This window comes from Scomber japonicus, chromosome 20 (assembly GCF_027409825.1).
Source record: "Scomber japonicus isolate fScoJap1 chromosome 20, fScoJap1.pri, whole genome shotgun sequence".
NCBI classification, from domain to species: domain Eukaryota; kingdom Metazoa; phylum Chordata; class Actinopteri; order Scombriformes; family Scombridae; genus Scomber; species Scomber japonicus.
This window is the reverse complement of record NC_070597.1, coordinates 16029418-16090074: the sequence shown is the minus strand read 5'-3', so window position 1 is coordinate 16090074 and position 60657 is coordinate 16029418. Positions and strand designations below refer to the sequence as shown.

At 38.5% G+C, this 60657-nt stretch overlaps 7 protein-coding genes across 7 annotated transcripts; 4 read left to right on the top strand and 3 right to left on the bottom strand.

The window, feature by feature from the left end:
• Nucleotides 1-1393: 1393 nt before the first annotated feature.
• On the top strand, nt 1394-9513 carry LOC128381127 (receptor-type tyrosine-protein phosphatase gamma-like). The gene is made up of 14 exons (XM_053341078.1): nt 1394-1604; nt 1845-1996; nt 2098-2187; nt 2404-2476; nt 2837-3000; nt 4537-4642; nt 4730-4768; nt 4885-5061; nt 5214-5368; nt 5467-5556; nt 6507-6551; nt 6700-6781; nt 6877-7040; nt 9358-9513. Exons 1-14 carry the CDS (start codon nt 1394-1396, stop codon nt 9511-9513), a joined length of 1704 nt encoding a protein of 567 aa, XP_053197053.1.
• A 5900-nt stretch (nt 9514-15413) lies between these two features.
• LOC128381126 (carbonic anhydrase 4-like) lies at nt 15414-17427 on the top strand. Its single transcript, XM_053341077.1, has 8 exons — nt 15414-15486; nt 15597-15623; nt 15722-15892; nt 16075-16223; nt 16314-16409; nt 16789-16867; nt 16993-17156; nt 17245-17427. Exons 1-8 carry the CDS (start codon nt 15414-15416, stop codon nt 17425-17427), a joined length of 942 nt encoding a protein of 313 aa, XP_053197052.1.
• A 2826-nt stretch (nt 17428-20253) lies between these two features.
• On the bottom strand, nt 20254-28550 carry mmp25b (matrix metallopeptidase 25b). Its single transcript, XM_053341542.1, has 10 exons — nt 28464-28550; nt 26970-27102; nt 26709-26850; nt 25540-25817; nt 25181-25357; nt 23668-23752; nt 23325-23407; nt 22964-23116; nt 22124-22414; nt 20254-20533 (listed from the first exon to the last, which is right to left on the bottom strand). Exons 1-10 carry the CDS (start codon nt 28545-28547, stop codon nt 20286-20288), a joined length of 1674 nt encoding a protein of 557 aa, XP_053197517.1. The 5' UTR covers nt 28548-28550; the 3' UTR covers nt 20254-20285.
• Nucleotides 28551-33414: 4864 nt separating this feature from the next.
• Nucleotides 33415-38210, bottom strand: pax10 (paired box 10). The gene is made up of 7 exons (XM_053341300.1): nt 38105-38210; nt 37771-37965; nt 35919-36001; nt 35631-35787; nt 35185-35258; nt 33601-33733; nt 33415-33515 (listed from the first exon to the last, which is right to left on the bottom strand). Exons 1-7 carry the CDS (start codon nt 38208-38210, stop codon nt 33415-33417), a joined length of 849 nt encoding a protein of 282 aa, XP_053197275.1.
• Nucleotides 38211-44581: 6371 nt separating this feature from the next.
• Nucleotides 44582-48298, top strand: zgc:92313 (uncharacterized protein LOC436869 homolog). The gene is made up of 6 exons (XM_053341299.1): nt 44582-44885; nt 45062-45174; nt 45342-45418; nt 45837-46108; nt 47267-47418; nt 47749-48298. The coding sequence occupies exons 1-6, from the start codon at nt 44840-44842 to the stop codon at nt 48001-48003; spliced, it is 915 nt and encodes a 304-aa protein (XP_053197274.1). The 5' UTR covers nt 44582-44839; the 3' UTR covers nt 48004-48298.
• Nucleotides 48299-48759: 461 nt separating this feature from the next.
• On the bottom strand, nt 48760-56758 carry mapk7 (mitogen-activated protein kinase 7). The gene is made up of 7 exons (XM_053341298.1): nt 56672-56758; nt 54892-55157; nt 54578-54743; nt 52162-53705; nt 50983-52079; nt 50614-50744; nt 48760-48914 (listed from the first exon to the last, which is right to left on the bottom strand). The coding sequence occupies exons 2-7, from the start codon at nt 55151-55153 to the stop codon at nt 48767-48769; spliced, it is 3348 nt and encodes a 1115-aa protein (XP_053197273.1). The 5' UTR covers nt 55154-55157; nt 56672-56758; the 3' UTR covers nt 48760-48766.
• Nucleotides 56759-57432: 674 nt separating this feature from the next.
• Nucleotides 57433-60312, top strand: vkorc1 (vitamin K epoxide reductase complex, subunit 1). The gene is made up of 3 exons (XM_053341301.1): nt 57433-57713; nt 58069-58178; nt 59116-60312. Exons 1-3 carry the CDS (start codon nt 57532-57534, stop codon nt 59325-59327), a joined length of 504 nt encoding a protein of 167 aa, XP_053197276.1. The 5' UTR covers nt 57433-57531; the 3' UTR covers nt 59328-60312.
• Nucleotides 60313-60657: the final 345 nt, after the last annotated feature.

The window sequence follows — 60657 nt, the reverse complement described above, 5'->3', positions numbered from 1 at the left end:
TGGAGTAAATCTTTAAATTGGTCATGTTTTGAGTTTTGCAAAAACATTAGCTGAAACCCGCACTTTCGAAGTATATTATAGGAGCATATTTGCATTGCGATTTAATGTCACAGCTGTTTTTAGTTTATTTAATTGTCAGTAAATAAGTTAATGAATTTTAAAGAAAGGTCTTAAGCTTGTTGAACTCATTCACCCTTATGAGTCAGCACTGTAATCTGGGATCCTGTGTGACATTCATTTAGCTGGATAACTTTGCTGAAAAATAATCCTAAAGATCATTAGCTCGTTCCTGACACCTGTGTTTTGATTGCAATGTTCTGACAAAGAACACTGTTGTCATGTCATGTGTCTTCCCCATACAGGTTTAATGTTGTATATACAGTGGGCCCCCATCCCACAGCACGTCCTCCTACTCTATATGACTGACCTGACACATACTGGGACACTTCACTTAACCACTGATGGACTTATCTGGACTGTTTTTAATGTGACACATAATACTTTTTTTTTTTTTTTACCTTAGAGACTTTAGGCCTGGAAAATAAGGTAAGATGTTAAAATTTTAACCAATGCATGCTTTTCTACTCTCTCCACAATTGAAATTTACCCAAATTTATGCACAGAAGCCACTTAGGAAGAAGCCACTTAGGACAAATGCTCCTTAGTTAACAAAAAGTGGCACAGGGCCTCACCAGATGTATGTGTCAATTAGACATCTCAGCATCTGCTGTTTCTTAATACTTTTTTACTTGGGTGATGAAAGCTTTTGTGAGGTGGATTTTAGGCTAACTGCGTATCCACTCCAATTCAAGAACGTGTCATTGATTGGTTTCCATTCTCTTCTGAAGATGTCCCTCTTATCTGTCCTTCTTTGCCTGAGTTTGGGAGCTTTGGCAAACTATGGTAAGTAAAATGAAAATAATTGTATCATCTGTTGATGAGCTTTATCCATTTCTGCCACTTGGGGTATCATTTATATAATAAAGTGAATGGATTAGTGAGGGCAGGATACATCTTTTTTCTCCCACAAGTTGTTTCCATTTATGTGGAGAAATTGTTGAAATGTCAAGTTTCTGCACATCCTAAAATAGATCCTCAATTGAATTATAGAAAATTTAAAGAAGAGTGGAAACAATATTAAGTCTTAGTTTGTCCACCATATTGCACGTAAGTCTCTTGACCCTTGTATCTATCATGTTTTGTCCTGACACTACCAGAGGAATATTGTATTATAATGCAAAATTATGCTTTTATACTAATTGGGTCCTTTACAATCTGTATTTCTGTTTCAGCTGCTGGAAGTGAGTGGTGCTACCATGGATGTGGTAAGAAAGCACAGATGTCTAATTTATTGAATTATTTGGATTAAAATGTTATTAGTCTACATTGGTTAATGGTATTAAGAGCACCTATACTTTTCATAGATCACACCCCGAGTCACTGGAGCTCACTCAATGATTCTTTCTGCGGAAACAAAAAAAGGCAGTCTCCTATTGATATAGTCACCAGCCATGTTTTGACAGACCATAACCTGGTGAACTTTACCTTCCTCAACTTCTCCTCCCCACATGTCTTCAAGACAATCGAGAACAATGGACATACAGGTATACAAATGTGCTTTTTCCCCTTGTCTTTGGTGTTTTTACTTGACTAAAATGTGCAACAGACAGTGCTCTGTTGCTGTGTGAATGTGTTGAAGGTGCAAAAAAGTCACTCATCTCACTGAAATGTCCCTGAATAAATAAAGGATAGAAAAAAGTATACATGCATATTTGTGACATAATGTGTAGGATAACTATAATGTGAGCGTAACTACATACATGTTTCATCTTTTACTTACTTAGTTAAATGCAACCTGGTGAAAAATGAGGTTGAAGTGAGCGGAGGAGGACTCAGCGAAACATACTCTACACTTCAGTTGCACTTTCACTGGGGTGACACAGAACACCACCCAGGTTCAGAGCACCTGATTGATGGGCACAGATATCCAATGGAGGTAAAGTGTTGTTTGGTGTTCACTGTACAACATTCCTTTGCTTTGAATATACTGTGTGCCTAACCTTATCACAGCTTTGTCTTTCATGTAATTTCTTGTAGATGCACATAGTCAGTCTGAAGAAAGGTCTCACTGTGGAGGAGGCCAAGGCTGATCCAGAGGGAATTGCAGTTCTTGGGTTTTTCATAAACGTATGTCCTGTAGTTCAATTTATTCCAAATCTATGAAAAATCATAGATTTACCAACCTTTCAATAAAAGCTCACCTACATTTTTTACTACATTACATCAGAGGTCAGGCATTGGCTCTCTGATAGCTGCATCATAATCACAACGTAGGAATGGTTATTTTACACATTATCAAACTATTATTGCATATATAATCATAATAATGTCCCTCCCCTAAAGGCAACAGATGATGGTGATATGTCAGAACCATGGAGCAATCTCACATCTTATCTGATGAACAAAACAGGTAAGGGTTGTCCTTTATGTCTCTAAGATTTCCTGTACAGCAGATTGTACTGATTGAGCTGGCAGAAACAGACAGCTGGTGCCAGAGCATGCACATAACAGAAACTTAAGAGAGGTCTGCATATTTTTCCTGAGTAGCGTGAGATAACGAATCACACCTTAATTAAAGCACATGTTACAATTCTTGTATGTGATGTAATTCTTAGTCATGAACCAACGAGTATCTGTAGTACTGTAGTTTATAAAGGGTACATGTTTTTCTTGATAGAAAATTCTGATCTTGTACTTCTAATAGTATATTTGTGTTTTCTTTTCAAGGTTAAATTATAACCATACAGCCATATTTGTTTCTTACATCTTTCCACAGACCCTGCTGTTAATATAACCGATAACATATCTATCAATGACCTGATTAAAAATGTAGACCTCACAAAATTTTATCGATACATGGGCTCCCTGACCACCCCCACATGCAATGAAGCTGTCGTTTGGACTGTCTTTCAAGAGCCAATCAACATTCATAAAAATCTGGTGAGTTTGGTAGACTGGAAATCTTTCTTTGGCAGGGTAAGTGGAGGAAAGGAAAGGCCATTTTTAGTCAACTCATGTCCCCTTGCAGAAAAAGAGTGTAAGAGCCAAACTTTACTGTCCTGTATGGAACATCAGTTTTAAAAGCACAGTGTTAACCACATAAATAGTCGGACTGATGAGGTATTGCACATCAAACACAGCTAATCAGTACAGGAAAGAAGTGTGGAGGGTAAAATCAAAACCTGTGACCAGGAAGAGGTGGAAAGTATTGGCAGAATAATAAATCACACCAGAAAACTAATTTTAAATATGAATCATATTTACTCAACTATCAATTAATTTTACGACACGATTAATCTGTCAAGCGGTATGATGTGTGTCAGTTGTTCTTGGCTTGGTGTTATCTTTGATGTGTTTCCAACTTGAGACCATTATATGATGCCAAACCACCTAAGGCTTAATCACTCAGATAATTTAGGTGAAGTGCAGTGACAATTGTGCTGACTTCTGACAAGTGGAATCTAACACTCTTACACAAGCAACTAACGATGCTTGCATGCAAGTGGACAAGTGCCAGACATACTGCTGGTATATGCTGGTGTCTCATGTGGTATCGGTTTTAACAATCCGGCTTGTTTTATTTTTTATTGACTGTAACAACAATTGAAAATGTTTGGCCAGTTGCATGTGACTGAAAAATCAGATCATTTGTATATATTACATGTGTATGTTGCAGAATGACACATGTAATCTGGCTCTTCATCTTATCTATCTGACAGCCATTGTCACTTTGCAGCTAGATAGTAAAGTGCACATGTTGCTGCAGGTGGTGTGTTCTTGCGTACGTGTCGTGTGATGACTTTTTGACCTTATCATCAAGCATGCAACCTCTCCGTAAGACCGGGCTTTAGGTACACTTCCAGATGAGACTTTTTAAATGCAGGTTCAGAGGAATACAATCATAACCCCGCGCTATGAGAATTGTGTAAAGTTTTGCAGTGTTACTTGATGTTCAAGGAGAAGACTTGTTAACTTCATACATCTGTGGAGTTTATCTGCTGACTTGTACATGGTATCTGGTATTTCCAAACGACACCTCAGGAATGATCAACCATCTTAAACAAACCCTCCAGTATATGTAATAGGTGTTTCGGATGGATGAATGGCTTATCCAAAACATGCTTTTGTCTCATTTCTGTGAGAATGCACCCTGATTGACATTAAGGGGGCTGCAGTTAGACTAAAATGACTTAACTCACAGTGAAGGGAAATAGTTGTACATTTAACACATTCAAAGGGAGTGTCTATTCCCTGTGAGCATTCTTGGCTCTCTGACCCTGCTGGAAGAAAGGAGACCTCGAAGTTAAGCATCACTGGTATGTTGGGGCCTCTAGGCCTCTATGCCCAGGGGCCAGTCAACTGGTCTGTCCATGCTGCTACAACATGGTGTTACTTTGTGTTCATCACAGTGACACAAAAACTTTATTTTTGCTCAATACATACCTGGTGGAAACATTTGTTTTGTTATGCTTTTAGACTCAACTGTTTCCCATGAAGACAGGACTTAACAATGTCTTCCGTCCCAGCCAAATACGTAATGGACGTCAAGTGTTTGCCTCTCCTGCAACTCCTCTACCTCACAGTGGGTTGGAAAATCACACACAAACACACACACACACACACACACATGACTGGATGAATTGACTGTGACTGTCTTTTTATTCCTCAGGTCCATGGTGCTATGATGATCATCACGATGATCACTGTGGTACGTATCAGCAAATGTGTGTGTATATATAAATTTGATGATGTGGGAGTTTCACAGTGTTGATACTATTGGAGTAGATTTCAGTCTTGATGTGAAAACATCCTTTCTGCCCTCAGAGTACAGTTCTTTGAAGTGGCACGAACTGCCTCAGTCCCACTGTGGTAAGAAAAGCCAGTCACCTATCGACATTGAGACAAAGGAGGCCATGACAGACAAACATCTTAATAACTTCACCTTTACAAAGTTTGACGACAAACATACCATCAAGTACATCACTAATACTGGCCATTCAGGTTAGAAAGTTTTAGACTATGGTGGCTATATTCAAATATTTTCTCTATAATATTTTTTCCTCCCCTGCCTTTTTCACTGAAATAAAGAAAATATTATACGTTTCTGTAATCATAATTTACGTTTCCAATGTGTGTTCTCATTCAACTTCTAGTCAAGTGTGTACTGGAAGAGGATATGGTGGAGGTGTCCGGGGGTGGTTTAGGACACGTCTACTCCACCCTACAGTTCCACTTCCATTGGGGCAGCGAGTCACATGGCTCTGGGGGCTCTGAGCATACAGTGGATACAAAAAGATACCCAATGGAGGTGGTTAAAATAATTTAACTAGTGTTACTGCAGTTAATTGTTTTCTAAGATTCTGCTCTGTCAGGACACTCTAACTGTTATTAACTGTATTGGTCCAGATGCACATAGTGAACAAAAGGAAGGATTTAACCCTGGAAGACGCCATAAAGACTCAGAATGGCCTGGCAGTGCTGGGATTCTTTATCGAGGTAACATTCAGTGCATTAGACTACAGTTTTGTAGTGAGCCAGCAGCTATGGTCAACTCCAGACTATGAGTATGTAGTGTACAAAAGTTACAAAACAAAGAATACTCAAAACAGACAATAAGCACTTTAAAATACTCAGTGAAGAAAAGTCACAATAATTGTGGATTGTGGTGAAAGAGCTCCAGGAAGACTATGGAAAACACCAGTAGTTACATTTTTGAGAAGACATTTTGCTGTGTCTTAAGTGTCATTGACCACTGCATTTTAAAGTCTCCAGTCAACTCCCAGTTTGACATTAAGTATTAGTATTAGTATTACATAATTTTCTATCAGTATAAAAGTATTAAAATCCTGCAAAATCCAAACTGTACTGAAAACCTAAAGTATCATTGTTAATGAATGAATAGTGGTGAAAAAAGAGCACCTAGTTTAGCTTGAGGGGTGAAGATTTTTCACTCAACATTACTCATTGATACAGACCAGTATTTTATCTAATGGGGGACCAGAATGTCAGGATCTCCACCTGCTCTCGCTTGTTGTGTGCATACCTGAACAGAGTTATGAGGTTAACATACTTATGAGACTAGACACTAAATATCTCTTCTGTACTGTATGTGCCATTCTTTCAGTTGTCCGATTGACAGCATGATTAATGGTTGATTGATGAACCGTTTCCTTATCATGATTCCAGTATGACAATGGCAAAGGAAAGAATATTTCTATTAATAAGTTTTGAACATAAGTCAGACACAAAAGAAAAAAAAGATAGTTTTTTTTATTGTTTTTATATTTTTAATATATATATATATATATATTTAGTGATTTTATAGTACATATTAGCAAAATATAATGAGCTGTCTTTTGACTCGCCACTCTACATTTCCCCTCTTAACCCACATTTTGATGTTTTTCTGCAAAGAAATTGAGAATGGCGTTTTGTGTACTTTCTAGGCACCTCATGCTAGCAAAAATAGCGGTGGTTCAGATCATGACGAGGTAAAAGGCCAAGCCAATTTTTTTCCTTTTTTAACAAGACCTAAAATGTTGATAACTAAGTTTCATTGCCCAGCAGATTGTGCTGCTTTATAGTGAAATTTAATCTTCACAAAAAATAATCCATCTTTCACCATGTTTGCCTCTGTAGACAAATCCTACGTCAACTACCACATCAAACATGGAACCCTGGAAAACTCTCACGAACTACCTGTCAAAAATTAACAATACCAGTGAGTGACATTTGTTTTGTTGCATATAATAAAACACTGTGTGGACATATAAATGTACCACAATATCTTATTTATATTTTGTTTTCCGCATGTAGAATCAAAAGTTGACTTCACAGAGAAGATTTCCATTGATGACTTGCTTGGCAACGTGGATCGTACTGCATACTTTCGCTACAATGGCTCCTTAACAACCCCTTCATGCAATGAAGCAGTGGTTTGGACGGTCTTTAAAGAGTCTGTCAAGGTGGACCAAAATCTGGTACGTGCTACTCATTATCTTGGTGCTGAAATGATGTTGAACAGGTGAAGTGTCAGTCTTTTATTAATCAAAAGTCTGCATATAATAAAGTATAATGATTGGCATATTTATAATTCTTAGATACAATAATTCAAATAAGAGTTTCCAGTGGGAGTTATATTAGTGTTTTTATGCATACATGAAAACAACCTGACTTTGCATTATCCTTTTTGAGCCTTGCACAATAGAGTAGTTTGTTGATTACAATCAGTTAAGGGGTAGGTTATACTGCAATGCAGTGTTATCAGATTTTTTCTTTCCTTGTTTGGTATCTTTGTAATGCACACGAGGCTCCACTTCACTGATATGGGAAGGATTTGAAATGAAACAATCATGAGATTAAATCGCTGACTCAGCTGTAATTTTAGGGCAGTTAGGTTTGCATCAAATGAACAGTGGAAGAACTGTAGGACTTTTTACACAAAGGCCTGGACCCATAGTAATAAGACAAACTTAATCTAGTAAATGTAGTCAATGACACCTGATGACTTAAATCTGACTTAAGGACATGATGCTGTGCTAGGTTGACGCTCCTAAAAGGGCTTTTTGGCTGTGAAATGAGCCATGACAGTTCAACTGTTAGGTCTCATGTAAATTCCTCAGTTGTGTGATATGTATGGTTTAAGTAGTATTGTCCTTCCTCATTGGTCTGGCACATTTTACCCAAAAGGATATTAAAGGTGCAGTATGAAGAATTTAGTAGCATCTAAATCCCGCCATGCTTCTACAGTAGCCCAGAATGGACAGCCTGAACCAAACACTGGCTCAAGAGAGGGCTGTTCACATTTTTTGTGAGTTTAGCATCCACCGTAGGTTCTCCTAAATGGTAGGGAAGAGAGAGGGGAGGGGTATTCAGTTGGTTGCAACCTGTGGCCTCACCGAAGAATGCCACTAAATCATACAGCCGTTTAATTCAGCACTTTAACATCAGTCATTTTTTAAAACAAATCAGGATTCAGTGTGTTGGTGTTTTAATCTTAAAAAATAAAAAAAATAAGCTGCTCTCGGGTGAAATATGTCAGTATGATACTCATTAGTGTAGAGCAGGGAATTAACTGTTTGGATATGCCTCAGTCATCTTTTTAATTAAATAAAAACACTGATGTCCATGGACTAGTTCACGATTGAACTCATCTAAGAATAATTGACAGTAATGGTGATGGCATATAATCCTTTCACATTGTGTAGGTTATGACAACAGCCTTTACAAAACAGTAAAGGTGGCTCAGTAGGTAGAGCAATTAACTCACACAATTATGGTTTTGACAACTTTGACAGGCTAAATGGTTGAGGCTCTGATCTTATTAGTACAAAAAGTAGGGAGTGTATGAAGCAATATATATGTAAAAACGTCTCTACAAACTTCCATTTCAGGTCTGTTAGCTTTTGTCGATGTATGTTGAGAGTGCTGAGTCAAAATAGACAATGTAGCAGTACAGGTTCTACATGTGTTTTGAAATGCTGTCTAAGATGGAGGTTGCTTTTAGTTTTAGTTGTTGTTAGTGGTGGTAAGACTCTTGATGGACAACTACGACGTGCAGGAGAGGATCATGGGACCGACAGAGTAGCCAACCTAGCACTTCTGCTAGAAAACTAATCTAGCTTGATTTTTAATTTATACGTTTTTGACACATTATAATAGGAAATAATTGTTAAAAAATCTGTTTATTGTGTTATTTCTACACTGGCATTGACCTGTCTTCTTTAGAGGAGAAACCTGTTATAACCAGTCATAACCTGCTTTTTGTGATTTTTGTTATTCTTATACTGTTATGATATTGGATGTCTGTTAAACATGGTCAAAGTTCCAAAACTTGAGATCTGAAAGCCTCCTCTGAATAATTAATTTACAGTGTTAACTGTACTTCCTTTTCGTGGTGATGTCAGATTGTTCATGCATGGCCACAAGTGGCTGTCAGTGTAGCTGCTGTTGCTGAGGTTTGTTTCAAGGTTACTCACAACTACCTGAAAATTAAATGCTACACACATATCATAATCAGTGGGTAAATACATATATTGAAAGCAATTGTATACCAGGCAGTGTGCTATCAAACAATAAGATCTCATTGTTGTCTCATGTTTGTTTTTGATTGATACTGTCAAGAAAAAAATAAGTGTGCATTACAGCCTTTGCAAGAGTTGAATGTGTGAATTGAACTGTTTAGTGAATAAAACATACACACAAGTATAAAGATTGATAAGTATAAAAACTAAGTATAACGATTAAAACAAATACCTCAGACTCTAAAATAAAACCTTTTTGTTTAACTTCCACCAGATGATGATGTTCCCAAGTCAGACCAAAAATCACAACGTGTATCGACCTGTGCAGTCTCTCAATGGCAGGAAAGTCTACACCACAGCAGGATCCAGTGTGCATGGACCCATCATACGGTTTCTGCTGCTGGCCTGTTTGTGCCATTTTTTTCTCTAAGTTTAAATCTGTGAGAAGGTTTGCTAATCGGTGAACTGCTTTTTAATAATATCTTGTGGTAGTAATCTGTCCTGTACTTTTCAGATTATATTTTTAATATTTCTTAAGAACTGGAAAGTGATATGTATGTGGTATTATGTCTTTAGTATGAAAATGCATCAGACAATCAGGATAACAGCTGAACAAGGAGGCATTATTTACTTATTGGATCTTCTGCTCTATTCATTGTGCAGCATGTTAGTAGTTTGGACTGGAGAGTGTGCTTAACAAGTTTAATGTTTTTGACTAGCACTATTCTGACTTTTTAAACTTCAACTCTAATAGAATAAGTGGAAAATTTCAAGTCTACCAAACGTAATATGAATTAAATCAGTTTAATATAATCTACTCTGCTAAACCCTTAATTGCAAGCATTAATATTGTTTAGTGTTGTTGATTATTTCTTATATTGGAGACTGATCACAGAAGAATAATGGCTGTATAAAATGTTTTGAACATGGACATGGAAAGGACCAAGTAAAGTTTATTATTCCAAAGTGTTTTTGTGCATTTTATCAGTGGGAATGTATTCTTGTGATCACTTATATTTAAATAAATATTATTGACACTGTTTAAAAGTTAAACATTTCATTACAATTGTAATTTACTGTTACATCTGGCACCCAGTTGCGGAAAGCTTCACCTATCAGGTTTCAGAAGGTGTTTGTAGTGTTGGTCTCACAGGTAATCTGGGCCTGTAGACATCCGGATGACAGATTCCAGTCCTGGACCTTCTGGCTTCATTGTTGATTTTCATTGTGCCTCTCTCCTATCCTTCCTTTCTCTCCTATCAACCCCAACCGGTCGAGGCAGATGGCCGCCTACTTCTGAGTCTGGTTCTGCCTGAGGTTTCTTCCTGTTAAAAGGGAGTTTTTTCTCGCCACTGTTGCTCATGTGGGAATGTTGGGTCTCTTTAAAGTTAAAACCTGAAGAGTTCGGTTTAGAACCTGCTCTATGTGTAAAGTGCCTTGAGATAACTTGGCACTATACAAATAAAGATTGATTGATTGATTGATTGATTGTAGCTGACGAATACTGTGACCTTAATTATTAAAAGTATAAATTTCAATCGAAATGTGACAGTTTTAACTAAACCCACATATGATGATTAGCTTTGGTTTTGAGTGTCTAACTCTTGATAAATAACCAAATTGTAACTTGGGAGGTACCTTTTTTTTGTCATGAGGGACATATCTATGACTAAGACATAAGACTAATATTACTGTAAATCAAGGTGAGGCTTTCTGTCAAGTAGGAACAACCAACCACAGGTATTCCAAAAAACATGCAAACTAAAACAACACCACTACAACGAGTAAACACTACACCACACCTTGTGAAGGTCAAAATACACAACAGTCAATAATCAGGATCAGTCTAAACTCTGTAAAAAGCCATGTAAGCACTACTGTCACCAATGGAATTTAACAGACTTCTCAGACAGCCACACCATGGGCAAACATACTGAAATCCAATCATTAAAGAATATAAACACGTTTTGTGATTAGACACCCCACACATGCTTGCAGATTTCACAGAATTATGACTCAACTCAACAGTTCCACCATTTTCAGCTGGTTGTTTTAGATTTCATAGTCCCGGCATTATGACTCACCCCATACATGCTTGCAGATTTCACAGAATTATGACTCAACTCAACAGTTCCACCACTTTCAGCTGGTTGTTTTAGATTTCATAGTCCCTGCATTATGAAAGTATGCTTCAGTCAGCAACAACCTAGAGTTTATTAATACCCAAAGTGCTCAAACATTGTTTTTATACCAGGAAATTGCTCAAACCTATAGAAAACTTTATTACGTCTTTTTTGATTTATTCTTGAATAGTATATTCTATTTCTATTGTACAGAGTGAGAAGTAAACAATAGTTAGTTAAGTTAAGTTAGTTAAGGTCTAAAGCTTTAGAATAGCATTGAATAATTTTATCATGTATGTTATGCCTGAGTATGCCTCATATATGTGCATAGCAAGATACCACTTCAGCCTGACAGAGGTGAGATGAAGAGATAATTTTCTAAGCTAAAGAAGTTACAGTAACAGTTGTAGATAAGAGGAACAAAAGATACACAAACACGAAAGACAAACTAACTTAGAAATTGTTACATTTTGATGTTTAGTTAACTGGCTCTGGCCTGACCTGAGAAATACATTTCAAAAGCATTACAGTGACAGACAGACCCTATACTTGTATTTATACTTGTTAGTATTGAAGAAAACATTCTACATTCATTCACAAAGCCTTCTGATCATTTCACAAAACACAGTGTACAGTTTTTATTTACCACTAAAGCAAAGCTAGTTTTGGACATAAACAAATCTCCGGATTCTAAGAAATGACCTTTGATAAGGACATTGTTAGACTCCAGTTTCAAATCAAAGAATGTGTGATTTTTAATTACGTGTTTTTATCATTTGCTGAAAATAGTAAAATGATCGTCGATATAATTATTATGGATACTGTATGATAATGAGTTTATTTTTTTTAAAGACAAAAGAGTTTGTTCCCCTTTAAATAATGCTCCACTTGCTCCATTTCTCAGGGGCAATGAAGCAAGTGATCAGCAGATTAGTTTCTGCTCCACTGTGGGAAGGTTGTTTTTGTTCCATGTAATACATTGCAATTAGCCATCATTCTTAAATGTTGTGCTGTTTCAGTGGAGCTAAAAGGCATTTTAACCCTTTGGAGCCTACCACAGACTACTGTTCGCATTGTATGTGTCATTATCTGTTTGTTTTTTTTCTTTTTTCTTTGACAATTTTTAAAAGACTTTTAAGGCACCATCAAGGGTTTCATATCCCCCAAATCAGCACAACCTCGATTATCCAATTATGTCACACAATAAGATGTACTATGAAATTCAAGATATCAAGAACAAATTTGTTGAAAAAACATGAAACTCACCTATCAAAATGTATCATTCTTAATAAAAAAAAACAGACAATGGTAACATAAAGAAATAAATGGGAACACAAAAACACATAATAAGGTTCAGAAATGTCCCAGAACAGTTTTGAACTCCTCATTCAAACCTCTTACCATTAAAGCCTTCAAACAGAGGCTTTAACAACAGGCATTTTTGCCCTATATTTATGAAACTAAGATGAACTGTAGCTGTCATGTTCCATGGCAGTTTCTGTCCACAATGACACTGAAAGGTAACCGACATGCCTTTCCCATGAAAGTAGTGGGCCCTGTTGACAACTGCCTCTGCTCCTGTGGCTGGTCTAAAATTGAAAAAGGTGGTGCACCTCTACTATGGCTCCAGGCTGTTGGACTGTACACAGTCATCATCAGTAGTGCTAAAATCAATCAAATCAAAATCAAAATAGTTATTTTGCTGAAACTAGAACTGTATACACAAAGCAGTTTGCTGAAGAGAACTTGCTAAATGCTAATATGAATACCTTGAGGGGAAGTGCATTTCTCGTAACATGTATATTCAGGTGTGACATAGCTGCCACTATACCTTCCCCTATGGCTACATGCCTTAGTTTGCATATAAACTGCTTGAAAAACGTCTCTCACTGCTGGGTGTGGCCACTCAGGTTACAGACAGGTAAAGTGAAATAACACAGACCAGTTATCTATGATGGAAAATGTCTGTCACATGTACCAAAGCATATGCAATTCAAATGTTAGTTGATCAATACAAGGCCCATTTAGCTCATTATATCAAGCAGAAACAAGTTACTAATAGACTACATATGAATATACATTTTACAATTAGTTGGCTTTAAAAACAATTAGCCAATCTTCTCATGTTTGAAAGACAACCAGTAGCATAACGGTGATGACACCATACACTTCCCTGCCAATGGTCTTGCATTATTCCACTGATCTGAAGGCAGGAACAAAGACTGCAAGCTAGTTAACGTGGATGAACACAATGCAAAATTAAAATAATGAGATAATATGCTTTATTTTATGCTGAAAGAAATGCATTCAAAACTTTTGTTACACTTCAGGCTACATATAGTGTGCTTTGGTTAATAACACTCAAAAAAATACAAAAATGTGTTTGGGCTCCTTTAAGTCCCATACTATTTAATTCTAAACAATTCTAAGATTTTAATATGTAGTTGCAGTATGTCTCTTCAAAAAAGCTGTGGGTGCTTTTAATATACACTAGTGTCCCACTGTACATTGCACATATGAAGTTCAGGAGCTAAAATGTTTGGTAAATTAACTGTTGATTATGTAGTGATTCAGCCCCAGGTATACTTCAGAAAATAAAATCTATCTACTGCCATTTTGGAAGTTGAATTGGCAGTAGTTTTCCAAATTTAGTTTGAATGATTCCTGTTAGTACAACATAGTAGAGCACATAGATTTCTTGTGTATCAATGGTTACATGGTACATACTGAATACAACTGTTGTGCTGTATGGAACTATAGGACAGAGCTTGATCCAGAATATCCACCTCAGTGATTATGTCGCTTTGCATAATGTAAGCACTGGGCTTTCGAAAGGATGAAGAATGCAAGGAATGATGTGTAGCTGCACTGACTGAAAACCATCCATTGTCTGTGTGGTAATGTTATATATAGTGTTTGATTGTCAATCTTTGGAGACTCGTTTTATTACTTGATTGCCTCACAGGAATGTTTTCTATTTGTTCTTAATACATAGCTCAGTAGTGTTCTGTAGTGTATTATAATAATAATGGTTCAGAATAAACAACTGAAGAAATTAACTTCACGAACACAAGGGATGAAACTAAACACAGTTGAGTAAAATAAGACACAGGTGAAACACATGAGGAAATCAACCAAGAGGGGGGGGGGGGGGGGGGACAGGAAGTAAAGATAAAAGAAACACTAGGAGAGTATATTAAAAAAAAAGAAAATAATCTTAAAAGAATACATATATGTATATGTATATGCATACATATCATAATATTTTAATTTGTGGAACTATTGCCTGTTGTGGAACATTGGAGCCACTGGTTTGCTGGAATTAAACCAGGAAAGGCCTTTATTTACCAACTGTAGATAGTAATTTTTGGCACCAGGAACTACCTGGCAGTTTGATCTGAGGAACACCATCAAACACGTGTCAAGTCAAGTTCCTGGTGCCAAAAAATTTCTTAAACAAATGTTTTAAGTCTCTAATTCTGACTGGGTTTTGTGTGTGGTGAAAACAGAAAAGAAATTCAAAACCTTGCGTCATTTCCTCCTTGTACATCACCTTTATTGTGTGGATGCAGGGATACATAGTATACAGATTATTTTAAAATAATTAAATAAAAGACACTTTGAGAGGATGTAAATATTTATATTCCCTGACAAAAACTTAAAATATAATGGCTACTAAATTGTTGTTTCATATATTAAAATGGTGAGCAAATTTAATTGTTATTCATTAAAAATAAATTTACACTTACTATCAATTATGTTTAAATGGCAGGAATCCAGATGTAACCTTTTGCATGGATTGACTTTTTAAAAAGCCCCCTTTGAACAAATCTAAAAACTCATCTCTGCTTATCAGCCCCAGAGAATTCTTGCAGGGACATAAAAACCTACTCAGATGTCAAATAGAGGCGGTTTCAGACTCGTTGCTGGGTGTGTGGAGCCAATAAAAAGAGGGAGGATGAGGCACTACAGCTGTTGGCTAATAGAGAGCAGGACAGGTGCGTCAAAGGTAAGACACTCAGGCTTCTCAAGAAAATTGCATGCAGCTGCAGCAGAAAGGTCTTGCTTTAATTAACTGAACTTTTTAACTTTAATGCTGCTTTCAATGTGGAATGTACTTTTAAAAAATGTACATTTAGTAGTTTTTTCTTCTCTCTATTTTAATGAACAAATGGTGAGTTTTTTTCTTTCTTTTTTTCAAATTCAGATGAACTGGCTTGTAGCTGCCTTTGCTGTGTGCACCCTTGTGCCCGGTGTCCACTCTGCCTCAGACTCTGTCGGTAGGTATTATTAATATTATTGTTATCTTTAGTGAGTCTTACAATAAACAAAGAATTTCTATGTAAAGAGTTTATCATGAATAAATAATGGAACTCTTTTCTTCCTCCAGCCTGGTGTTATGATCAACCAAGCTGCAGTGAGTAACCCTCTTTCTCTATAAGCTGACATCCCTGTCTCAGCTGCTGCTCCTCTGCAATTACTCAAAGATACTCAAATACTTGTTTCTGTTTACAGATGACACTCAATGGCCAGTGATTGCTGCTGCGTTTTGCAATGGCACTCGACAGTCGCCCATTAACATAGTTTCAGCATCTGCCAAAGGTGACTCCAACCTGGTTGAATTCACTTTTCGTAACTACAGCAGCACCTCCACCCTGAAAAAGATCGAAAACACAGGCAAGACAGGTGAGTAGTGGGTGTGGACACAAACCCTCCTAAATTGCACCAGATTCTTATATTACCTTGCCTTCTCATATACCAGAATTGGGTTGGTCATCTTTTACCCTGACAAGTCACTGCCGTGGTCTCAAGAAATTTCTTTTTTTTTTTTTTTTTTTTCTTTAAAAAAAAAAAAAAAAAACTTTCAGTCAAAGTTGCTCTTGCAAGCAATGTTGGGATCTCAGGAGGAGGCCTATCAGAGTCTTATGACAGCCTGCAGTTCCACTTGCACTGGGGTAATGGCAGCGCTGTTCCTGGATCTGAACACACTGTGAATGGAAAGCGATATCCCATGGAGGTATAGTGCAGTTTTCATTTCATGTTAAGCAATGAATGAGGTGTTTCTTCATTAATTCTATATTCAAAATAATTTACTTCACTCCCGCAGTTGCACATTGTTAACAGCAAGTCAAGCTTGAACGGGAACACAACTCTAGCTGTTGCAGACTCCACAGGACTTGCTGCTCTTGGTTTCTTCATTGAGGTCAGACATTATGCATTTAAATATCAGTGGTGGACTAAAGCTGTCTGAGGGGCAGGGGTAAAAGAATATATAAAGGGCCCTGATACATTTATTGGGTATACATTAGCAGGGAACAATTGTTTGGTTAAAGAGCTACATCCCCAACTATGATTAACATTTTATTGGGTTATTCAGAACATAAAGAAAGAAGATTTTTTTTTTTACTGTAACATTCATTTTTCAAACCTTTAATAAAATTTAGAAGGAATGGAAAGTCTTGTCAGAAAAGTGAGATGCAAGAATGGTGAAACAAAAGCTGCCTCTAGCTGCTTTTTGAAGATTGCTTTGTATTTTCAATTTTCTCATTTTGGCATACTTTTTTTTTTTTTTTCCTCTCTAGGAAATGTCAGGTACTGCAACTGGCCAACCTGAAAGCTGGAAAAAGCTGACCTCCTACCTGTCCAGCATCACACAAAGCGGTAAGATGGTGTTAACATTTATATATATATTTTTTTCTATTCTAGCTGAGAATTTGATATTTTGGAATCCCTATAGTGCATCAGCTACAGTACAGTTCCTTCAGTGGTTATGTTTCTGTCTTCAGGCCAGAGCGCTACAATTGCAGCTGGGGTTTCTCTGGATGATCTCCTTGTTGGAGTGGATCGCACCAAGTATTATCGTTACCTTGGCTCCTTGACAACCCCCAATTGCAATGAGGCTGTGGTTTGGACTGTGTTTAAGGACACCATTAAAGTCAGCAAAGATTTGGTGAGTTTTTCTGGCACAACAATTTTTCATATTAACTAAACCAACACACATGCTATAACGGCTAACTCGCTCAATGTCTCATCTCCAGATTGATCTCTTCAGCACAACAGTACGTGTCTCAGACGGCACATCAAGTTTAATGACCAATGTCTACAGAAATGTCCAGGCAGCCCAGCCAGTCACAACACAGGCTACGAGCTCATCCGACTCTTCCACCTGCTACTCTCTAGGGCTGATGACCCTGAGCATTGCACTAGGGCTGAGAAATTAGAGGTACAAAAGGAGTAAGCATTGTTGTGGTATCTCAGCAACTTGCACTGCAGATAAACATGTTGGTAATAAGATCACACCCTTTTCATTCACCTTTTCTACATGATTAATGACTTTTAGACATCTCGAAATTGTAATCAAATATACCTATATGCACTGAATACTACATGTCAAACAACATGATGGTTGACTTTGCTCTAATGTCAGTCATAGTATTTTCAGGGGAGTGATTAGCTAAAATGAATTATCCATAAACTGTAATTTACCTGTGTTTGTGTATGCTTGCATTATTTGCGTACTAACTTTGTTACACACCAGAAGTTTTCCTATTGTTGGTAGCACAGCTCTTGGCTTTGTGTTGAAGTGCCTAGAAGAAGGGTACATCCTTGCACTGGGTTTACTGATTACTTGTACTAATGGTCATACAGAAATCAGCAATATAACCTGAGTGTGACATTGTTTAGTTGCATTAAAATCTGCTTGAATGTTACCATGTCGGAAGGATTTCTAACAATAGTTGTTGCAGAATATGGTAATGTTATATATTTGTATTTTTAAAATTTAAAATTTTAAGTGCCTCAATAGCGTATTTATGGTCATGCTCTGACTTGTACATCAGTGTACTCAAGATACTCATTGCCAAACTGAACACCTAACATGAAACCTGTGCTACCTCTTTCAGTTGGTGTAATGAAGGATTGTCACTCAGTCAAATGAACACCATTATTTATCAGTGGCGCACATTATAAATGCCCTTTTGGTCCTGTGTTGCACTTGAGCATGAAACAGAACTGTGAACCCAATTGTATTAAATGTCCCTGAATAAAAACTATTTGTCAATTACTTTTTTGCACTCCTTGTTTTACTGTAGAAGAGAAACTTTAAAGCATGTTTTTTTTTAAATGAATATTGTAAAATATCAGAATTTTAACCTCTATTGGTGCACTTGGTGTACTCAACTTGAGCCACTTAAAACCAGGCTTTGAGTGCCTGCCCTTATAGTTCGATTACATAAAGGCCTGCTTTACTGATTAAAGTGGTGTACTTTAGCTCGAAGGTCACTTAATTCCAAGCCGCTTTGTGTATTTGTACCTGATGCTTGTCAGGATGCCAATTATTCCTCAGTTTTTTGACCTGTGCCATTTACACCACACCTTAACATTTACCACTTCAGGAACTGAATAAATATTCCTGTGCAAACTTCCTTGTATATTTTGAATGTGCTATGAACAATAGATGTCAGTGGTTTACTAGATGTATTAAAGTGTTCCAAGTAAAAAATAAAAGATGAAGTTTGCATAAATCAAGGAAGAGCAGTTCCAGTGAAGTACACATCTGTGCATCAGTCTATTTTATTTACCACTGCATTAGTTTTTATACATGATTAAATAGGTTCATGTGTAACCTTATTTTGATTTTGAGTTATCAGAGCTACTTACTGTAAATCGGAGCAGCTTGTTCTCTTATCGAGCCATTTGAGGAGAGTCTGAACCAACATGTGAAGCAAGAGTGAGGAGAAATGCACACTAGTTCATCAGGCTAAGTGACATATGACAGACATTCTTGTCATTGTGCTCTACTTCCATAGTGACCAGCTGCAACACTCATGACTTGATGTCACAGAGATAAGCATGTCAAAGCGCAGGAGGGGAGTTGCTGTTGAAGATACAAATCTAGGCCGAGACACAGGGAACAATTTCTGGAGACTGGGCAGCATGTGCTGTAAAGATCCGCACATCATGTGAGTCATAGTCATGAGTATGCATCATATACGTGCATAGCAAGAATACCACTTCAGCCTGACAGAGGTGAGATGAAGAGATAATTTTCTAAGCTAAAGAAGTTACAGTAGCAGTTGTAGATAAGAGGAACAAAAGATACACAAACACAAAAGACAAACTAATATTAAGAATTTTTTTATGATAATTTCAAAGAGTCACTTAGAAACTGTTACATTTTGATGATTGCTTAACTACCTCTGACCTGACCTGAGAAATACATGACATGTATGACAAATTCCCCAAACCCTGTTAACTGGACGCAAAAAAAGTACATAACAGTGAAGTATTGGTAAAAAAAAAAAAATGCTATCTTAGAGAATGTGATAAGCTGCCCGGCAGACAGATCTGCAGGAGGAATCCTCCCCAAACTACATTACATCTGAGGAGCTTACCTCCATTTCAAAAGCATTACAGTGACAGACTGACCCTATGCTTAAAAACATTCAAGTATTGAAGAAAACATTCTACATTCATTCACATACCCTTCTGATCATTTCACAAAACACAGTGTACAGTTTTTATTTATCACTAAAGCAAAGTTAGTTTTGGACATCTAAGAAATGACCTTTGATAAGGACATTGCTAGATTTCTGCAATTTAGTATGTTTATGTTGCCTGTTGGGACACATTCTGTAAGGCAGTTGTATAAGGCTTCATTGTGAGGGAATAGCCAGAGTGCTGTACTTCAGTGTTGAATTTCCATGCATTCTCCTATAGGGGTTCCCTGTAATCCAATACTTACTCTCGAAAAAGGAATGCTGTAATTCTAGCAGGGTGGAGGCAGGATGATGAATAATATGTTCGGATCAGGCAACATGTTTACAATAACATAGGATTTTTGTTCCAATATAGGGCGAAGGTTTAACACCAGTATGTAATTTGCTGCAGGCTGGCTCATATGGAATCATCATATCTGATATGTAACTTGGACCTAGACTTAGATGTGCTTTAAAAGTGTTCAGTAAAATCTTAAAATCAATTCTGAAATGAACAGGGAGCCAGTGGTGAAAAACCAGGATTGGGTTGATGTGATGTAGTCTGTTAAAACCAGTAAGAAGCCTATCTGCTGCGCTCTGAACTAGATGGAGGTGAGAATAACCGATAAAACAAAGATCAGGACAAGCCAGCTGCTTCTTAGACATGAAGATGAATCCGTCAGGTTGCAGTTGCACTTTGGGCACCCAGGATTGCCTTGTGGGGGGGTTGGAGGAGGAGCTGGACATCTGAGCCAGAATACACCGATGGATTTAGGAGTAAGAGGACCTTCGTTCAATCTTCCGTTCTCCTGCAACCAGAACATGTTGTCCTTGAAGAAGTAGGCATCTCCTAAAGAGCAACAGCAGCAGTCATCCTTTAGTCTTTTTCATCCCATGCTGAGTAAAACATCAGCTTATCATTTCCAGTATAGAGATGTTTATTTTATAAACTGTGTTCTACTTTATAACTCCACTAGGGGAAACGTTTTACTGTATTACATTTGATCTGATAACTCATGAAGCATATTGCATTCACTTGGTTTTTCTGAATTAATGAGATAATTTTCTGTTTTTCTGAATAATTTTTTCCTGTTTTTCTGATTAGTTTTCCCAGTGTTTCTGTTTTTTTCCTTCCTGTCTTTTTTCTGAATTTATGAGATAGATTTCTTGTTTATCTGAATAATTCTCCCTGTTTTCCTGAATTAATTAGATTGTTTTCCCCCCATTTTTTCCATGGAGCACTAAACAAACAGGCCATGTAAGTTCTCAAGAAGGGAGTGAAAGCGTTTTTAAAGGATCTTGTTAAGTTAGAAAAAACAGGAAAAAATATGCAGTAAGACAGGAAAACAGGAAAAATTATTCAGAAAACTGGAAAATTATCTCATTAATTCAGAAAAACAGCATTTTTATTTTTTTCAAGTGAATGTAATACGCTTCCGTAGATAACTATAGTTCCTATTTCAAATTAAAATACTGCTTATATGTTAATGAATCAATAATAACAAAATAATATCATTTAAACAATATAACACCTTGAAAGGGGATATTCCGCATAATGAGTTCTTGTAGTGTAGTTTTGTACTTCTAATACATTTAGCTAATAATACTCATATTGTGCCATTAATACTTAAAACAAACAAAAGTTGTGTTTCCACTCAAAATATTTTTCACAGCAAAATAACATCAAATCAATGGCATAATATGAATCACAACACATGTTCCCACATGTTCACCTATGCATCCTGTTAATATCAGAAATCAAAATTTAAAGCTGGAGTGTGGGGCTTTTGTCTCCTCCCTCTGGCAATAAGAGTAATTACCATAAAACTGTCAACACATGCTTACTGCATACTGCTATCAGACTTATATCCATTGGGCCCAAAAACAAGTTAGCAGGACCCCTTGGCTGGCGGAAGTCTATATGTGCATGCTCTGCCCATACAGCATATGCTCTGCTCATGCAGCATGCACAGTATGCATTCATTCAGCCAATGTAAGAATGTCAACATAGGCACCAGATTTAAAAACTTTGAATACAGTGAAATACAGAGAGATACATCTTAATCAGTATTGTGTGAACTGTTTGGCAAGGGCTTGAATGTAACGGATGTAAAGTATGTATGTAAATTCTGTCATTTGATATTTATTTGATGTGGCCATTTCTGTGCAGATAAAGTATGTGTACTCTCTATTTACTTAAGGTGCTCATGGCTTTTAAAAGCAATAACATAGCAAGGTATTATTCCCGCCAGATAGTAGATTCATGGTGGTTAAACATCTTATCCTGACATTGATCAGTTGTTTTGTGTTGCTTACATGCCTTTCAGTCGCTTGCACATCACTGTTGAAAAATGTCACGGCTCGAAACAATCCTCTCTATTGCCTTGTGATTTATCTAGTACTGATGTCAGAAACGTATCACATATTTATCCACAATTACCTTTCCAGCTGATGATGTCATCAACCTGGGTGGGCACTCCTACCCAGAGGTTGATGTTCCGTGGATAGTCTGGCTCCAGCTGCCGGGTCATCTGTCCATCTTTACGGCTCTCGTCGAACCTCCAAAATTCATCGCCGCTGAACAGGTAGGTCTTGCCGTTATGTGCCCAGATGAAGGCTGCGTCCACCCTGTCCACTGGAACCCCACTCTTTCTAATCATTCCCCAATCAGACAGGGGGCGCGGGTAACCGTACATGGCTATTGTGTCCTTGAAGACCCAGTACTGAGATCCTGACAGAAGAAATTTGCTTGTGCAAGTTAGGCTCAAACAGAAGTTTGTCATTTGTACACATTTTTACCAAAACATTGTCATGATGGTTCACAGGTTAAGTATGAAAAGTAATAAAAAAGTATTATTTTTGCTGAGGAGGCCTCACACAACCATGTCTCCAGGGGATAGAGTCTGTGTTTTTTGGTCTGGATTGTTTATTCTTTCTGTTCAAATAAAATCAAATTATGTCACCCAATTAAATAAAGCCTGTAGTGGCAATAAAGTAGCCTATTAGTGACCTTAAAGTTAGAGAGGTAAAGGAAAATAGGAAGTAGTAAAGAGTCAGAGGAAGAGATGGGTATATTTGAAGTGTTAGGCTACAATATTCCCTCACTAGTCCAAAGAAATCTAATCTGTCTCTCTTGTAAAAACTTTATCTGTGTGTCTGCTGATGGTATTATTAGTTTGATGAAGCTCTAGTTTTCAAAACCGCAGCCTTCAAAATAACAAAATTGCCATTGCCAAAATTTGATTCAAACCACAGTCATGCAGAAGCACAGGATTCTCACCAATGAAGAAGATGATACGGCTGTCACTCTTCCTCTCATACACAGCATCAACCTTGTTTGTTCCCGGTGGGAGGCCATACCAGAAGTTTTTGATCAGAGCTGGATTGAGTGAGAGCAAAGACCCATCTTGTTTGGTCCTCCAGAACTGTGCACCTTTCCAAAAAAAAAAAAGAAAAAAAGAGTGAACATGTCACCAACATGTGTGTGACTGTACATTCAATAGATGATGAGAAAAGCGATCACATATAAAACACCAGTGAATTCTGAATCTCTTTAAGCCATTCAGACAATTACACATATTATGGAGTCTAAATAATCCCACAATATTCTGTTTTGAGCATCAAAGATAGCGTTTCCTTACCTTTAAAAAAGAAGACCTCTCCCCTGATATTGGCCACTGCATCAAAACCTCCCTGACAGCGCTCGAGCAATGTGGGGTCAGACCTGGGACAGAAGAAGTTTTGTCTTTGCTGAAATTGTATTTTCATGGGATGTAGTATGATAGAGTTTCACTAGAGGGTGCAACAGGCCAAACTGTCACAATGAGGATCAATCAGAAGGCCTTTAGCGGCACCCACTGGTCTTAAGTTACTTCTTATCACTCATTTGTCCCTTTTAAAGTGAGTGCCTCAATATGATTCAGACTTTGTATCGATTGGATGATGTACAAGTTTTATCAGCCTGTTTGCTCTGGCTCAACTTACAGCTTTGTTGGTCTTGGTGGAGGTGGACTGGGAAGACGGGGGAGGTTAGGATCATCACTACCTGGTGACTGGTCATCCTTTACACCTGAAATGAAATGGAAAAAGCAGATAATGTTGAAGAGGTGGTGAAAGCAGATGACAACATAAAGCAAACACTGTGCAAACATCCGTTCCCAGCAATCAGGGGAGTTTTCACAGGGAAGGAAGTCACTATGTGAAACAAAAACAGGCCTACACTGAGGTTGAAGTTGCAAGACAGCATCTTCACACTTATTAATCATATCATATTAATACATTATTTAATTCGAGGGAAGGTTTTGCCGCTTCATTTGGAAAAGTGGAAAATAAACCGTTATATTGTTGTTGTTTTTTTAAATCAAGAAACCTTAACCAAGAAACATTTCCTACTAGTTATGGCCAACACTTCTCTATTTTACAGCCCAGTGAATCAAGTAATGTGAAAATTCTGGACAGGATAAACTTAAAAGGTTGTTCTTTTGGTTTGTCTGCCAGTCCACCATTTTTATCCAGTCTGAAATATCTCAACAATGAGTAGATGGATTGGCATGAAACAAAATGACAAAATGACTTTTGGTGTATAAGTAAATTCCTGCAAAACTAAGTGCAAGTTAGCAAATGTTAGCATGCTACTGTAGCACTTTAAACTGAGATTGTAAACCTGCTTAATACTACCTGCTAAACATCAGCATGTCAATGTAGTCACTTTTAGCACCACTATGTCTACTGGAAGTACAACCATACAGAGCTGCTAGCATGACTGTAGACTGTCTAATTTTCCTACATATTTAATAAACTGAACACAAGTCCAGCCACAGCAACACAATGTACAGCCACCAAAATATACAGTGAGCCATTTAAGTCCCACAGAGCAGTTAACAGTTGTGCATCTGCCCTCCTGTTTCCTCAAGTTTCATCATTAAAGACACACATTAAAACACACAACACACACATCTCAGCTGAACATTGAGCATTACTTGAGAGTGGCAGTATCAAGCCTGCAACCCCGCTTTGAAAAGATGTGCAATGCAAAACAGGCTCATTGCAGCCACTAATGCAGGGGTAAAACTCATATGTTCACTTGCTCACCTGTCTTGCCAAATGCATTTCTCTTCTTTTCTTTTTTTAACAGATTGCAAAGTGGCACTTTTATTTTCTCTATTTTTGAACTTGATACAGGTTATGGCACAGCTGCACTTTTATTTTCTCTATTTTTGAACTTGCTGTTATTTTATGTTTTGAGTTAGAATTTAGATACAACATGATGTTACTTCAATAAATTTGAAAATGTTAAGCTTGGCGTATTTCATTAGCATTGTGTTGGGTCGATGGGGGCAGGTGGGGCTTGAAAGTTCCCCCTTGTCCAAAGTGGGGAATGACCGAATAAGTTTGAGAACCTCTGACATACTGTAAGTGTGATGTTATACATGTCACAGACATCAGTTTGAGATGTACTTTATCATCCAATACGCAGTTAGTGCAACTGTTGACTGACCGTAAAGCTCTTGAATAGCCTGTTTGTCATCCGAATGCAACTTGAATCGGCTCATGTCTTCAGCACCCTTATAGTATGGGGTCATGATGGATTCGTCAGTGGAGGAATGGCCCAGGCCCAGTGCGTGACCGAACTCGTGCACTGCAACTGCGAACAAGTCGGTGCCTCCGCTGGAAACTTAGGAAGTGTGAAACAAAAGTGTTACTAAGTCACATCGACAACTAAATTCAGATTTTGATGTTACTCAGTATGCAGATATATTTTCTGCTTTTCTCACTGTCAACACAAGCACATTAGATGAGAACTGTTCTACTATAGATCATCATTCATCCATCCACCATGATTACATCAGCAAATACCTCCATAGCTCCATGTCTCATCATCATCAAAGTGTGTGTCACCCGCCAGTTCACCCCCACTGGGGAAGAAGGCGTGGGCCAGGGTGCCACCCTCTCCATCAAAAGGGTACCCATCGTCATGCATCAAGCGGGAAAAGGACACTCTGATGTCTCCATTGTCACTCAGCTGTTTGAAATTCAAGGGGGCTGCGTCACTCCAGGCTTTGAAGGCATAAAACAGGATCCTGTTCACCATGTCTTTATTCAAGTTGGGTGATTTGGAAGGTGACCCAAGGACGCTGCAAACAGGAATATATTTTGTATTAAAACAAAGTTTCAGATGTTGATGATGCTGTTCATTGTCTGAGAGGTTTCTTGTTTTTACCCTTTGTTACCCTTTTTGTTTTATATTGATAGCAAATATGTAATTTAAATTCATAGCATTTCCTGTTGTCTCCCAACAGGGGATGCTACCCATGAAGAAAGCTTCAAACGAGGCTGGAGTAACACTGTGTGTCCTCGTGATAAGAAATTTCACCTTTTTTTAAACTTCTCTAATGATGGATTATGGTAGGATTTTATGAATTAAGAAAGTTGATATATTAAAAGTTAAAAGTATTTTTTTTCTTTAAAGTGCGACTGAAATTAATCTGCCTTTTTTGTCTACCACATCATACATATCTACTATGTAAAAATGTATCTTGTTCTCCACTAAGAAAAAATATAGAAATAAAAGTGGAGAAAGTTTTTTAATTCTCTGATTTCATGATTGTGCTCCCTGATGAGTTTACATAACTGTTCTTATGTAAATAATACAAATCAAATTTTGTATTAAGCCACAACACAGGCGCCACAGACTCTGAACAACAACCCACATTTGCTTTTCTGTTAAAGTCTCCTTCTTATCTCGCTTTTAAACATGAACACACATTTGTTGAATCAGCCACCAAACAAACATTCACCTGAAAAAAAGAGTTAGGGTTAGGGTTAGGGTTAGTGTCAGTTAGCAGGGTAGATAGCTAATTAGTTGCTCAACTGCAACACATTAAAGAACAAGTGAAAATGTGACTTCAGTCCAGTTACATGCTGTCAGCAATACTTTTTTTAAAAACATGTTGACGTAATGTCTGATTGCAAAGAGTGATAAAATGTGATTTCAGTTGGACTTTAAGACATGACAGGAAACACACCTCCATGTGAGATCTGTCTTGTGCCACTTGAGGCCTGTGAGGGCATATCGTTTCCTCCTCCTCCTTTTCAGCCTGTCCTCACCCCCAATAATATCAGGGAGAGAGCATCGTGGCTTAGTCATGAGTTCCAAAGTGTCAGTGTCTGGAAGAGAAGGGGATGACACAAGTTGAAACAAAAGAGCAGATTTCAGAAACTTTGAGTGCTCATGTGACACAGGATGTGGAAGATAATGACTTGACAGATTCAAGATGAAAAGCTACCAAGAAGTCCTGTTTCCTGGAGCCCACCGAATCTCTGCATGACACGAATGGCTTTCTCAATTCCATCTTTGGTTTGAAGCTTACTGGTACGTGGGTCTGGAGGAGGAAGGTATCCATATCTGCTCAACCAATCCTGGACGTGACATAAAATCACCAGAGGAAGTTTAGAGATATTTCTCAATAATCATAACCACAGCACAAGACGTACATTCATGAGAAAAACACGTGTATTTCCTTATTTCCATTAATTACACTAAACTAACAACATCTGTGAAATTCTTTCGAATTATTTTGAGGAAGTAATTCTTAAGACTGTGGTAAATGCTGATACAACATTTCCACATATGACAGACCCCCACAATACAGTGTTGGCCTTTTGTTCTCATTAATATTACATGAGTCTGTCCTTGTTAAGTGAGTTGCTTGATGGATTTGAGTCTGTGTATTTGCTATCACAATAATGACACAAACAATGCAAAACACAATGATAAACTCATTGATCTGATGTGCTGTTTTTCATGTTGAGTTTTCTCAACAGTCATCTCAACAGTCATCTCTGACACAACAGACTCTCAGACATAGCACACCCTTCTTTCTATGCCAGTGTGGGTTTCTGTTGGTTTTGGTGACAAAATCTCCACCCTACACAAGGAAGTTTAGTTTTAGTCCCTAGATTATATTTCCAACAAGTTAAAAGGTATATTTGTTATTTTTTCCAACAAACTTATTTTCAAGTAAAACAATCATCATTTTTTAAATGTATCTGAACCCTCATCATTCTACTGATGCACACTTGACGTGCTGATTTACAGTAATAAGGGAAATGTTCCACTTTTTGTACACATGACACACTGATGCTATTATGTGTGTAAAAAAACTAATTCAAATTCAGAGTTTTCATAATTGTGCTTTTGTTTTTTATTTAAAATATTACATTATTACTACAAACTGAAATCAACCAAAATCAGTTAACTAAACACATTGTTCGTACTTTTTTCCAATGCAAAAAATAATTATATTTAGGGTTAATTTATAATTATTAAAAAATGACAAAACATTGACGCACTCCGATCTGTTTCATGAAAATATCATTTGCTCTATTTGACACCCTGCTCATATCAGTCATAAAATCTGTGTATGCAAACACTCACATGTCAAGAGTACATCAGCAGGTATGCAATGTGATTTAAAAAAAACTGCTGATGGTTTGGAGAAATCATCCTCAATTAGTGTTTAAATATTTGTGATTAAAATGACATGATTAGGATTTTATAGTAGGAGGCATTATTGACCCAGAGCTTAAACAAATGACTGATACAGACTAGCCTAATGCCTTAGACTGAGTTTAAGCAAAAATGCACATTTTTACAAATAAAAAAATTACACAATATATCATGTCATTATTACACTAAATCACGCTTTAATATAGCCTATAATCAAATGTCAGATAAAGACCAGCGCAAAACTACATTTTAACTCTTTAAGCCAACTCACCAGAGCTCTACTGTACTGGTCAGGCACTGCTGATATGCTTTCTGTTAAAGTCAAGATCATCCACAGCAGAAGACCCAACTCCATTCCAGTTGCTGCAAATAACAAAAAAAAACAAAAGCCGATCCCATTATTATCCGGACAGCAATTATTTGGAGTAACCCTTAACGTTTCTTGTTTCTTATTGCTTTCTTCTTATTAACCTAAAGCCAATATAACGGAGACAGAACTCACCGTTGTTTCTCCTTTGAAGCGTCTGTCTGCTCTCTTGAGACTAGGCAGGGCTGATCGATCAGTTATCTCTCTCTCTCTCTCTCTCTCTGACTCAATGGTGACGCTAACCTACACCCAGCGTTACACTAGTATAAGGGTTTATAGACTACTAATGGCCCTTCTTCATGTTTAATAAAACATTTACTAATGTTGTGTAGACCAGGTAAGCCATCAGCTACTATAAGTCATAGAGTTCTTAACTTTTGTCTGGTACTATATATATATAGCCACACACACGTATGATCTGTTACCACAAACCACTCGTTCCGAGTCTAAAAATGACGATGGGATGTGACTAGATCAACAAGGATCACGTCATATTAAACCCACCTGCTTCACACACCAACACAGATGTGCACACACACAAAGAAGAAGACCCTAATATGGACATTTTAAACCTTAGCAGAAGTACTATTAGAATTAGAGGACAAACCAGAAATTGGCCTATATGTTGAAGGATACAACATTACATTCCATCCGTGATAGTCGATAACGGAGAGTGGACACACATGAAAAAAGAAAAATCAATTTTGAGCTGCAAATGGAAAAACAAAACAAGAAAATATGTCTCAATCCCCTTAGAGTATTGGATGAAGAGACCAATCAAAAAATGAGACACTCTTTTGTACTGTCCAGCTGTTGCCCCATAAATCTGCTCGGTCGAGATTTAAGGGTAAAACTTAGATTTTACCAGAGAGAGACAATATGGTCCAAATGTATAGCAGATGTAGGTCTGATAAAACACATAATCCCTGTAGGAATAACCCCAAAATCGTCTTTCAGACCCAATCAACGACAGTATCCTTTAAAACCTGAAGCTGAAAAGGTAATTGAACCAATAGTGATAGTGAAGGACCTAAAGCAGGCATCGTAATTGAATGTCCAGACTCGCCATGTAATACTCTAACCCTAAACCTCTATTCCCAGTTAAAAAGGCCGCCCAGTCTACAGGGTGGCGCATGGTACAATATTTACAGGGTGTAAACAAAGTCACAGTAACTAGGGCACCTACAGTACCAGAACCACACACCCTGCTGAATGAGCTAAGGCTAGATCAAAAATATTATATGCATTCTTTTCTGTACCAGTAGAAAAGAAAAGCCAATTTTGGTTCGCTTTCACTTGGTGATAAAAACTGTACCACCTTACATTATATGTTACCCAAGATCCCCGAAACTAGAAAACCTCCTTATTTTACTCCCTACAAAGAGAACTACACTTGCTTTGCATAATATCAGTAGACAGAAGTGGGAATACTCCCATGGTGTGAGACCACCACCAATGTCACAAGTAACACTGGTGAATATAAATCAATCTAGTTTTTTTTTGGAACGATTGATAGTCTCAGAGTCCTATGTCAATAGTTTGGTCATTTGAACCTAAAAAAAAATCATTTGTCAGTGAAGTATCATTTTTTTTAATTTTGAGGGTAATCATGTATTTTAAACATGATTTTTAGTTAAAGATTTTGCTCAAAGAATGCACTCAAATTAAATTGAAAGGTGTATTAAAGTTTCATTTTACTTTTGGCACCTACAGTGTTGGCCTTGTATTATTAGGACTACCATATTTGTCATCATGAAAAAAACTGCAATAGTAGAAAAAATAAAGCCTGAAAGGTAGCTCTCGTTTTCCACATGAGCCGTTTAGCTGGTGTTATTCAACAGAAAGTACTTGTAATACATTTGAGGGAAGTTGATGACTCTGCATTAAGCTGGAGTGCACTGGCATCTCACATCGCATCATAGAGCCCCATTAGTTTGTGTGTCTGTGCAAAGCATCACTGGTATTATCTTTCAGTCTCCCTCCCTCCATCCCTTCCTTCCTATACCCCATCCTCCTCCTCTCCCATCTTTAATTTCTGTCTATTCTCCAGGGCCCCCAGTGAGTCATGCCATTAGCACAAAATGCTGTCCTGCTAATGGTCTAATGCTCATGTCCACTTCATGTCGCTGCACCAGTGGAAAACATATATGTCTTTTAGCTGCTCAGGATTTAGTCGTGGTGATTATGATGAACACTTGCCATTTTATAAGACAATTTGAGAGTTGTTTGGAATTTTTTCACTCTACCATCAGGACCCTCACATATAGCTGAGGCCTGCTCCAAAGAGTGGGGTTATTAACCATAAAATCTGACTTGACTTAACATGAGATCGGAAACACTGAACCCATTTCCCAGTTACCATGCCAATGATGATGATTATTATTTTAAATTTCAGTTTAATTAACACCAAACTATTTTTCACACAGGCTTTCGTATTGGCTTAAAGGGCAAAAATGCATTTTATTGGTGTAACAGTGATGGTTTTGTAAGAATCACATATCAACCATGTATTTTAATATATACTGTGTATGTGGAATTATTACGGCTATAGAACTGAAATTTACTGAATTGACCATCTATTGACACAGATTCCCATCAAGGAAGGTGTCAATAGTCCACAGGATATTAGTCCAGACCGGTTTTCCATGTCAATAGCAGTTTGTTCTATTGATAGATACACAATTTTAACAGGAGGGGAACATTATTTGAAGGGGTAACAGACTTCAGCACAACACTGGATCTCATTTTTTCTCATCACACTGAGGTTTTTAGTGCCATTAAACAGTCCTTCATCCTGCATGACCTTTCCCTAACCCTAACCAGGTAGTCTTTGTGCCTAAATTGAACCATTTTAGGATTGGCAACTACTGACACGGAGGAATCATTTTCTTTTACCTCAAACCATACGGACGTTGGTGAATAAAATGTAATATAAGACCACAAATGACAACCTTTGAATTTATATTTATTACACACAGTTTTATTTTCATTAAAGGGATCCAAGGCCTTCACAAAAGGGTTGACTCTTGGTAGCTATACAGTACTAACACAGCACACACAACAACAGAAACAACACAGAGGACTTATGTGAACAAGTGAAAAGACAAATAAATAAGAGCTTAAAGACATTTCATAGGAGATTAAACTGAGATGCATCAACAAAAACAATAGTAAGAGGAAAGTGAGCAGAGGGTCAAACCCTGCAAAGTACAGTAACAGTTTTGTACAATACTTGATTCATTTCTCTAAGTAGCTGATTGTCTAGCGGCTTAGTTTGGTCATGCAAAGTTGATAATGTTGCTGCTGCTACTGTTGCGATCATTTCACAGTTTTACCTCTATTGTACCTCCGGCTTTGATTGTCAGTCTCTGAAGTGCTTGCAGGCAGCCTCTTTTTGTTTGGCATGTACTGTAATGATGCACGATTGTCACTGGCTTTAATGATCAAAATCACTGCTGATTCAGTTGATAATGAGCCCAAAAAAGGACAAAAATGTTTCAGGTGGAATTGATTTTGTCTTTTTGATTGATTAGCTAAAAAGCAAATCTTTGTATATAGAAAATAGAAATGATATTGGATTGCTTTACTGTAATTGTTAGTAAAGAATACTTGTAATACCTGTAAATCTGTAATATGTGAATGTTTAGCGTATAGTCAAACAGATCTGATATGGTGCATCCTCAATGATGTATTTTGACAAAGGAAATTTGTGCTTTGAGGATTATTTGGGTCCACAACATGCTACATTCTTCCCTCCAATAACATTTGACAATAATCCAGTTATCTTCATCATACACAGATGTCTGTACAAAAATATGCAGTATCAGTCTCAGTGTAATGTTGCTGGCAGGGTAGGCAGGATTTACACATTTTGTTTTGGGTTTTTTTATGATAATCTTTTGGTTTTAGTAAAAGTGATTGCCATAAGCAAGTCTAAAATCTTCACAGTAGTTTACAGCCTCACATAGCTTTTGCTCAGAGAACAAGCTTCCTATCATAATATCATCGAGCTGCTCAAGTAAGAAGAAACTGTGGTTACACTTCACAATACAGACATTATGCTGGCATTTACTTAGTACCATTGAATCATTTAATGTGTGGTATAAAGGTTACAGTTTTTAAAGCTGCCTTTAGATGGACTTAAACAGTGGGACATGTTCATGGCAGAGCCTTTGGATGTGTCTGCAATCCAAACTTCAAAGCAGTCCCATAAACTTTTATGAATTCAATTTTTTTTAAACTTATTTTTATAGGTTTAGACAAGTAAGTCAAACAAGCAGCTATCAAGTCTGGTATCAGTTTTTAAAATCCTGTTAACACTGAATAGATTTGATTTAACTGTAAGCTTTTTTCCCCGATTATGTAAGTAAACGCTAAAAGGTTTGATGCAATAAAATGTGTTGAAACTTTCGAAGGATATGTGTAAAATGCTGCATCTACAGGCAGTCTAACCTAAACCTTGACTTTAGCCTGATCCTAATCCTGACTATTCTTATCCTAAATAAACTTTAAACTGATCCTAATCTCATCATGAGCTCAGCTCTATTCCTATCCAAAACAAAAGAAAAACCTAAAAAAAGTGCAATCTGATAATACTAAGCAAATACCAGTATGACTAGAGTACTGTCAAGTGCAACCAAAGCTGCTCTTGACTGAATTTGTAAACATTTAATGCATATCGGGGTCTGCATATTATCTAGGCCCCTCTACACGTAGCTCAGTCCTGTGCTTCCTTAAGAACCGTGTGCCCCCATATTGACACTTGACACTTTCTTTCTTTTTTTTTTTTTAAATTTTACATGCCCTTGTTTTCCTTCCGCTTTTGTTATGCTGGCTGGCAGCAATTGTCTGTTGTTCACTGTAATCTGGCCCAGTATTGACCCAGGTTCTGACTCATGCTTTGCTGCTCACTTCCTGGAACCTGCACCGGTACCGAAACGCCAGGTGATATGAGCCCTGGGTGGGGTTAGAAAGACAGAGTGAGTTAGTCAGTAGGTGGCTGAATTTATCCCAAACCCAAATTGACCTGAGAGACACCCACCGGTGTTAGAGTTGGCCGAGGACGGAGTCTGCAGATGAGGGGAGGAGTACGCTGATGAGTCAAAGCTGCGCGGGGCAGAGGGGGACGGAGGTAACATGCAGGAATAGGATGAGGCTGACTGTGGAGGAATAGACTGAGGGTAAACAGGAAGAGGGGCACAGTGGTGGAGGAATGAAGGAGAGAAAAGTGTAGTTAGTATCACATGCACAAAAAAAAGTAGAATATCAGTATTATCTTAGAAAAACTGTTCTTAAGCTTTATACAGGCATTAGTATTCATTGAGTAATACACTGTAAAGCAATTTCTACAATAGAAGCAGTGTGGTGTGTCAGCATGGCTTCAGTTTAACCACATGGGGGTGCTAGAGGAGTGCAGTATGGAAGAAGTAGGACACAGCAAGATCAACAGCAGCCTACATTCTCTAATAATACATATCTACTACATGTGAAAGGTTATTTCACCAATTTTCTGATGCTTCATTGATACTTTTACATTCATTACATATGTTATTTTGTTTTGTGTTGACCACAGGAAGACCAGTCGCTATTTTGTGGATCCAAATAAAGAATACAGATTTACTAACACATTGCCTATTTTCCTGCTGCTGTTGAGACAATTTGAGATAATTTGAATATTGTGCACGATACTGTAAGTATTCTTCCATTGTAAAGGAAGTGGAAAGTCCCTCTGGTAAACTAAATGTTCTTTCAAATCTTGATAAAACAGCTTTTTCAGCTGCTGCCTCTCTTAAAAATGCCTCCAGAGTCCTGAAAACCCTTTAGCTTTCATATTGATTTTAGTTACTTCAGTACTACTATCACCCTCACTCAATGGCTGTATTGACCCAGCAGATGTGTTGTGTTTAACCCACAGTGTATAGTCAACACTGAAACTGACCCAATGATGAGAAATCTGTTTGATAAACTAAAGATAGTGTTATAAATAGTCACAAAACAACAGAGCATCTTCAGTTTCTGATACGGGGTGCTCTGCTTAAACGCATACAGTCTTAAAGAAGCAAAAAAAAAGGTGTCACCCCATCAAAAATGAGTATTTAAGTCTTGTGATGTGATGACCTGTTTAATTTTGATTACTGATAAAGCCCCTTTGCATTGACAAAGAAAATAAGATGGTCACTTTTTTGCTTCTTCAAGAAAGTCAAAATCATTGTTTAGCTCATTGTTTAATTCATATATTCCAATTTGCTTTTGATTTTCTTTCTACTTCTTCTGTAAGTTAAATTTAGGTAACCTTGCTTTATCATTATTGTTACAATGATTAACTTATTTATTATTATAATTATGATAATATAATAATAATCCCATCATTATGTAATCATAATAATAATAATAATAATAATAATGATAACAATGATAATAATGATCATCATTTGAGTTAACATTATTACAATTACTGTAGAAGTTGCCATTCATTCATATCTATAGTTATTTCTTTATGTATTTATGATCATACTTTTAGACCCTCAACATAACAGAGCTAATAAACAGGTTCTGCTCTGAGATGATGGCCTGCTTTGCTAAAGTTTGGAAGGTGCTGATGAATGATAAATGATGAATGTCTAACCTGGACTCCAGATGAGAAAACTGACAAGGAGCTGTAGCTGGGCAGGGACGACTCAGCCTGACTCAACATGGACCCTGGAGAGAGAGACACACACACACACACACACACACACACACACACACACACACACACACACACACACACACACACACACACACACACACACACATTTACACACATGATGTGATGGGAATAGCTACTTCTCGCAGTGGAAATGTTGTAATATAGATGTGCTCTAATGGAGAAACTCTAATGGTTTTTCTACCAGCAAATATCAAACATAGGAGCTCTTAGGTTTGTAATTATGAGCTAGTAATATAATTCTGTTACTAAATATAGAAATCATGTGTTATATGAATAAACAGACTATACTGACATGTTGTAATCATGACTCATTGTAAGCTTGCAGTGTAAATGGTACCAGATTATATTGATCCTGTGTTCACCTGAACTGCTGCCGTGCTGCTGATGATAGACAGATGTGTTGAAGGAGGTGGTCAGCGGGGCTTGGCTCTGTGAACAGGAAGTCACACCTCCTGACCTCCTTTGGTTACGCAGCTTCTCCTCCCTCCTCCACTTGGCTCTTCTGTTTGAGAACCAGACCTGTCAATCAAAGATTTGCGTCAGGCCTGTTTATCATGTAGCGGTATATACTCATAGAGGAGAAAACAAACACCACTGCATGCTGTCACTGGTTGAGCATCAGGGTGTTAATAGCTGAAATGTGCTTGTACCTGTATCCTGGCCTCCGGTAAATCAATCTTGTTTGCCAATCTCTCCCTCGCAAAGACATCTGGGTAATGTGTCCTTTCAAACTCTGTGGAAGATATTAACTAATGTCAAATACACACAGTGTGAGTCTTAATCGAGGATGACAGGACTACTGGAGAGCAGCTCGCCTGATAACTCGTGCTGCGTGGCGTTAACATATTTTGGATTCATCAATGCATCTGTCTATTTATGAAAAAAGAGTATAAAAATCAAATATTACTCACACATCAATTATCTGCACACTTTTAGCAGATATTAACATGCTAATCCGGTATTTACTACTTAATAGCAGCGAGACTAATTATCTCTCTGTGAGATACACAAATCCAGGAAGCTGAGATGTATCCTTACAACCATATTTGAAATATTTATCTGTTGCACTTTGTATAAATTATTTATCATTATGGAACACGCAGAAAGTTCAAATGAAAGGATTCAAGTTGAGAAGCTGCCTAAGCACTTTATTTCAAAGTAGGCTGACTTAAACTAAAAAAACCTCATAGGTTTTCATTTTGTTATCTCTCTAAATTCTGAGCATCGAAAATTGGCATTGTCTCTCACATATCTTACGTTATACTGTATATCACATAGAGGCTTGACACAACTAAATTCCTCTCTCAGTGGTTTCTTTAACAAACGTGATTTCACATCAGTGAGACTTTCTGTATTCAACTATCATTTCTCTTTTTGTCAGTTAATTTGCAGTTGACAAACTGCTGGCATTTTTGTTGTTGACAGGTCAAAACAAGAATATGCCTCAACCTCTAACCGACAGACACTGATGAACTCTGATGTTTCAGGTCTGGTAATGAAGGCATCAGTGTAGATACTAACAGCATAGATTTCTGCGCTTATGATCCATAACATTAGTTCATTATGTCTGTAATGTGTCTAGAGAGAGACTGAAACAAATAAATCAGTTAACGGTTTGTTTAAGACAGAGTTGGTTACATGCAAAGTGACAGCAGGATGGGTAATTAGGAGGCTGTTCTATTTATTTTTATACATATGCTTCTAATATTAACAGATTACCAACAATCAGAGACTGAAATTCACACTGTTAACACTTGGTTAACAAATCCATATTGAACAAAGATAACAGCAAAGGCCTCATAAATTAAGTCTGTCTCACAAATTGTTATAATTGGCTTGGTTATAATTGGCGTCTGTGTCAACACATGATTGTTATTGTGCCTTGGCCGTGCACTGAGGTCAGTGTACCTCATTAATGTCATTTGCACGGAGTGACCACACTGATACATTTCCACTCGGCTGCACAGTGGACATTGCGTTCTTATTTAGCTCAAGGGCCTGTTGCAGCCATATCCAGTCAAGAGTGGCTTTCTGATCCCTCTCAGTGGATATCAGGCTACGAGGGCCAGATCTCGCTGCATAATACAACCACAGTAATGATGCATTATCAAAAACTCAGCTGGAGATGCTGCCAGAGGCTTTTTGGAAGGGATTAGGAATATTTGTGGAGTTTCTGCATACATTGTGTGCAGCAATTGATAGAATTCCTGTCCCTCCAAATTATTTTAATTGTCTTATGAAGCTTAAATAAGTAGTCTGATAAACAGACATTTTTTTTGTGTGGATCCTGGTGTGTAATGCTACTCATATTTATGTCCCCTGCTATTTACCAAAAAGCTGTAACAAGGTATAAAGACAATAATCCAATAAAAAAGGTGTTGGCAGGGGAAAAAAGCAGCAGGACAAGCTGCGTCATGACACAAACTGCTATGGCTTGCACCCATGTAGGGCAGTGATTGGCTGAAAAGCAGAAGAGCGCTTTGCGTGCTTGCATGGCCTGACCTTTCTCCAGAGCCTCGATCTGCTCCTGTGTGAAGCTGGTCCTGTTCCTCTGCAGTTTCCTCTTGAGCTGCAACCTCAGCTGAGACTCCTCGCCCTCATCTCTCTCAACAGGGACTCCTCCCCCTCTGCCCGCTCCTCCGCCCCCCGCCTCTCCCCCCATGCTGCCGTCCGTGTCCAGTAGACAGCCCTCAGACACTGGCAGAGATGGAGGTGACAAAAGAGATGTATGAGTGTCATGAAAAGTCACATTTAAGGATTACAGAACATGAGATTCATGCAGCAAGACTGCTGCAAGTTGGTGCGACAGCCACAAGTGCCATACTACATCTCTCACCTGTGCTGTGTTGTGTCTGCACGCCAGTGGGGTCATGGTACCAGTTGTTAGGCCCGCTCCAGTTTGAGCCACTCTGCAGGTTCAGCATGGTTAACTTCTCATACATACTACGAGTGTCCAAACCACCATGAAGACAAATAAAGGAGTCCTTCTCTGTGCGTGTCCGCCCCTGTTCACTGTCACCTTTGCCTCCCCCTCTCTCTCTCTTTCCCTTTCTTGGATCCTCCAATCCTTCCTCCTGGGGGGGGGGGGGGGGAGAAGAAGAAGGAGGGGTTCATATCGCATGAGTTCACACATGGTCGGCATTGTGGTGAATTAGCCTCATGATGACAGACAGAAATGGAGTTAGTTACATGGCCGCTGTCGTAACGTGTGTGTGTTATACATTGGTATGCTAGTATACCGTGGGGAGCTAAGGTACATTAGAACTCACTTTGAAAGCCATGACATTTATTATGCCACTTGCTTTTAGCTCTATCTTTGCTGGTTAAGCCACACACACAAACATGCATGAAAAGATGCTGCATTTATATGTAGCCACAAACTGGCATCGCACACACACACACACACACACACACACACACACACACACAGGCACACACACACAGAGAAGATGTATGAACAAGATCTGCTATAAAACCAAGCCCATATTTAACTCTACATACTCAGTATGAGACATTAAGTAAGATATAGTCATAAACCTTTTTTCTGCCTAAATAATTATGTTTCTAAGTCTAAGACACATCTTATCTTATCCTACAGTCCCCCATTTTTTGGAAAATCCGTCTTTACAAAGTAAGAAAGGAATACAAATGTCTGTCAATACTGAGTCAAATCTCACTAACAACTGCAGCAGTCTGATGTCAAAGGTCAGACTTCATTCATTTGAATGTAGCAGCAGTTGCACATCAATTTATTCAAGTGATTGTCAATTCAATTCCACAAATTATTTAAGAAAATATTTTACTCTTGGTGGTGCATCGTCAAAGCCTCGGGTTAATTTTTTTTAAAGTAATCTTGCACAGAACAACACACATAAAAGCACAGACATTTTTTTGCCAACTTACCAAGTGTCCAGGTGAAATGATGCAGGGGTCCTGTGTGTGTGTTACTCTCCTCTGTAGACCTTTATTCCCCTGATCACCCAACGTCCCTTGTTCTCCAGCTTTGTTGACAATACTGTGTGTGTAAAGGAGAGAGTATAGGAGAGAGATGGAGAGAGTTAGACAGGGTGAGAGAGAGTGAAAGAGGGAGAGGGGGGGCTCTGGAGAGAAATGCGTCTGCGGGCACTCTTGTCCTCCAAGCGATGGAGAGAGAGGGGGGGGCGGGAGAGAGAGAGAATGAGAGAGAGAGAGAGAGAGAGAGAGAGAGAGAGGGAGAGAGAGAGAGAGAGAGAGAGAGAGAGAGAGAGAGAGAGAGAGAGAGAGAGAGAGAGAGAGTGGGAGAGAGGGAGAGCCACCGAGGGGTGACAAAGTGAGTCAACATCAGTGTCAAGTTTGAACTTAATGCCAGCAAGAGGAGGAGGGGAGGCCGAGAGAGTAGAGCATAAAGCACAGATAATGGAGAGATAGTGGATGATAAATAGATGATGGAATTCAATTTTAGCCATAAATTACATATAAATATTGAGTACAATTGGCAGTCAAGTGTGTTAGGGTTTTTTGGGGGTTTTTTTACACAAAAATATGTGCAACCAGACAACTGACATTATTAGATTGAACTCATTGTTCATACTATAGGGGTACATTTTATTGATCCTCTTTTGATGCTTAAAAGAGATGATCTTTCAAACTTTGATAAAGCTTTGTCATGTCCACATGCATCTGCAAATTTAGGGGAAAAATATATTGCTATGAATGAAATACTGCATTCAGCAACTGCATAGACGGAGATATTTTTTAGGTAAAGATAAATGATTGTTAGGAATTATTGAGAAATGAAAAGTATGCTTAATAACATGTTACTATATTGATTTTTTCTTATCTATTTAAGCTGCTTAAATGATAAATCCTTTTATAAACCACTGTAAAACAAATATATGTAATTAAGATATGTTCCTAGATCATTATTAGCAGTTATATTAGAGAAAAGATTCAAACGTATATTACAAAAAATAATTTAAATGTCTTTGATAGGATATTAAGTAGCTGTTTTCACAATAATGTAATAACATTATTAAATGTTGAATCTCCTTTAACAACTACATACATGTGTTAGGACATCAAATATCAAAACCCAAATGGTTTCATAATATAAGTTGTAAGAAAATAATTACTTATAATAACTTATGAACTTCATTAGTTAAAGATATTGCCATGGAAAAACTTCTGCATTTGTTTCGCTTCTTTTCTTTATCAGTTTATTGATGTCGTGTTTATATTAACAGTGTTACTTAATCTCAGCACAGTGCTTTAACACTCTGAGGCCTGCAGTGCTGTAAAGATGCTATAGGTGTGCAGGTAAAGTTACTCCAGTTTATTTGTTAACACCAGTGGATCCCAGGAAGAATAGCTATTACCATTTGTAATGGCTATTGGGGATGGTAGTAAACAAATAAACACAAGTTACAGCTTTTCCCAGAGTAGCCAGGTATTGTTCCCTGACTACAGAGGTATTGTTCTGCTATAACACACTGAGCTTACAGCTATGGGACAATAAACAAAGGCATTGTCTGGCCCCAAAGCGAGTTAAAGGACGACCATACAGAAACCCTTGGCGATAGACACACGAGGTCTGATGTGAGGCGTAAGTAATGACGCAGGTATGACGGTATGTATGGTGTGTAGTCAGAAGAGCGAGAGCAGAGTAGAACTGGGGTTTAAATATATCTCTTTGCAGCAGAAGGGAGAGAAGAGCGAGAGAGAGAGATGGAAGATGGAAGCAGGGGAGAGAAACAGGGAGAGAGAGTGAAGAGGAAGTATGTGACTTTGGGGTGGGAGTAGGGGCTTGGGGATGGGGAGGGTGCCAGCTTGTTTTATTTCCGGTTGACAAGACTTTGCGCTCCCTTTCTCTCTGTCGCTCCCTCTCTCTTTCATACTCTGCTATTCTTTCTCCGCTGCCCCCATTGCTCTGTGCCCCCCCTCCACCCCTCCGCACCCCCGCCCCCTTTCTCTGTTACTTTCCTCCAAGATGTGCCTCGGAGAAAGGAACGGACTTGACAAGTTCAAAGGTAAAAGGGAGTAAAAACAGCAGAGAAGGATTCAAATCCTTTACCTGTGTAAAAGTAGCACTATCACACCATAGAAACATTCACATTACAAGCAAAGGTCCTTTTGATTCAGTAAAAGTATAATCAGCAAAATGTGCTGTATGCAGTATGAAAACTAAAAATGCTCACAATGCAGAATGACACCTATCAAAACACACATCAATACATGTCTGAAACCAATGATTATTGTCATTATCAATTCATCTGCTGATTAAAATGTCAGACAATAGTGAAAATGTTGTTGACTGCAATGTCTTCAAATGTTTTGTTTTGTGTAATCAACTGTCCAAATACCCCAAATATATCTACCTTCATATATGACACAGAAAAGCACCAAATCCTCACATCTAAGAAACTGAAATCAAGACACTTTGGCTATTTTTGCTTTACAAAAATGACTAAAACGAAATTTGGTTATCAAAATAGTTTCCAATTCATTTTATGTTGATCATCTAATTTCAGCTGTTCTAAATATATATGTTATATTATTGCATTGTTGATGCTTAAGCATGTAACTGGTCAAGGTGGAGCTCATTTAAACTACTTCATAATCTGTCGGATAATTTCATCTGTTATGATTCATCATATTTTACAAGCTCGTCGTATGTTTGGTCTAAATTTGTAATCTGCAAAGTCACTACAGTTGTCAGATAAATGTAGTGGAGTAAAAAATCAAATGTTTGCCACCTCTGAAATTTAGTGTCATAGAAGTATGAAGTGGCAGTAAATGAAAGCACAAGTAGAACTGCAATGATTGGTAGACATGAATGATTCATAGACACAAAATTAATCGCCAACTATTTTGATGATCAATTAATCATTCATTCAGTCTTTTTAAGAAAAAATATCTAAATGATCTTATTCCAGCTTATCAAGTGTAAATGTTTTCTGGTCTCTTCAGTCTTTAGTTTACCATGATAGTAAACTGAATGTATGTTGTGTACTGGGATAAGACATCTGGGGATATCACTTTAATTGTTGACTATCTTAATGACTCTCTCGCATTTTGCAAACAATTTATTAATGAATTGAGAAAATATTGATTAACAGATAATTGTTAGTGGCAGCCCTAATCGCGCACATATACATGAACTTAAAACTGAGTAAAAATTGTGGAAAGAATGTGGAAGGAAAAAAGTAAGGGAAAGTTGAGTAACACAACTGCTTGATTAATTTAAAAACTAAACCTGAAAAAATGACATCAACTCCCCACGCAGCCGGTTTTCTAGCTGGTTACTCTTTTTGTTTCTCCTCTATTCAGAAATCATGGTTGCATCTTATTGTGTTCCAGTTGTTGGAATGTGGCTTAACCTATGTGATCCCTATGTGCTGAGTGCAATAATGTGTGTGTGTATGTGTGTGTGTGTGTGTGTGTGTGTGTGTGTGTGTGTATCTGTGTGTGATGGCGCGTGCTTCACTGCAAAGATTCATGTAGCTCCAGGACATGCTTTTTTTTTAGTGCATCTTGTTAGTTCATTCCTGTCACCTCTCTCTCTCCCTCTCTCTCTCGCCATCCCTTGCTTTTTCAGCGCTGAAGGGGGGATGGGGAAGGGGTGGTGGACTGGGCTGGAAGGGGAGGTGGGGGTGTGTGGGTAGGGGGGGGGGGCAGTGGAGGCAGTCACCATGGTTACAATGCCATGACAAATATTCATCAAGTCGTTAAAATAAAAACAAACGGGAGTGCATTATAATTGCTCTTACTGACTGGGTCCTATAATGCATTCATATATTATGACTGAGAGGACCAGAGAGGAAGGGGCTCACACACATACACACAAAAAGAAGTGTTAAAAGTGAATACTGGCTGACCTGCGGGCAAATGCATGTGACACACACTCACCCCTGCTTACACAAATTTCAACTTTAACTTTATTTTTCCATTACCTGCTTATGGAATTCCCTATGAGTACTTTCGTGAGTCTCTCCTCTCTTTTCTCTTTGTCCCTCCATCTCTCGCTCTTCCTCTACTGTTGTGTAGCCCCAGGCGATACTGTGATGTGTCCTCCCTCTGTCCCTCCCTCCCTCTCCCTCTCTCTCTGTCCCTGTCACCTTCAATTGCTCTGTGAAACTAGACACACTGCCTGGGGCACGAAGGGAGGGAGGAAGGGAGGGAGGGAGGGAAAGATAGAGGGAGGAAGGGAGCGAGGAAAGCGAGAGAGAGAGAGAGAGAGGGAGAGAGAGAGAGAGAGAGAGGGAAAAAAGAGACAGACAGCTTTAAAGACAGACAGAAAGAATAAACATTTGGTGTCATGTAAAAAAAAGAAAAGAAAAAAAAAAAGGATAACCACGGCCCACAATCCAGTCAAAAACATATAACACTCAAATGATTTAGCTGTAGAGACAGCAGAAACACATAATCATTGTTTATACACTTCCATGTGCAAATGATGCAGTGTTTGACCTTTGACCTGGGTGCTTTCTCATTTGACCTAGTCCTGGATGCTGTCCAATTAGTGTGTGCTCATTCTGGAGGATTGTTGTGTTATAATCCAGCTGCTTTTTTCTGTAATAGGTACCTACAAAACTGGTTTATCTGTTCTCAAGCAAATAATGTGGGAATACTCTTTGTCCTATAATGAATACGCTGCAGTGCAACCTCACAACACTTCAAGGAATTCAAGCAAGAACAGAGCTTAATACCTGGTAGTCAGATAAAGTGACTGATGGGTGGTAGGTATAATGGTGAGTATAACGTTAAAGAAAGACACATAGATACGTGTCTTTCTTGAAAGTTTGCTTCACATTAAAAATCACTGGGTTAAGATTTTACCCTGTTTGGGTCAATGTACCGACGCAACACTTTTTTTTTTTTATGTATGTCTCTTTTCAAAACTTACATGTCTTATTGTTCATAATAACTTGTCTATCTTTTGAATATCATATAAAAAAAATATTTGTGAGGGTTATTAGCTGAAGATTGTTGTGTGTCTGTGTGTGTTGTTATAGCCACTGTTAAGTTAACCCAATGTTTTATTGTTGCTTTCTTGACCCAAAATTTGAACCCAATGATTTGATGTTTTAAAGGTTCAGTGACTGTTACCTTTCTGTTTAAAATAGGGAAATATACAAAAACAAATAGACACGAAAAGGGAAATTTTAAAAGGTATAACATACCTGTGACAAATTCAGGAGAGAAATCTGATTTGTCCCCTGTTACCATCCTCTCATTCATTGGCTCAGGTGGGTCAGGAGGGCGGGACCTGAGTGTTGATTATACACAGGTAATCAACTGACTGACCCAAGCGTTTTCTAGGGAATGTGCCTGAAGGCGAAACTGGGAGTGGGGTTTGGGATTTGTCGACGATACAGTAAAACGCACGGAGTTATAGTTTTAAAAGGATAACATGTTTTTTGTTTGAATGTTCTGCATCTGTTACAAGATACCAGGCGTACTAGAGCGGTATATAACGGGAGACACGGTTTAGAAACTTTTTTTCTTTCTGGTCTTAGTTTAGCTTTAAAACCTAACACGTCAATTCTGCTTTAGTAATCAATTGTAAGTAATTTGTGCCGCGAAACCTCACACAATGTCGCCGAAAGTACAGTTTTCTTTCGTCTTCTGGTGCGTAACAGGTGAGTCACCTCCCCCCATATTTCTTCCTGCCCTCGCCATGTCTGTTTTGGTCATTGTCTACTTGTAATACATGATGTGTGCCCTGTTTGTACGGTTTTATTGGTCTCATATGCTGTAATTACTGTAGGTACCTCAGCCAGAGCAAAACAAAACTGTGACTTATGTTCATATTCAGGTGTTTTGGTTTCTTACGCGCAACAATGTGGCCGACCGCCGATAGCTGAGAACAGGATTGTAGGAGGGATGGACGCCACAGATGGGGCATGGCCCTGGCAGGTGGATATACATGTGAGTCCCCTGAATCGGGTGCCTATAGACCCTCACCTGTCAGTTCTGTCTCTTTCTCTGTATGTGTGTGCTTTAGTCTAGTTCTTGTTTATCAAGCTGACCTGCTGAGAGAGGGATTTGCTTGTGATGCTGAGGTGACTCACTGTTTCTCTCCTCTGGGCCTCCAGAAAGCGGCTATTCATATCTGTGGAGGCTCCATCATCACACAGAACTGGGTCCTATCAGCTGCTCACTGCTTCCCAAAGTAAGAACCTCTCCTCAGCCAAAAATCAGCAGGTGAACCCCAAGTTTAACACCAATTCAGAGGCCTCTGCTTCATTTAATTTAATTACATTTTTTGGCAATCGACACATTTTTCAATTTTTCAGTATCCTTCTTTAGATTTAAAAAACGAACTTGACTCAAAATTCAAAAGACAGACAGACTGTTCTGTTAAATTTACAAAAATCATTCATTTAGTACTTTTTACCTGATGGTGACTTTCTGATGTTCACCATGTTTTAATAGAGTGAATGCAGTATTTTTTTTCTTTCACAATTATTTTGTTGCAAGCCTCATTCCTCAAGCTTTTTGTCACTATATAAATATAGTGTGGTGTCACATTTCACATTCCTCTTGATTCACAGTTTCATTCGGTGTCCATCTGTCTTCTTTTCTTTCAGCCCATCTGACGTGGACTCTTACATCATCTATGCTGGCCGGTACCAGCTGAATGGCTACAACCCGCACGAGTCAACACATTATGTGAGCCAGGTGGTGATCCCGTACGGTTACGTGGAGCCTCAGAGTGGAAAAGATTTGGTGCTGGTGCAGTTGTCCAACCCAGTAACCTGGTCAGATTATGCCCGTCCCATCTGCCTGCCTGCTTCTGGCATCTTGTTCCCAGGTGGCATGCAGTGCTATGTCACTGGCTGGGGAAACATCCGAGTTGATGGTAAGATTTCCTTAATTCTTCCCATTTTGTTTGTTTTTGTGCAGAAATCTTTTATTAGATTCTGGTATTCAAATAAATGTAAAGTAAATCTTTTTTATTTATGTTAAAGAAGAGAATATCAAGGATTGATAAAAGAACAGAATAAATCTGCAGGTCCAGGTGTCACAAGGTATACAAGTGGCAGTAATACATTTTGAATGATTTCCACTCTTTGATTTACATATCATTTACAGCTTTTCGTCAGAAGAGCATGGAACAGACAGGTTATTAACACTGCTCCCTAAAACGTATAGGAATAATTATGATTGGAATATAATTAGGTACCATACCGTACCATCTTCTTCCGCTTATCTGGGGTCGGGTCGTGGGGGCAGCAGCCTAAACAGGGAAGCCCAGACTTAAAAAAAAATATATATAATACATTTCATGATATGATCAGACTGTTTGTTGTTTTAAGTTTTACATGTGTGAAGAGTTTTTCTTCTTGTAATGCGTGACAGTGGAATCAATTGTATTATTTTACATGACATGACATATCTGTTGCAGCAAAAATGTATACTAATATTGTGATATTGAGTTTAGACATATTGTCCAGCTCTTGGAAAAAAAGTAAATTACAAAAATCATTGGATTGCATATTGTTTTAATTGTGAGGGCAATTTATGCCATTTCATAACTCCAGGATAACAATGTGTGCTTATTTACAACAGATTTGCGCCCAAATGAATTATATTTAAATACAATTATTTATTTGTGTGAGGGTAATTGTATATAGCAGCTCATCATCCAGACACACACTCACATAAAACTGGGGAAAAAAGAGGAAAGTTAATCATAAAACTAAACTTAATCCCAGTCATAATCATGAATTATACTGCATGGTTACTGTTTGCTGTCTTGGTTAAGTTTCATTTTAAGTATAGATTCAACAGAGAAAGGCTCAAGTCTTTGCAAATTCAAAAAATAGACAAAAATAGGATGAAACCCAGTCAAGATGTTATGTATATAATTGAAGCTATACTCTGAATAAAAAGACTAAAAGTGTGTGTTTTGTATGAATCCAAGTTTTGCCAAAATAGCTTCTTGGTCACCTGTTTATTAAAAGAAAATACAAAAGGCCATTATTCTTCATCCTCAATTTGTTGTCCTTCCTTTCAGTCCCTCTGTCAGGAAGTGCACCTCTACAGGAAGTGCAGGTGCCAATCATCTCCCAGAGTTCATGTCAGGAGATGTACCGGATGGAGCAGGTGGACATCTTGTATGACATGATCTGCGCTGGATTCCAGGAGGGCGGCAAAGACTCCTGCCAGGTACTGTTGGATCAGCTGTTTGCATTGTTGTTTACATTTACAAATGCATGACTGTATACACAGGCAAAAACAGGAAGGGAAAATTTCACCACACCGTGTGCCAAAATGTCAATCTCAAGACCCTGAAATAAAAATAGGCTCCATCCAAGTTATGACTATGCAGATTTCCCTTCCTTTCTTTGATGTCTACCTGCAAGCTAAAGTGTTATACGAAAACATTAACAGTTTTTCTTCAGTTCCTCATTGTATGCAACTAACACTACAAAGTCTGCAATAATCCACTGTCTTGTGTGTACAGTGATAGTTGAATGAGTCTTTTCCCACCATCAGGGTGATTCAGGAGGGCCCCTTGTCTGCCAGATGGTAAATGGGACCTGGGTGCAGGCTGGAGTGGTGAGTTTTGGATTGGAGTGTGCTAAGGAAAACCAGCCAGGCGTGTATACTAGACTGACCAGCTACTCAAGTTTCATCAGCGACACGATACCAGAGATCCGGCTGTACGGCCGAGCCAATCACAACTGGTGTGAGAGGGCTACTCTGTTGATCGTGTCTCTGTCCACTGCACTGATCCTGCTGCAGGGATGAGACACTTTGAAAACTGGATTTCCGGATTGGATTCCGGACCAGGCCAAATGAAGGAGGATATTCACTGTAAACTTATGTCCTGTGTCCAAAATGGTCCATAAGTCAAAGTAGACCACTGTTACTTGTATCTGACGTGCACATGAAGCCACATTGAACACAAAATGTAATATAATCATTGTAGAGCTATAACTCAGAATTATGATCTTTGATTTAAGTAGTTTGATACATTTGTATTTTTAAAAAGAAATATGAGCAAAATGAATTGTCTTTTGTATTTGAAATAAATGAATTTGATTCTTAAAATCAGCTCAGTGTTCTTTTTAACCTCTAATATTAGAGTTTGAACATTTAAATATCACTTTGCATACAGACCAAACCGTCAGTTGTGATCTCTCCAGTTTTCAGGAACATTTGTTACCCAGTTTTCACCCAGAACCTAAATTTTATGTCAAATACTTGAATGGATTTGTGAAACTTTAAAATCATCTTTTTCATATGTAACATGCTCAATTTACTGTAGTTCATTGACATTCATGGGCAGAGACAGATGATGACAGTTTTCTTTATTAAAAAGACAGCGCAGCGTGTCATAATGGTAAAAAAAAAAAGAGACTGCTTGGTAGGTTCTATTAAAAAAAAAAAAAAAAGAAGCTAGCTGCTTTTAAATTAATTTGATAAGTCTTTGCTCAAAGATTTCATGCTTAAAAAAAAATCTTAACATTTACACAAATCCAATTGTCTTTAAATTCCCAGAAAGGGAAAGTCAGGAATCAGGAGGGATGGTATCAGAGAGGATCATGGGAGAGCCAAGCTGCAGCTCCTGCTGCAGTGATTCCAGGTCAGCCGGAGTCATACGGTGAACCTCACTCCAGTCAGATAAGAGGGAGGCTGAGAGGGGGGCCGAGTCGTAACTGATGGAGAATAAGGGAAACATTAAAAAAGGGCCTCCTTTGATCATACAAAAATGCTTTTATCTAGAACAGGATGTAGTGCCAAAAGTTAATGTGCTAGAGTTCTGGAAACCATGACTGTCTGCAGACCACTTTGCTGTTTAATCCAGTACTTGCGCTCATTACAAAGAAGCAATGGCTAACTAATAAATGAATTTAATAAAATGAAACCATCATTAACCAAGGTTAAACATGAAGTAGGTTGGGAGACACGGTTTTAATACTTTAGGCCTAAGTGAGATCTGAAAAATGTATTTGCTGTTACTGGCCAAACTTGATTCTGCTTCTCTTCTCCTGACCTGACATAAAACTGCATAAACTGATTTAATGATTGTTTTGGCAGATACAGAAACATTAGCATTGATTTTGTGTTTCTGACTAATGCAAGTCTAATATTTGCTCTTCACTTCTTTAGGTGTGTCTGTGGTTTCCACCAAGTTCACCAGCCTTTCATCGGTCTGCTGTCTCACAGTGAATAGCGTACAATAGGTTTTTAGAGCTTTTTAAACTGAAGACAGCTGCCCACTGCATCTGAAAGCAATGCGATGACAGTCAACCAAAAAATTAAGGTTGTGAACCATAAACACCAAAACAATGAGATGAAAGCTGATGAAATACTCGGTAGAGCTGTAAGGAACTACAGGATAAACCCCTTTCATATACCCATTGTCGATATAAAAATGATTTACAGTCGTTTTTTTATTCTCACCTGACAAGGTGAATGCAGAATTGTGTTATAACTATAGGAGAACTCAATTTTGATGATTTTTAGCCTCTCTCGATATTATATTGGGTCAATCTGGGCAAAGATTTTGACTATTAACAATGGCAGCTACAGTGGTAGTCAAACTGTAGATCAATGCTTACCATTTTAGTCACAAGACTTTTTTTTTTTTTGAAGATTTATTTTTGTGCTTTTGCCTTTAATTGTAAGTACAGTACTCGGCAGAGAGGTCGACAGGAAACAGAGAGAGAGAAGGGAATGACCTGCAGCATAGGTCTATGGCCGGGCTCGAACCAGGAACGCTGCCCCCATGTGGCACGCACTTCCACCACTCAACTACCCTAGTGCTCCTTTTTTGTAAGGTAAATAAAAGTGGACAAACAAGTGTAATAATGAGCTCCCAGGTGCCTGCCATAAAAAAAAGACTTGGCAGTGAAGTGCCACTCTGTTATCAATAACCTTGCTAATGCTTCCTCTATGATTTTCTTCGCTCTTCTAACATACAGAAACCCCAGAAATTGAACTATATCTACTATGTGATCACTAACAGGTCAGTGAGGTAAAGCACAAAAAGGATCACAAGGTCTTGCTACATTATATGGTTTGAAACTGATCAGAACCGGGTTTGTCTGTAGAACCACCAGATATGTAGCTGTACGTAGGTAGGTAGATATATGGATAGATACTTTATTAATACCAAAGGAAAATTAAAATGTTACAGCAACCAAAAATTAGATAACAAAATGTATGTTACTATGTCAGTAAGGTCCATGGATGTCGAAATTGAGTGTACTACATACTGATGTGTGAATAATCACAAAATATATTGATGAAGAAATAGTCTGATTTTGAAAAGGCAAAATTTGGGTACAAAGTTATCTTTTCAGTTGTTTTGTTTTGTGTTAGAAAAGAAACTTGTGCTGTCTCAGACCTCACCTGTCTCGGTCACAGTGTTGCAAGTCTGTGAGAGACTGGTTCAGAAGGTCATCGAGGTCAAAGCCCACACCATACCCAGCCCCGCTGCCTTTAGGGGTGACCGAGAACACCGGGGGTAGAACATCCTCTACCTGCCAGAAAGGAAAGGAGGGAAACATTGGGTGAACTGAACTTTGTATCTTTTAGATTAGTTCAAAGCAAACAAAAGATAATGACATTTCCATTTCTCAAGTATTTAAGTACATAAATGGGTATAATGTTTTTGTATCACACCTTGAGTGAAAGAATACCTTCAGCTTCTCTTTTTAAAATGCTAACTGTAAAGAAAAAGAAAAGAATATTTGACAGAATATGAAGACTGAGACACACCTGGGACTTTGAGAGCTGCAGCGTTACTGTGTGGATGTCAGGAGCAATGGAGGATCCTTGCTGTCCGGTATCTGTGAATCCTAAACTGGGATGAGGCTGTGAGGGGCCCCCTAAAGTCCCACAGAGAGGGTTTGTGGTCTGTGGTCCAGATTTCTCTCCTACAGAAGGACACAGTTTCTCCATAGGTCCAACACTTGTAACTGGAGGGTTAGGGTGGGAGTTCAGGTTATTATCCACATTTCCGTTTGTCTCTCTGGTGGTTAGTGTTGGGGCTTTAGTCAAAAACCTCTCCAGAGGAAGCAGTTGTGACTGAGGTTGTGGGTCCGGTAAGGTTTGTGGTTGGAGCTGTGGCTGAAGAAAGCTTGGCGGCAGAGGCTGTGGCGTCCTGTTTGGTTGTGGTTGCTGTGATGGCCTCGTCTCTAATTGCTGCCCACTCCAATTCCCCAAACAGTTGAAACCACTTTGTCCATTGCTCTCATTATGAGGTTTGAGTGTGTTGTTCTTAACAAAATTACTAGTGACGCTCATTATATCTATTCCTCCGCTTACAGCAACAACTATATCCGCTGGAGGTTTACTCTGGCTCATGGAGTACAGTAAGGGTGGCTGGTGGGTGCTGGGAGGCTGAAACAAGTCGGGCTGGTGAGGTTTAACTTGAGAGATTAATTGTTCATGAGACTGAATCTTCCTTGTCTCCTTATCTGTTTTATTGTTCGATGCTCCTTGAGTGTTGTCACCCATGGCTCCACCACGGTGTGAGTTTGCATTACAGTCCGTGTTCTTTGCTCCGTCACTGTTAGAAGTTTTCTCGTTGCGGCTGTCCATCATTTTTGTCCAACGTTGCAAAAGGCTTTTGTCGTTGTCACTCAGTAGAACCCCACCCAACAAGTCCCCGTGCTTTCCCTCTCTCCTCTCTTTTTCTTTTATTTTCCTCTCCCTCTCTTTAGCTCGTTCCTGCCTCTTCCTCCTTTTCTCCTCTCTTTCTCGTTGACGTTCCTGGGCAGTGACAGGCCGACGCGACTCTGGAACAGAAGAGTGGGAGGTCGGTACACCTCCTCCTGCACAAGCGTCCATGCCCAAGGCAGAGGTACCTCCATCTGTAATGAAGACATCAAATTAAGATGAAGTCCTAATGAATGACATGTCAGTGATTTGCCATATTTTACAAAACAAACTTACCACCCCTGGCTTTATTTCTGAATAAAGCTGCTTTAAGAGCAGCTTTAGTGTCCTCTGATATTGCTCCTTCTTTCCTGGTTCCCTCTCCTGCACCAGGCGGAGGCCTTGCATTCTTGGACAGTGACTGTGAAAGGGACTGAGACAATGACTGGGCTTGTGCCACAGAAAGAGAAAGGGAAGGCACCGTGGTGGGTAAGGGTGTCATGGTCTGTGATGGCCTTGGAGGAATGGAGGTGGTAGCCTGGGTCATGGACTGGCTCTGGGTGGGCTGAGTCAGAGGGGCCTGACTGCTGGGCAGCCGTTCCTGTGCCTCATTGTCTCTCATTGCTTCTGATGGAGCATCCTGACTCGATACTGGTGTTGTTAAATCTATAGTCTCTGGCTGACCGCTGTCTGAGTTGGCACTGGGCATGTCCACATCAACTGGGCCACTTTCGCTTTTAGTGAGAAGAGGCAAATTATGGGTCACATGGGGTGGGGCAACGTCTTTATTAAAGGTTTGCATTTGATTTGTAAATGTGCGGTTCCCTTCTGCTGGTGTGTGTATCCCACTGTCTTGTTGCTGTTGAGGTTTGACTTCTCTCATTTGCTGTTGCTGCATCTGTGTTGCTTGTGGGTGTCGTGCCATTGGAACCAAATTTGACTTGGTCAGGGTGACGGTGGAGGCCTGAGCGTTACACTGATTACTGCTTTGTGCTGCAAGTCCCCCTGCTCTGCCATTTGCCCTCCCCAAAGGCCTGAACTGCAGTCTTTGACGACAGCTCTGTTTATTCCTATGAAAGTCCTGGATCTCCATCAGAATGGCCTCTTTAATTTGCTCCCTGTTCATTTGCAGCTTGTCAAATTCAAAATCAAAAGCTGGCACACAAATTGGCTCATCGTCTGGGTCGTGGTACTTAGCTAGGTAGGGATGCTCCAGCGCTTGTGTCACACTGATTCGTTCACGAGGGTCAAAGCGCAACATGGCCCCTAACAGGTCCAAAGCCTCTGGCTCAGTTTGTGGGTACAGTTTGGCCAAGGGCACAGCAGATTGTGATGGTAGACTCTGAACATAGGAGCGAACCCTGTCAGCCCTAATAGCACTTATCAAACCTTCAGGAGGAGTGCCTAACACAGACAAAATGAACTGCAGCTGCTGGACGTAGTGCTTCCCAGGAAAAAGCTGCTTGCGCCCCAACATTTCTGCAAAGATACAGCCCACAGACCACAAGTCGATCGCCAAACTGTAGTGATTCAGAGACAACAAGAGTTCAGGAGCACGGTACCATCGAGTCGCCACGTATTCAGTCATAAAGGAATGAGACTCCTCGGGGTGTGAACTTAGACCCCTTGCCATGCCGAAGTCACCGATTTTTAGCTCACAGTTCTCGTTTACCAACAGGTTGGAGGGTTTGAGGTCACGATGGATGACATTGGCAGAGTGCACGTACTTAAGGCCACGGAGGAGCTGGTACAGAAAGTATCGCGTGTGCTCTGGTGTAAGTGTCTGGGCAGAGTGTATGATCTGGTGCAAATCACTCTCCATGAGGTCCAGCACCACGTACCTGCACACAAGGGAAGTAAAAAAAAAGTTTTTCTTTAATGTACTTACTAAGTGAAGTAAACTGTGGCCATGTGAAAATATACTCTGGTAATGTCCCGAAGAATATCAAACAATATTAGCAGCAGCAATGACCCTGAGTACTCAGATTCATCCTCTCCAAGAGCTCTAACTGGCCTCATTAAAGTTTGTAGCAGCCAATTTGTCTCTCATCCAAACATGAATCTTCTAATCAAACTCCTTTGTGAGGTCGACATGTCAGGGCCTATGGTGTGTGTATGATTATTTTAATTAGCTCATGCAACACAAAAGGATTTTGAAGCATATATTATATAGAATAGAAGACTATAATATTTCTATGTGGGACACTAAATGACTCCATCTAATAACTATAGAAACAGTTGATCAAACGGCAGTACAACTCATATATCAAGTAATTTTATTTCTGGCAGTAAGGTAAAATTTCCAGCCAACGCTGAATGAGACTTGACTATCGAGTCGTTAAAGTAAGTCTTGGTGAAAGATCTGTAAAAATCAGCACCTGAAATATTATGTCTCTCAATTGCAAAACTTGTGTGGAATCAGCACCACTGATATAATGTGATTTATTAAATATAGACTACTATATTAAAGATTTGTTCACAACTGGAATTAACTGCAAATTGCTGTCTAGTGACATAATAGGACTTTAACTTTTTTGGTTGTGTATTTTGTGAGTAGACCAAAATTACACATCCCATTTTTTGTAACCCTCCAGGGTTTCCAGATGTTTACTTCATCAAGATGCAGACTACAGACATTTCTGGCTTGAGCAGGAACCCTGTACATGTGTCATTTACCACCAAAGTTATAATGAAAATTTTAGGATGTACATACACAGACTTGAAGGCAGAGTGAGGAAGGTTTGGCTGCAGGATGTCTTTGATGGCGATGATGTTGTCATGTTTGAAGTGCTTCAGAATCTTCAGCTCTCGTAAAGTGCGTTTGGCATTTGTCACAACTTCAAAAGCATTTGAGATCTTCTTTATCGCCACCTTCTGGCCTGTAAAATGTAAATATGACTTGATGAATGAACACAGCATGACAGGGTATACAACTTGTTTGAATGACAATGTTTACTGATTTGTCAATGAGCGCTGTAGTACACACGGAATGGGCAGTATTTTATGTCTTCATCAAATCTGCTTTACCATTGTCCCGTCTCCTGGCAGATGAAACGACGCCATAGGCCCCGGTGCCAATGGTTTCTATGACATCATACTCCTCTCCGACATCAAACTTCACGTCCAGAGAGTGCGCTTTAAGCAAAGCCAAGTTTTTCGCTGCTGTGCTGGTGTCTGTGGAGTTGCCTGTTGCCTCGACTGTATGCTGGCTCTGGTTTTCTCTGGTTTTCTCAGTAGCCATGGCCACAGGTTGACCATTTTTACCTTCTCCACCCTCCTTAGTTGACATTTTCCTGTAAAGAATCAAGAACATCAAAGTGATTGAGTTTATCTAGCATTGCTTGTTCTCCACTTTCAGAGTTACAGCAGCATATACATTGTATCAACATACATCAGTGTTGGCTGAAACTATCTGTCCAATGTTATTTTACTGCTGATACTTCTGGACCAATTGTGGATTATTGTGAGCCTTTTTGAGGGTTAGGCAGTACAACTGAATCATTATTATAATGTTAACAAAATTCCTATAACAATATGTACCATGATAAGGCAAATGTATGAAAATTACACTTTTAAAATAGTCCAACTGATGTTCAAAGCACTGAGCTGTGGACTGTGTCTGTGTTTCACACATTACATCATAAAAAAATCTTCATCACATAAAACAAAAACTTTAATAACAAATGTGTTTGTTTTGGTTTACATCCAAAATCAGTAACTTGCCCAAATATAGTATATCACACACACTCACAATATGATTCTGATTTTAAAAAAAAAGGATAGATAAATATAGAATTCGGAAAATAGATATAATTTATAATTTCAGTCAAAAAACCATTTGCTTGTTCCAGCTTCTTAAATGTGAGTTTTCTCTGCTTTTCATCATATATGATGGCAAACTAAATATCTTCACATTTTGGACTGACGGTCAGACAAAGTAGTTCACTTCAATGCATAAGAGGCATTTATAGCTATTTATAATATTATAATCATTACATCTTATATTTGTTAGGTGTAGCACTAAATAAAAGTATCACAGTCTTTAATAAACTGAAGTTGTACTAACCTGGTTACTAAACTGGATCATTTGATAAGAGCAGGAAAACAAGCTTTTGAAAAAAATCATACTGGTCCATTGTTGTCTGTTAATCAATATTAACCAGTGTGTGTCTGCAATCATTGGTCCTTGATTTGACATTTACAATGAACCAGGCAAAAATAAACAAAAATAGTGACAATTTTCTGCTTACAGTACCTATATTTAACCCCAAAGAAAAACCTTTCCTCTCACTACAAGAGCTGTGGCCCCCAGGAGCCAGTTCAGGAGCTGCTTTCTCTGATGTACAACTAAAATCACACAATAAAACTTGATAAGATTAAGAATCCGTTCGCATGCGTTTTGTCACAGTAAAGTAAATCCTTTTATTATTATGTATTATTTTATCAGCAGTTTATGAGACACACAGCAGTCTAGGCCTGGCAGTAAACTGGTGACCAAAACCTGTAGCTCTCAGTCAAACACCGCCCCCAGCTAATAACTGTGGTGCTATTTAATAAAGCACAACTCGCGAGTAGCTGCCTTTATTAAGCAGCTAGTTGTTGTTCGACAGAGTGACTATATCAACTTGACAACACGTTAAAGGTGAGCGTTGCCCACTTTTTGACGCAGGGGCGTAGGCTAGTTAACGTTACCTACGGCTCAGGCTTTCTAGGAAACCTATGCCGTAAAACCATGTCTGTCTCAGCTAAATAAAACCTAGCTGAACAATGCAGAGACGTGTTTTTATGTAACAAAATAGTCTTTCACCTTGTGAGCCAAACCCAACATCCGTAATTGTGTTTTTTAATCCCGTTGTAGCATGGCTATCTCTTGTTTTTGTCTGCCGCTTCTTCCTTATACGCTTCCGTGTTGCTTTCAAATGACATGTGGCGAACCAATGAGGTGAAGCGGAGGTAAGGGAACGCGTCCAATAGGAGCACGTTGGAGGCGGTACGTAGCGTGATGTACAAGGGTCTCTCTTTTTTTTGGGTGGTGGTGACGCCGCTTTCCATAATGTAATTATTGTAGTGTAGTGGTTAGGACAAAATCACCTGCCTTTGAAGCTCTTTCTATGTACGAAGGAATTGATCAACTACAAGTAAAATGAAAGTAAAATTCCTATTAATATTGGGTAGAATAATCACTATTAGTGTCAGTCATAATTAAGCTTTAAGCTTTTCCAAGTAGATAGATAGATAGATAGATAGATAGATAGATAGATAGATAGATAGATAGATAGATAGATAGATTGTCCAGATGCGCGTATAAAACCATTTAACATATGTGAATGATTTATTTAGACAGAACATTTTGAGAGCTGTATGTAAAGAAAGTTGCAGTGACATGGTCTGAACAGTAAGGGCAGTTATTTTTTTCCCTAAACACCAAACAGACTGAAGTCCACAGTAAACACCCCTCTGGCCTCAAGCCCAACATCTGCACCACACCGTCCAATCAAATGCAGCGACCAAAATCGCCTAAACCAATCAAAAGTGAGGATCTGACTTCTAACACGTCGTCTTTGACTAGGAGCACTAGTGAATGAGAGGTTTAAAGGAAGTCTGATCAGCTCGGCGTGTCACTCTAACTCATTTCATTGATTTTACCAGCTGGGATTGTGAATACATATGGCTGGAATTCAGGGATTACCCAAGTGGGAGAGAAAAATGCGCATATTTCTGTGCGCTCTAGGTTTGGTTTTGTCAGTTTATGCGCTTCACGTCGAGCTGTCTCATGAGAGGAACCCAGAGTACAGAGCGATGTGTGACCTGGGGGAGTCTGTGAGCTGCTCCAAAGTTTTTAGCTCCAGGTAGGTTTTTATTCCTCTATATGTTATGAGAACGTACCTGGGCCATTTTACCCTCGACCCCTGTTAGACGCCAGTGTTTCATTTATTCTTGAAATTTAAGAAGTTGGGCACATTTATATATGCCACCTTTCATTGCCACGTTTTACAAATTCCTTAGGAAGTGCTTTACATTCCCATCATGTGCATGCCAAGTAGATATTACCTGTCAACCTTTTTTCCTGTCTGGTTTATTTTCTTTCTTTTCTTTTTTCGCAAAATTTGATTTATCTAGTTTTGAAGTATACATTTAATAATCCTTTCCTTTTCTTCTGAGTAATGTATGGATCTAACAGTTTTTTCATGTCTTCTCTTGCAGATGGGGACGTGGTTTTGGTTTGGTCCAGTTTTTTGTTGCCAAAGATAGTCCTCTGAACCAGCCCAACAGTGTGCTTGGCATCATATTCTACACTTTGCAGCTGGGCCTTGGTTAGTCTGTCATTGTCTTTTACAAATTACAGTGCAGTACTGAGTTTCTGAAAGCTGAACTGTATGTAATCCAGAAAGTTCCTGAACCACAGCTTGGCCTACATTTCAGCTAAATGGATTATTGCATATTTGAATGAAAGAATGAGATATATACATGTTATACTAATAATAATCCTCACTTTATTTATATAGAACCTTTAAAAACAAAGTTGCAAAGTGCTTTACAGTTAAACCAGGAAGTAAATAAGTAAATAAAATCCAAAGCATAAACATAACATAGAGGATCTCAAGCAGCGATCAGGCTCATGTGGGTCATGTGGGAGTAAGTCACAGATATAGGCCTAAGCCTATACAGGAAACCCGCAAAGGGCAGTAAGGATCAGTATGATGTGACTACTTCTCTGAGTGCATGTTAAAAAACCTGGCAGCAGCATTTTAAACTGCAGTTTTTGGATTGTCGCCTACCAGATATAGTGCATTGCAGTTGTCAAGTCTGGAGGATGTAAAAGCTTGGGTGACCTTTTTTCAACCTGCAAATTAGAGGAATGTACTATTCCTAGTTGAGTGTCTTAGTTGGACAAAGCAAGGCCACTTGAGTCAATTGAAGAAGATTTATGACCTAGACGTATCCATTCAAGTATAATTATTGAGTAAATGAATACAAAAATACACTGAGGTTTCAGGCCTTCCTTTAACATTATAAGGCCTCAAGATTAGATGAGAGACTGTTCAAGAAGCTTATACTGATGCCAGCGGGAGGGATTATCATTATTTCTGATTTTAAGTCATTCAACTGGAGAAAATAGTTACATTTTTATGAGTGAAACTTGTTTAAAAATCAATCCTATCAGTCATAGTTTATGCAGGATTGTGCAAATAATCCTGTTTTATGTATTCATGGGCTGACTGAGCTCCTCTGTGTTTGTCTCTATTGCAGGACTGTCACTGTCCAAGAGAGCTGCCATGTTTTTGGTTTTCTCCTCTTGGGTGTCTATAGCCGGCTCGCTCTACCTCGCATCGATTCTCGCCTTTGTTCTGGGTGATTTTTGCATGGTCTGCGTGTCAACATACATCGTCAACTTTGCGTTACTCTTCACCAACGTGAAACGAAAGAGCTCAATTGAAGGAATGAAAGAAAAGGCCGGATAGAAAACATTACTTGTGAAATTCAACACCTTTTTTTTCTGCTGACCTGAAGCTCACACTGGATCTGAAAGCCAATTCTCTCCCACGTTGTGTCTGTGTTGTTAACACCTGTTGAGATATTTTAGAGAAACAGGACTGGAGAGGAATAGAAGACAGAAGATCATTTTCAGTATAGAAACATAATAAAGCAGCAGTCATTTCTGTACATCATTGTGCGTTTGATTACACATTTCAGAATACTATCAACTCACTGATGTGATTTGTGTGTGGCTGGTGAATTCAATAGAAGTCCTAAAAAATGATATAATCTACAGTCAATTACTATGAATTAGGAGATTAATGTAGTTTGAGCCTTGCAGATAGTTGATCTATCCAGTAGATGGTGCTAAATACCCAGGATTATCATGTACTACAGTTTTTACATTACGTTTATGTCTGGCTGAAAAATGGGGCTGGAATTCTAGTTTATTTACTTAACCCTTTAACTGAATCTTTTCTTCTATTATATATTATGTAAGTCTTGAGGAGGAGTTCTGCATTTTTGTCTTCCCATTGTTTAAGATGAAACAATTGACCTGGTGTGTAACTGTAACAATATCACAAGTTCCCTCATTCACATTTTGGAGGCTGCAGATTTTCCACAAGAGGGAATTGTTTCAACACATGTTAGGAGGACGGAGGTCAATATACAGCAGATTCTGATTTGTCTTTACAGGTTTAAAATGTCCTTTGTCCTTGTATACTAATCACCTTATCCAACTGAGTCCCACTGGTTTTACACAAGACCAATGTTATCATATCATATAGTTAAACCATGCAGTGTTTTGTGCATTGAATCACTAATGAATTTCAGGCCCAGTTAATGAACACTAGATGGAAAGCTGGTGCTGTATGACAAGCACAAAGAGGAGGAGAAAGGATGTAAAGATGAAAGTAGTGGGCCTATTCTGTGAGAAGAAAATATGTAAAATAAAGATATAAAAAAGCAGACTCACTTCCTTTTTAGGGTTTTGAACATTATTTGAATAGAACGCGGAGCCTATTTTTTCACTTTATTAACTCAGGTTGAACTGATCACATATCAAAAGAAATCCACCAAGCACCACTTTTGTATTTACTGCCGTTATACCTATTTTATACATACAGTATGTGACTTGCCTTTTTCTGTTAAAATTTCTACTAAAACTCTAATAACTTTCAAATGATACCGTGAAATCTTACACTTCTCAAAATCATGCTGTGATGGTGTCATCTTTGACTAAATTCAGTTAGTCATCCATAGTTTGGTATTTCAGACAAGATTACATCACCTCTGCGACTAGAGTCCACTGGA

Excerpts from the sequence above, each read along its gene's own strand:
- LOC128381126 (XM_053341077.1), top strand. The coding sequence starts at position 15,414 with ATGAACTGGCTTGTAGCTGCCTTTGCTGTGTGCACCCTTGTGCCCGGT. Across the intron at positions 16,410-16,788 it reads CTCTTGGTTTCTTCATTGAG|GAAATGTCAGGTACTGCAAC; the intron begins GTCAGACATTAT and ends TTTCCTCTCTAG. Across the intron at positions 16,868-16,992 it reads GTCCAGCATCACACAAAGCG|GCCAGAGCGCTACAATTGCA; the intron begins GTAAGATGGTGT and ends TTCTGTCTTCAG.
- vkorc1 (XM_053341301.1), top strand. The coding sequence starts at position 57,532 with ATGGCTGGAATTCAGGGATTACCCAAGTGGGAGAGAAAAATGCGCATA. Across the intron at positions 57,714-58,068 it reads TCCAAAGTTTTTAGCTCCAG|ATGGGGACGTGGTTTTGGTT; the intron begins GTAGGTTTTTAT and ends CTTCTCTTGCAG. Across the intron at positions 58,179-59,115 it reads CACTTTGCAGCTGGGCCTTG|GACTGTCACTGTCCAAGAGA; the intron begins GTTAGTCTGTCA and ends TCTCTATTGCAG.
- LOC128381127 (XM_053341078.1), top strand. The coding sequence starts at position 1,394 with ATGGTATTAAGAGCACCTATACTTTTCATAGATCACACCCCGAGTCAC. Across the intron at positions 2,477-2,836 it reads GATGAACAAAACAGGTAAGG|ACCCTGCTGTTAATATAACC; the intron begins GTTGTCCTTTAT and ends ATCTTTCCACAG. Across the intron at positions 3,001-4,536 it reads TCAACATTCATAAAAATCTG|ACTCAACTGTTTCCCATGAA; the intron begins GTGAGTTTGGTA and ends TTATGCTTTTAG.
- mapk7 (XM_053341298.1), bottom strand. The coding sequence starts at position 55,153 with ATGTCAACTAAGGAGGGTGGAGAAGGTAAAAATGGTCAACCTGTGGCC. Across the intron at positions 54,744-54,891 it reads TGCCAGGAGACGGGACAATG|GCCAGAAGGTGGCGATAAAG; the intron begins GTAAAGCAGATT and ends TACATTTTACAG. Across the intron at positions 52,080-52,161 it reads CAGAAATAAAGCCAGGGGTG|ATGGAGGTACCTCTGCCTTG; the intron begins GTAAGTTTGTTT and ends TCTTCATTACAG.
- mmp25b (XM_053341542.1), bottom strand. The coding sequence starts at position 28,547 with ATGGAGTTGGGTCTTCTGCTGTGGATGATCTTGACTTTAACAGAAAGC. Across the intron at positions 26,851-26,969 it reads CCAGGAAACAGGACTTCTTG|ACACTGACACTTTGGAACTC; the intron begins GTAGCTTTTCAT and ends CTTCTCTTCCAG. Across the intron at positions 25,818-26,708 it reads AAGACAGATCTCACATGGAG|CGTCCTTGGGTCACCTTCCA; the intron begins GTGTGTTTCCTG and ends TCCTGTTTGCAG.
- zgc:92313 (XM_053341299.1), top strand. The coding sequence starts at position 44,840 with ATGTCGCCGAAAGTACAGTTTTCTTTCGTCTTCTGGTGCGTAACAG. Across the intron at positions 45,175-45,341 it reads CCTGGCAGGTGGATATACAT|AAAGCGGCTATTCATATCTG; the intron begins GTGAGTCCCCTG and ends CTGGGCCTCCAG. Across the intron at positions 46,109-47,266 it reads GGGAAACATCCGAGTTGATG|TCCCTCTGTCAGGAAGTGCA; the intron begins GTAAGATTTCCT and ends CCTTCCTTTCAG.
- pax10 (XM_053341300.1), bottom strand. The coding sequence starts at position 38,210 with ATGTATGAGAAGTTAACCATGCTGAACCTGCAGAGTGGCTCAAACTGG. Across the intron at positions 35,788-35,918 it reads TACCGGAGGCCAGGATACAG|GTCTGGTTCTCAAACAGAAG; the intron begins GTACAAGCACAT and ends TTTGATTGACAG. Across the intron at positions 35,259-35,630 it reads GCAGCACGGCAGCAGTTCAG|GGTCCATGTTGAGTCAGGCT; the intron begins GTGAACACAGGA and ends CTCTCTCTCCAG.